The sequence below is a fragment of the Musca autumnalis genome, unplaced genomic scaffold (genome assembly GCF_047663935.1).
Source record: "Musca autumnalis isolate F117 unplaced genomic scaffold, ASM4766393v1 scaffold_3, whole genome shotgun sequence".
Taxonomy (NCBI): Eukaryota; Metazoa; Arthropoda; class Insecta; order Diptera; family Muscidae; genus Musca; species Musca autumnalis.
The window spans coordinates 113,414,494-113,474,813 of record NW_027411866.1 but is presented as its reverse complement, the minus strand read 5'-3'; the positions used below and the strand labels follow the sequence as shown (position 1 = coordinate 113,474,813).

The following is a 60,320-nucleotide window of genomic DNA, read 5'->3' as shown; positions in this document are numbered from 1 at the left end:
TGTGTCTAAACACGGACTAATTTCAGCACACATTCAGCCGCGTAGAGTTGCCGCATCTCTACGAGGCTGAATGTGTGCTGAAACACGATTTTCGTATGCTTTGACTTTTGACTTAAAGCCGGAAGAACATGCCACTTATACCCCGGTTACACTTAACCGGATTATCCCAGTGGGTTTGGGTTTCAAATGTCAATTCCATAGCGCGAACGTCAAATAAATCCTCATAAAGTGGGTTAAACCGGCAAAAAGCTCTAGTGTTACCGTACTATTTTGGGTACTTTACACGATGTGTTTTTTACATATGGGTTGTCACTTTTCATATACAAAATGTATGTAAAATAACATATCGTGTAAAGTACCCATTTATGAATTAAGCCAGAAGTCCTCTTATGTGACGAGGCCTTTAATCATCGTATAAAGGCCTGCGTACATACGCCTGATTGCCTTTCTTTCCTGCTTCATTTCTGACATAATAATAAAAATAAGTCCCAATTTACATTAGGCGAGTTTACTTGCGGCAATTGTCAGTTTGATGGAGAGAGAGGTGAGGTATATGGTAACCCTTTGCCTCTCAACACCCTCTCTCACCCACAAACTGACAATTGCCGCAAGTAAACTCGCCTAATGTAAATTGGGACTAAAAGAATAAAGAAGGCCGAGCAAATTTCGAACTGGGTTGCCCTTTTCTTTTTTATTCTTTTATCAGAAGCAAGCAAGGTAAGCAGGCAAGGCAGCTTATGTACTCACCCCTTAAGTGCAGAGTCTAATAGTAAGGTTACATTTACGCATCCCTTTTAACATACAAAGAGGGTCCGCGATATGAAACTGCTAGGCACAATAATACAGGTTCTACACCAAAAACAGCTAACAACATTTTAGTTGTCAATTAATTTTTGTAATTTGATGTGTGGCCCAATAGCTTTTTAGTCAATCTAAAACTGGCAACTAGAGTTTTGCAATCTAGTTCATTTGGAAGATCTAGTTCAATAGCTCAGTTCTTTTAACTGAACTAGTTCAGTAATCTAGTTAATATTATACAAAAATACATAATACAAAAATATAACATTTAGATATTTTTATTCCCCTCATAAAGAAAGATTTAGTTTGCATTATGTTTAGAAAAAACGTCCTTTGGAAAAAATTGTAATTAGAATTTCATTTAAGTGGCTGGCAAAAAATTTCTTTTGTTGTGTGTGTAGAAATTTTCACCGCGAAAAAAGCTTTGTGTATGTACGTTTCTATTTATTTTTTCCTTTTTTCTGTCCAAAACAAGGCACATTGAAGGTAATGGATTCGATATATTGGGATATGTTATGTCAAAAATGTTCTTTATGTAGAAATTACTTCACTTTACATCGATCCAAAACATAAACAAAACTCATTACATTACGAAGGCATAATTTAGCACAGAAGACGGCGCCACTTTATTCATACATATGTGAATGACATGCTGAACTAGATTGTGAATCGTTCGTTCGTTGATCGTTCTTCGTGGATCTCTCGGTCGGCGCTCAGTGAGCTATTGAACTATATCGACTGATCTAGTTCATATGCTCTTTTCAATGAATCGTTCAATTGAACTAGTTCGTTCATGAACTATACAACTCTACTGTCAGCTGTGTTTGGCTAATTCGTTTTGTATTCATTCTAAACATTATTGTATATTGCCTCTCATATCATATTCTAAACATTGTTTCAATCCATCAGTTGGCTTTGGTTGTGAAATTTAACGATATCCTACAACGATTTCTACTTTGTTGATGATCAAGAACGTTTTCACACGATAAGGTTTGACTGCTCAAAAACGTGGTTTCCGTTTTGACTCTCATTCGTAATTTTCAGATCTAGTGTTGCGTTTTTGAAGTCATTTTATACAAGCGTACTTTTTGAACAAAAAGAAGTACGGTTTTACATAAATGTACCAAAAAGGTTTATGTGTGTATTGTATTTGAAAATTAAAAAAGTAATTCTTGTGAATCCCATAAAATTGGGTAAAATGTATGCGTTGTTAAAATTGTTGCCTCATGCGCGCATGCCATGTAAAAAATAATGTAATAATTCTTACCACCTGAAGGTAAGATGATACCTGCGTTACCAGCGTAAATTTTTCAAGAAAGATTTTTATGAAATAGGGAAATACCTTTGTTATTAACAGGTACATAGAAGTCATGTTTTGAAGAACACCTTTATTTGTAAAAAATATGATGAAACAGGTAGATAATATCTTACATGCTAGTGTTGTATGTATGGTACTTTATGTACATTTTCGTTCACTTACTTCCACATTTTGTTTCAACACTGACACAATTTACGAATGAGAACCAAAACGGACAACGCATTTTTGAGCAGGCAAACCTTATCGTGTGAAAACGTTCCAAGTTGTCGAAACGGGCCTGATAAACTGAATAGCGAAGATCTTTTAGAATACAAATGGAAAAGACTAAATCCAAACAACGCAACAATAATCGCCAGACTTCCAAAGAAATGACAAATCTAATAGATTTTTCATTTTGTGATAACAAGTCTGCTTTCGATTATCTGCTCATCAGCAGTGATCAGCGTAATTCTATTATTGAAGATCGTAGTGATTTTTGGAGATTTGTCAACAAATATGAGGCAATGCTTAAAAGCATGAACCAACCTATATTACCAGACCCTCTAGAGGAAAAAGGAGTTACGCCAGCACCGACAACATCATCTAAAACAAATAAACTACATTGTATTCCAATTCGACTGAATGAGGAGGCAAAGAAGAATAGAAATTTCTCAGATCAATATCGGAAATATTCTTCTTCAGAAAGTGTCGTCACTGCGCTACGAGAAAGACAACTACAAGAAATTATTCTAATATATTTGGATTTTAAACAAAAGGAACGTTTTGGCAAAATCAAAAAGTTAAGAAAAACTCAACAAAATTTACCCATATATAAGTACAAGAATGATCTAAAGAAAGCTCTGGATGAAACAAACGTCCTTATTATTGCCGGTGATACAGGTTGTGGTAAATCGACGCAAGTTCCACAATATTTGTTTGAATTTGGTTATAAGAGCATTGGTAAGTTGTGAAACAATATTTGAGTTTAATTTCTAATTCTTATCTATTTGCAGCATGTACTCAACCACGCCGACTTGCTTGCATTTCTCTATCGAAACGTGTTGCCCACGAAATGCTGGATGACTATGGTTCGACGGTTGGCTTCCAAATTCGTTTTGAGAAGAACAAAAACCAACATACAAATATTTTGTTTATCACCGAAGGGTTGCTCCTGAGACAGGTATGGATTGTTTAGGCAGGTAATTTATCAGTTATGGTCTCCATCATAGGTTTTTATATTTGCATATCCATAAAAATGATTTCAAACTAACACAGCAGTAAAAAATGCTTTTATGGAGGGGTAGTTTCTAACGTTAAGCTTACAAAAGGCGTATGATGTTGATGTTAATTATACGTCATGGTTTCAAGAGGCGTATGATTTTGATGTTAGTTATACGCCATGGTGGTGCACATGGATCGACAGTTTCTAAGGTTAACCCAGTTACAAGACGCACCCTTAACCTTAGAGTGTTTTTTAAAGAACACCATAATCGTGAACTTTACCGATAATCTGAGTTCTTGAGACTATTTTTTATTTTGGAGTTTCCAACTTAGTTGTATGATGTTTTCATTACTTTTTGGTCTGTTGGAAATGTCGGTATTTTATGTAAAACTAATTTTATTCTTTTTTCATTTATAGTTAGCCCTAGAGTGCAACTTGGAACAATATGATGTATTGATACTCGATGAAATCCATGAAAGAAATCTATATGGTGATTTTCTTCTGGGCGTTACCAAATGCCTATTACGGGCTAAACCAAGTCTTAAATTGATTCTCATGTCTGCCACTATAAATGTTGAACTATTTCATAATTATTTTAAAGATGAGGGAGCAAAACTTTTACAAGTTCCAGGACGTTTATATCCAATAAAAACTGTTTATATGCCACCACCAACATTAGAATTGCAGGCAAAGACATCTTCATCACGTTCACAACAAAAAACATCCGGACGTTTAGATCCGGCACCATTTGTACAAGTTTTGAGTCTCATTGATGAGAAATATGCAAGTATGTATTGCAAGAAGATTTTAGTAGCTAATGGGATGCAGGGCTATATCATTATTTTACTTTGTAATCATTTCAGCCACTGAACGTGGTGATGTTTTGATATTTGTCAGTGGTGTCAATGAAATAACCACGGTATGCGATGCTGCCAAGGAATATGCTGAACAACAATCACATTGGATTATTTTGCCTCTACACAGTGGTCTCTCGTTGGCAGAACAAGATAAGGTATGTAAAATACATTACTGGTATAGATAATGTAAACGTTATTTACATATGTCCATAGGTATTCGATTATGCTCCCGAAGGAATGCGTAAGTGCATCGTTTCCACAAATATAGCAGAAACATCTTTAACCGTTGACGGTATACGTTTTGTGGTTGATTCGGGTAAGGTAAAGGAAATGTCATATGATGCCTCCTGTAAGGGTCAACGTTTGAAAGAATTCTGGGTATCAAAATCATCGGCAGAACAGCGTAAAGGTCGTGCAGGCCGTACTGGACCAGGGGTAAAGTTTTAAATAAAATTCTTTCCTCAATGTTTTCAGTGACAAAATTTCCCATAGACCTGTTTTCGTTTATTTAGTGAAAAACAATATAGCTCCTTTGAACCATATCCCACACCGGAAATCTTTCGTGTACCCCTTGATTCGATTCTCTTGCAAATGGTATCTATGGGTTTGCCAAATGTTAGGCAATTTCCTTTTATAGAATCTCCGGATGAAGAGAGTATTGAACAGACAATTTTGGGACTAAAACAACATGTAATTATTTTGATATACATACGTATATTTTTTAATTTATGTAGTTGTTTAAAATAACATTCACTTGAATTTAGAACGCCTTTACTCCGGATGAAAAAATAACCGCCCTGGGAAAGTCTCTATCAAATTTACCCGTTGAAATAACAATTGGTAAAATGTTATTAATGGGTTGTGTATTTCCTGATGTAGAGAAGATCTTAACGTTGGCCGCTGTGATGAGCGTACAAAATCCTTTTACAAATCGCGCCTACACTGATCCAAAATGTGAGGTGAGGTTGATTTTATTTTACATTTACATTTTTAGGACGTTTTTATTAATTTCCTTTGTTTTGTTTTAATAGGAAGCCCGTGCTTTTCTTGAATCAGATCAAGGCGATATATTTACTTTGTTAAGAGCTTATCATGAATGGTTGTTAATAAAGTGGGAAAATAGAGAGAGCACACGTAAATGGTGTCATAAACTGGGCATTGAAGAACAGAGGTGAGGCATTGTTATTATGTATGAATATTGAGTTTAATTTGTGTGACAACGAAAGTCGCGACACACGTTTCCCTCCACACAACACCAACCTTTTTCTATGTGCAGTACATCAATTACCCTTCGTCGAAGCGACTTTAAAAACATCCTTTATCGTTAATTTAAAGTGTGACAGATCTCTGTTAAAAGGGTTTCTCTTTTTTCCTTCCCTCCATTTATAGATTCTATGAAATCACCAAATTGCGCAATCAATTTCAAAACATTTTAGAATCCTGCAACATGACTGCCATGAAATCGAATGACGATAATTTAACAAGCTCAGAAAGAGCTAAGCGACATGGTGAAGTTCGTATGTTAAAGGCAATAAAACGTAAACAAAAATATCAAGAACCAAGAAAGCGGAAAATTCTAAAACATCATAGCCACGATGCCGAAGAAGATTTCGATGATGCTGACGATGATATTAGAGATGTCGATTTTCGTTTATATAATGATGCTGCTAAATTGGAGGTTAGATTGAAATGTAAATATGTAGATACTATGGACAAAGTTGGTCAGTTTTGTTTATAAATGTAAACTATATTGGGTCATTAGAAGTCAACTTCGTATCCATATTAACCTCGAATCAATATTTTTTAAACAAATTACCTATAGTTTTTGTATTTAGGGGTAATATGATAAATATTTTCAATTACTTTCTCCCATCTTTGCTTTTTTGAAGGTTTTACTTAAATCATCAAAAACTGATAAACTACGCGATGTATTATTACTAAAACTGGTCATAGTGAGTGGTTTTTATCCACAGATTGCTATATCCGATGAATTTAATTACTGTAAAGGTGGTTCGCAACAGTTTTTCCACACATTCTTAAAACCTTTCATATCCATACATCCCAATTCGTATTTTGCCAAATGTTTTGATGTACTCAAATTAAATGATAGCGATATACTGGAGAAGCCAGCATACTATTTGCCAAAACAGGCTTTGAGTGAGGCACATCAGGTGTTGTGCTATCAGTAAGTTGTAATGTGAAGTACTTCATCTCTAAAAAGAGACAAACAAATCTTTGTGTTTTTATAGAAATCTCTTGGAAACCGCTAAACCCTATCTAATGAATTGTATTCGAATGCCTGCTGCCCAGTGTTTACTCTTGTTTTCCTACAGTGTTGAAACAAATTCGTCCATTACACGAATAGTTTGTGACTCTTGGTTATGTTTGGAATTTCCAACACCTGAAGTGGGTTGTGAATTACTTTGTCGGGCCATTAAGTTGCGTAGATTGTGGAACAAACTCCTAATGGAAAAACTAACTGGTAAGTAAATCATTTAGAAAATCATTTTCAAAATTAATATACAATTTAAAATTACCCTCAAGATTTAGAGCTGAGTGTGGAAAATCAACGAAAAATGCCTGATCATAAGCAATTACAAGAGGATTTATGGTATGACCTTATTAAATTCATGAGCCTAAATGTTGCATATACCATCAAACGTTTATTGCCAGCCGATTTAAAGAATTTGTATAACCATAAACCGTTAGAAGATATAAATGGCTGTACAATAAATCCCTTTGCTAAAGATTATGAAATGACTGCGAATATGGAGAAGGGTGGCATAAATATTTCCGAAAATTATATTTACAATTGGTAAGAGTGGCATTGTCCTCCAAGATCCCATCATAACATTTCTGCTATATCTTTATAGTTTACAAGAACAACAATGGTGTATCAATATGGATAATGAATTAAATCAACATACCTGGACATGTAGCTATTGCGATTTCCAAATGGATTTCAATGTTATAGATAAATTAATACACAAACAATGTAAGTATAGACCAGGGATATAAGGTTGGTAGCTATATGAAAGACATGCAAACCACTTTCCAAGTAAGAGTTATTGTGGCGGAAATATGAAGTATAAGTTCTCTAGGAAAGTCTCACATAAGTTTTTGGAGAGGTACTTTTATCTCAATAAGCCAACTCTTGCCAAACAAAAATCACACTCTACTATCCTTGCATTTCTATGGATCCGAAGAATGGGAAGTGGTAAAAGTAGCTGTGACACTGACACTGACACTGACAAAACTTATTCGAAAGATCCACGGGCCAATCTGCGAATGTCGGCGTTGTATTAAACTAAAAGTATCGTGATGCAATGATTGCTTAGACTAAGTCATGTCAAGAACATGAAAGATATGTGAATATGAGTATCAAGGCACAAGACGCAGTAGAGGAAGGCTAAGACACCGATGGGATGGTCAAGTGATAGGTGATATTTTAAAACATTATATCCACACATTAAATGTAGAAGATCGAAGCTACTGGAAATTGTTTAGTTTACACTACAAACATTCTGTACGTGGTCGTCAACTAAGTATTTATTAAGTGATGATATGCTCCGAATAACAGTAGGAAAAGCGTACATTGACTAGTTTCTGGGAATACAAAGACATGTCTAAAAGTCAGATTGTGGAGCATAAGAGATGAAAAAACGAAAGAGATGTAACAATATTCTGCTAGTACAATATACAGGAATCCTTATGACAAAGAAGAAGAATGTCAGTCAGGTTGTGGACAACCTATATTTTATTAAGAATCTTCAGCTGTTTCTCTATATCCAAAAGTCGTTACCTATCCCAATTTATTCTTCTCGAGTATCTACAAGGATTTTGGCAAGCTCCCTCATAAGAAAATGTGCTTATTAGAACAACACCACACATCGTTGACTCCATTCACATAAAAAATCCATAAATCAATGGACGGTTGTTGAAGTAAGTGAGTTGCGCTTTTGCTAATCTAATTCAAAAACCGCGAATTTAATGCAAATAGGCATTTTGTATTACAAAACAAAATTACAGCCCCCAAAATTATGCTATAATAATTTGGTGTAACTAATTTCAAATTTCAGCTCCCATGTTTTGCTGTTCCCACGTCGTTGAGAATATGGAAAACGTTGGAATGGGAAATTTCGCTCCCATGGGAATGTTCAGAATAGGGCTGTTAGAGTTCATCTAGATTCTATCCAACTACGCCTTCTGTTATCCTAATTTTCACTCACAAACATCGTGGAATTTTCTTTTTGTTCTACAATATAAAGCAATTGCGTAGCTAGCTTACCTTATTGATGTATTTACCGATTGATATCTTCCCTCCTTTCAGCTTGTAAAAAACGACAACAATCCTCTGAAGGAAATGAAGGCAAGTCAAACCTAGGATCATCCGGTGGTTCATCATCATCCGCAAGTAGCAGTAATGCAAAAAATAAAATGCAATATAACTGCCCGATATGCTGTAAGGTTTTGTATCTAAGTAAAATAGATATACTAAAACATAAAAAAGTTTGCACAAATAAATAAATAAACATTTGAACAGCATGTGTGTTATCTGATTGTCTTTATGATTTACCATCTGATGTTATTTTTGACTTAAATAACGCATAGCGTACAAATCAAACGATGCAGGTTTCTAGCAGTAGACAACAACATTAAATAATTTATTTATTTGTATGTTCTACGATTTATAAACAATGATTTCAGTTGAATCATATAATAATTTTTCTCCTATGAACATCAAAGATAAAATTTACATTTAGGCTTATGAAATGAGAGAATTTCCATCATAACATTAATTGGGGGTTTCATTCTTGAACTTAAAAGGCATAATCAAATTTTGCTCCAATTTTTGGAACACGTGGCGGCTTTTTGCGGGCAGCATAGTTGGTCTGAAAATGACGGGATTTGCAAAACATTAGAATTAGAAAATCTGTGTATTTTATTTTAATGTACCTTTTTCTCATTTGTGTCTACAGAGCCCGTGGGTGGAGCTGGTGCTGAGTTATTTCCATCACTTGCATTGGCAGTCACAGATAGTTGAGAGAACTGAAAATATGTAAACAGATGATTATTTTCTAATCTACTCTTTTGTTCAGAGTTTATAAAAATTACATTTTGCGTAACGCCTTCTGTTGTTATTTCGGCATTGGTATTACAATTATTTGGAGATGTGGCTGTTATTGATTTCCGTGCAACCTGTAGTGGTATAAATGCACCCTTTTGATGATTTAGACTATTGGAAGCGAATATTTGCTGTGCCGGATGCTGCTGCTGACTTTGTGTGTATACCTGAGATTGAGACAATTGCATTGTAGTTGATTGAGCAGGCGATAAAGGTGTCATTTGAGGAGGCAATGCCATTGTCATCTGTGTCGGAGTTGGCAATGGTACAACAGCACCTCCAATAACAGCCATCGGAGCATTTGTTTGACTAAATGGAGGTAATCGTGGAGCATCAGTTCTCCAATTATTTGGTAAACGCTGAGCATCGGATCTCCAGCTAGTTGGTGGTTGGGGCAATTGTGGCTGTAAGTGAAAATATAAGGTTATATTTTAAGAGACAAATAAAAATTAACGGATGATGATGTAGACTAATGATGCCTTCTATAAAAAAAAAAACTAATATTCCTTAAATTTCATTTTCATCATCATATTCCTTAATTTTGTAAAAGTATCCAAATGGAAATAAAAAAGTTTTTTATGGTGGTTGTGGCTTGTTTTCAGGAAAGGAAAATAAGACTGTAGTTTCGAATTTCGGCATAAATTCTCATCAGCTTCTTTTGTCGGCCCATTCACATATATGAAAACATTTCATCATCGATCGATTTCTCAAAATTTCTCCAATGAAGAAGTTAGTTTTATGTATTTGCTGAATATAGTTCTCGCATCCTAATTGAAAGTGAACGTCATATACACAAATTTCGCCAAGTGGGCCCACTAATATGAAACATTTTACAAATAGCAAATGTTTCCAAAATTTCTGCAATGAAATTTTTAAACACTATATTTTTCAATATCCCTTTGTTCACGTTTTCCAGCGGTATCATTTATCCCTTATAAATGAACCACAGTAATGTCAAATAATCGTTTTTAGTTGTTAGTATATTGATAAATAAACTCTTATACAGATAGATAAGCTCTTATACAATACAAAGTGTGTATCCGCTAAATTGTGTCTTCGCTAAATGAGCGTGCGTCTTCGCTAGTTAAAATCGTTATCTTCATGCACATTCTTGCAAACAGGTAGATTAACTTTGATTGAAATTTCACCTCCTTTACTTTACCTAAACGTCTATTCTTCTTCCCTACTTCCAACGACCAAAAAAGAAGCACGTACCTTGCATGCACCCATTGGTGTCGTGGATGGTCCTTGTGTTGTAGCCGCCAGTCCTAATAATGATTTCAAGGCATGCGTACCATCGTCCTGGCATTGAGGGACAGCGGTCGAAGATGTTGTTGGTCCCGCTGCAGCATTGTAATTAACAGGTATAGATGGATTTTGTAAAATTTTGACCGGTACATTTGGAGATTTCGGCGCATTGGATTTGAAGAAAGTTGCAGTGTTGTTGTTGGTCACTCCACCACCAATATTACTGCTATGTTTAACTTTTGTATTTGCCGATGGCATCCAAAAATCATGGCTGCCTTTTTGCATCAGTTGTGGTATATTTACATCGGGTTGATTTGTCACATTGCTCACATTTGCATTCGAATTATTTACAGATTGTTGATTGGTGGATGGTTTTTGTTTAAGCAACGAATTGTTGCGGCTTTCTTCCAATTGCAGCTTGGCTTCGTAAAATTGTTCATTGTTATTACCTGGAAAATATGCAAGATTATATGTGTCAAATGTTAAAAAATATACAGCCTTATTCTGAATTTTCTCACTCCCTTTACATTCAGAATAAGGATGATAGGATTTTACCTTGTGTAAATATTAGTAGGACGGAAGATTCGGGAACTTTGTACACCCTTTGTGCAGCAATACCATGTACATCATGACCATTTGGCAAATGTTTATCAAATAATACTTCATAAAAATTATCTACAGCCTTAACACATTCCAAGCGTACTGGATTTGGATCACTTACTGGATAAATGCCAATAACTGTACCTTTGGCACCGAGAGGAACCTGAAAATTTCATGAAGGGACATAAATTATCCATGAATAAGAACCCACGAGAACTTGGCAACAACAAGCTTACCATATATGTTGTTTTAACCACAACAACCCTGTCAAATAATTGTATAGACCTTTTAGGTTTATAATGACTGGGTAAACTAACATCTGGTTTTAGCAAAAGATGCGGTTTAACTTGTAATTTAACAGTCTTAACAGGTAAGGTCTGAAAGGAATATGAAATGGAAATGATCAAATTTATTCAAGGAAAAAAGGCAAAATTTTATTTACCTTTAGCTCTTCAATAGCCTCTAAAACCTTTTCTACAGCTTCCTTTTCCATTGTCTTTGAACCACAGGCAATTTTTTCTGCCTTCATATGTGGCTGCTCCTTAAGCCATGCTGCAATTTCTTCTAATTTTCCTGCGCCCACTTCATTTGGGAAGAGATCTTCTTCAAATAAGAGCTCACTACGTTCAGATGTGTTACTTAAATATTCAATAACCATGGGGAATTTTTCAATATAATCTTGTATCAGATTAATGGCCTTTGTTGACATAAACCATTGATTATCCATTCGTCTTGTATAGCCCACAAGCTCTTCTTGTGTTTTGAAATATTTAAATTGTAAACCAATATTAATCTTTGCAAGATTATCGGGAAGGTCGGATTTAGGGCGACGAGCTCCTTTCACAACTAAAACTGGGCCCGTTAAACGGGCCAAGCACTTGATTTGTATGCCAATTTGGGAGGCAGCTTGATACGAGTTTATATAGTCTTTTTCCAATTGACTTTGTATGTATTTGGCTTCGGAGAAATCGGGCTCCGGAAGGACGGTTATATTAACTAAAATTTAAAAGAAAAAAAAAAATATAAATAAAATGTAGTTTAAAGTTAATGCCAATATTTACTTACCCTTAAGCCTTCCACATTCATAAACCAACATTGGGTTCATAATCACACCTTCGCTGCCATAATAGGGATTTCCAACAAAGAATATTCTACTGTTCTCGGGGAATAGTTGTTCAATTTTCTTAATTTGATTTGTCATAGTATTCTGTACGGTAATTTGTGAGACCACACCATGTGCGGGATATGCCGTTGTTGTTTGACTCCACATTTCGTTTAAGGTTACTTTACCTTGGCTGCCACAAATGTAAGAAGAACCAATATAGGTGCGTACATGTACAAGTACTGAGAGATCAGGAAATTCGATGCCCATACGTGTTGTTAAACTGAAAAATATAAAATGGAAATTTATTCCCGTGTAAAATACATATTTTGTTTAAATACTTACTGTTCTCTTACAGCTTTGGTGTGTAAATCAAATATTTTCGGCTCCATATCCTTAATGCCATCAACATCAATATATTTCTCTCTATTGGAAATGGCCACAACTTTGGCCTTGACTAAATGTGGCCAACCAATATATACTATTTGATTTAACATTTGTTCCGCTACAGTGAAGATATCATCAAAGCTTTTACGTGGCTGCGGCTGGAGAATCATATTTTCATTACGACTCGGATAATCAAAGACTTTAACACGTGCTCCTCTTATTTCGAACTAAGAAGAGAAAAAAGGAGTCAAAAACTTTGAAAATATTCAGGCATGTTACAAATTCCGATCGGAATGGTTTCAATTCCGTAATTTCATTTCGATCGTTTTTTTTAACTTCTTTAGATTTCGATCGATTTGGTGAATTCCGAAAATAAATAAATAAAATAATAAAAACATATGAAATTAAATATGATTTTGTTAATAAAACAAAATTTTTATTATTTTAAGTGTTTTTCAAGTGTTTTAATGTAATTACATGTCACAAAAAAAAAAAAATACAATTCCACTTGAAAAATCAAAAGTGGTTTCATTCCGAAACAAAATTCGATTTTGTTTTCTGAAGAAGCCTAAATACGGAATTAATTCCACTTTCGATCGGAATTGGTTCCTGTGACATGCCTGATACTTATATATTATGAAGGAAAAACATTGTTCTCTAAGTTATATGATAGCTCAGGGTATATTTCGTGATTAAATATAATCAAAGAAATAAGATTAGGGCCCCCAAACCTATCTTTCGTATATGTTCCTTTTTACACTGATCATAACGATACATATTTTATTTGGGAAACTATAAATTTCTAAAAACATTTCTGTGGAGCCTGTAGATAACCAACCATTCAAATGAAATGATCTACATCATTGATAAGTTTTACTAGATGTACCGATAACGGTTCTCAGTCTATGCAGATTGGTCCATAGATGAAGGTGCGTATCCAAAACGCAAATTTTGCATTGAACGATGTACCCTTTTAGAATTGTATAGTTAATTATACATACCTTATAATCCAAGTGTTTCATCGTTGGGAAACCAGGGAAGAATACATGTCTGGCTGCATTCGGCAGTTCAACACAAACAGTCTTATCTGTTGCGACCATAATATCACGTGACCAGAAGGGTTTCTCTATACAATAGACATTATATAAAGGTTTCAGAGAATAGATGCCTGGAACTTGGCCTTGAGATTCTTGTGTATAATCATATTGTAACATTGGGCCATGTTGATTACGTTTACGTTCGCTGGGTGTTAGTTGTTGGTCACATATTTCCATTGCTTGAAGCAGACGTTTCTAACGGAAAAGATTGCAATTAAATTTAGTTCGAAATTGGAATATTATTTTTTCAGCTTACCTCATCTATGAATGGTATGAGTACAACAGCTTCCCACTCATTTATTTTGCCGTTGAGATCAGTTTTAAAATCTTCAGGATAAAATTCAATTAGTTCACTCGATGGATTAGTCATTAAATCTCTGTATGCTGCGGGTAACAGCTGTTTACTAGCTGCAGGTAAAACCGCCAATAACTAGTGTAATAAAAAGAGATAAGTTGTATTATATCATAGTCTTGGATAAAACGCATTTACCTGTTGAAATGGCAAAAAAGGCTTGCCTATATCAAATTTAATCTCATGGTCCTTAAAGTTTTTTAAATCACTTATGAAGGGTGCATAATGATGGGGATAGTACCAACCCCATGAACGAACACCACGATAATAGTAGTCCAATATCCATTGTAGAGCTGTTATATAGCATATTGCCTGTTCTTTTTTGTATTCACTAAAATTGGAATGGATTAAAGGAAAAATACATTTTGGAAATTCAGATAAAAGTTGTACCTGTCTGAATTCTCCTGGTTCAATTTATTCATGTAATAGTTACGTTTATAGTTTTCAAATTCTTCATTGATGTGTTGGCCATCTTCATCTGACAAATCTTCGTCGTCATCTAAAAACTATTAAAAAAAATATATAACATGCCACAAACCAATCCTTTTTCTGTGTTATGCCCTAAACACATCCAACGTTTGAGTAGTTTTGAGTCATTTTTAATAGAAGAATAAAGAAAAAATTGAAACTTGGCAACACTTTGTCTTTTATTCATCTACCAGAAATGACAAAAAACTATACGAAAACGTTGGATGTGTTTAGGGCTTTAGTACTCACCTGTTTGCTGCTTTCAATCAATGCTGCCAAATCGTCATCTATTTTTTCATTATTTATTTCACTGACATCAAAATCAAATGCCTCGTCAATTCCATTCTGTAAATAAGAAAAAAGTCACTAGTTTGAACATCCATCCATTATCCTAGGTAATAATGGGTAAAGGTAAATGTGCTAGATGTCTCCTTTATATTCTACTTACCTTTGACTGCTTTGCCTCAAAATATTTTAAATCGGCATAGTTTTCTTGGAAATTTTCAAACTCCACCTCAGCTAAAACCTCGAAGTATTTCTCCAAACGTTCCAAATTTAATTTTCCATTTTCATTGATATTCCCTTTAAAATTGAGTCAAAATTACATTAGGTTTGTCTGCACAGGATACACATACTCAGTACTTACCCCCTAAAGTTGGATAGACCTTTTTATATGTATTATAAAGCAATGGCAAGGCATTTGATGAGATATTAAGACATGGTAAATGTGGTATGAAATCATTGCCCACAAGAAATCCCATGAGAACCCAATCGTCAATTAATTTAGCTATATCAAAATCTGGATATTGCTTCAATTCGTCAAATTCCAATTCTAAATATTCTCGCAGCAATCCTAAGTGTAATAAAAAGAATCGGGTCTCCTCCACAGAAGCTTTTTTATTCTTTTTACCAAATTTGACTTCTTCACGCAGCACAACAAAATGCAATTCATGCGTACACAAACCCAATATAATTAAATCAGCGTCTAAGCCATATAGACAATGTCTAGTATTGGGATCAAAATCATTTTGGGATTTCAAATAGCGTATATAATCCATAATTTTGTGCTCTCCTTCGCCGGGTGCCTATAAATTTTGTAGGAGAAAAATAATATTTTTCTAAATTATGTTGATCCAACTTACGTTATGACCACTTAATATCACTCGACATTTTTGCCACAGAGGATCTGCACTTATTTTGCTCTTTATAAAATACCGCAAGGCCTCATGCAAACGATCCATAAATTCGGTTCCCGGTGTAATGCAATTACTATCGAATCTTTCATGCTCACGTACTTCACCTCGACTTAGCGCCAACTTTTCCAGTGTTTCGGCTTCTTTGGCTGAACGGAAACGTCTGCTACGTTGTTGATTCATTTTTGCACGTGGAGCAACGCCATCAATTGCCATGAAGAATAATTTTTGCGGCTTAATAAGGAAGAATAACTTGTCAATATAATTGAAAATATCTTTAAACATATCCTCTTCGGTGATGTTGAAATGTATATTTGTGTCATCGGGATGTGAGCAGTTGTGTATAATTCCATTCATATCTAAGTATAAGTTATCAAAGTCAGGAACCTATTGAAATGAAATAAGTAAATCATATAAATAATCGTGTCTTAACAAGTGTTTTTTCTCAGCTGTCTACTTACACATTGTTCGCGGGCTAATTCACTAAGGCAAGGATACCTTTCACTAATGTAACGAAAGAATTTTGGAACACCCATTTTTGTTGTTAGTCAAAACAAGGTATGTACTTCGCTCTTATGTTTGTGCAAAACTATGCAAGTCAAGCCAACTTGAAATGACTTTGTCGCCAAAATATAGGTATGTTAATTATTCTAAAAAAGGAAGAAAACAGATTTCTTTTTGTTGTTGTGCAAATAAATATATACAGGCTTCTTTTCTGTTCTTCTTCTACTTGAGAATTTTTTGTTCGATTGGCAAATGTCTTTGTTACAACAGCGCTTTCACTTTTACGATTTTCCATGATTACACTTACCAATGGAAGGTGAAAAATACTTCTTTGTTGTACTGCAAGTAAACAATAATGAAATTAAATATATATTTTAATAAATCCCCTCTATTTACAAGAGAAATATTGCAAATAATGTGCAATGTTTCCCTATGCTGTTTCGTTGCAACTAGGGATACGCAAGTCGGCTTTCATTTAATCGACTTTTGAAAAGTCCAAAACTAGAAGGCGATTATTGGTTAAAGAGAAAATTTAAAAAAGTCGATTATTCGTGGTCGACTTTCGATTATCCTACTCACGATTAATTGCGCGTGTGCGTTCAGAAAGAAACAAAAACAACACGCAATTAATTAGGTAAAGACCTATATGATAAAGCCGTAAACACATCCAACGATTGTGTAAAATTTTGCGTTTAGCATTGACGTCCCAAAATTTATTTTGTTCTAATTATCTTTGTGTTGCACACATCAACGCTAATATTTGGGCTTCAAAGTCAAAAATGTTGGATTTTTTGGTATTTATTTACGAAATCCACTAAATTTCAACTGTTAATTCCTTTGCGTATACGTCAAATGAAAACTCATTCGAAATCCATTGGATTTCATTTGACGTTTAAGCAATGGAATTGACAGTTGAAATCGAGTGGATTTCGTAAATGTAAACCAAGCAAAAGTTTTCCTAACTAGGCGTTTACACCAGACAGTTTGTCTTCAAATACAACTCTGATTTACTAACACATGCATACATTTGTCGTTTGTCTCGCAGCTGTCCATATTATTTTCACAGACAGTCGGGTTAACAAATTTTTGACATTTTTGTGAAAAAGAAGTGAGATGATAATTCAAATGTGCAGAAAACAAAAGAATATGTACAAAAACAAAATATGTGAACGAAAAACGAAAAGGAATCGATGATTTTCGTTCATAATTTTACAACTGTTTTTGCAGTTGTCTGGACTCCTACGTCACACAGGCATGTTTTGGGATTTTGACAATCAATACATGAACTCAACTGTCCTGTCATTTGTAAACGCAGGGTTACAGATGGTATGTTCCAGAACTGCAAGGATCTACTAATTTTTACTATTTTTTTTCTGATATCATAAGTTAGTGTGATTCTCATTCATATGAGAATACTAGACACTTAAAGAGTTCGGTTTTTCGCTAAAAAGGCATCATTTCAAAAACTGAGAAGCCAATTGATAATTCCCTTCGCCGGGATGAAATCATGATATTGGTAGCGATCAGTAAAATTTTGCAACACTGTCAGTTCGTTTTGAAAAACATTACTCTCTGTAATAGAGGGTAATAAATGAAGTTGAGCCAATGGGGGAATACTCCACTCAAACAATCGGAAAAAAATGTTATCGTAATAAAAATTAGTAGCTTCTTGCAGGTTCTGGAACAGACATAAAGTCAGCTTCTGTACATGTTCAAAAGTTTGTTTCATCACAATTGGCCTGTTCCCGTACTTTATAAAGTGGTAAAAGTTGTAAAAGTCGTAAATGATTGGTATGTTCCAGTACTGCAAGAATCTACTAATTTTTACTATTTTTTCCGATAAAATAAAGAGAAAAATGCTATCGTAGTAAAAAATAGTAGCTTCTTGCAGGTTCTGGAACAAAGCAATTTTTATATAAATTTTGTGTACAGGAACGCAAAATGTGTAAAAGTGGTAAAAATTGTAAAAACTTTTTAGTTCTGGAACAGAGCTAATATTGTAATAAATACAAATAATAGCTTTGTTCCAGAACTAAAAAGTTTTTACGACTTTTACACATTTTACCAGAAACCCCGTTTCCGTACACAAAAAAGTTGTAAAATGTTCACTTCTCTTTAAACAAAAATTAAATAAAAAATTTGAGCGTGTAAAAAATAGGAACATGGATGTCGGCTTCTGATTGGCTGGTACGCCGACTTTGACATTTGTTCCGGCTTTTTTGACGTTTTTTCCATTTTTGCGTTCCCGAACTTTTTTTTCAATTCAATTTTATTTAACTTGTAATTCAAAGCCAACCGGCCCATCAGTGTAAATTACAAAATGCATAAGAATTGCTTAACCAAATAAAAAGGAAAAAAATACTCGAAAAATATAATGTAAGACCAAGAAACTAAAAACTAATATAAAAATATGCATACCAATAATATATACAGATTTACCTTGAAGCTTTTTGAAAAAAATTTGTGTGACAACAATTTTTCTCTCTTTCTCTCTTCTACGAGTTTTACTATTAAAAAGTACGGGAACAAAGCTAATATATGTTGTAATAACAATTTTCATTTTAACTAAAGCTTGGTTCCAGTACTTTTTAATGATAAAAGTGTCAAAAGAGCAAACTGTCGAAAATGAGTCCAACACACACATTTGTCCAAAATGTACGGGAACGAAAAAATGGCAGAAACGTCAAAAAATCTGGAACAAACGTAAAAGTCGTCGTTTCAGCGAATCAGAAGCCGGCAAACATGTTGCACATTTTTGCTCGCTCAAATTTGTCGTGTAAAAAGTTTCTAAAGAGAGAGCCATTTAGCGCCATTTTTGTTCAAAGAGAAGTGAACATTTTGCAACTTTTGTGGTGTACGGGAACGCATTTCGAGAAAAAATGTGCAAAATGTATTAAATGTGTAAAAACTTTTTAGTTCTGGAACGAAGCTTAAATTTTATTATGTATGTATGTATAATGCTTGGTTTACATTTGCGAAATCCACTCGATTTCATCTGTCAATTCCTTTGTGTATACGTCAAATGAAAACTCATCTGAAATCGATTGGATTTCATTTGACGTTTAAGCAATGGAATTGACAGTTGAAATCGAGTGGATTTCGTAAATGTAAACATAGTATAAAATATTTTGTCATATTTTTCAAAAACATACACATACATACACAATTTGTGTATACTGATTTGAAAGAATAGGCAAACCAATAGAAATAATTGTAATCAGCTGTTTGCTATGCCCTACCTTGTAATGATTCTACTATGGTACAATAATTTAGAGGTAGGCCACAGCTAACAGCTGATTACAATTTTTTCTTATTATGGCCTATTCTTGGTCTGTTCCTTTACTTTCGAAAATAGTAAAACCGGCAAATGTAGTAAAAGTTGTAAACTGCTCCCATATGAATTGTACGGTGTCTAAAGTAATGGAACGCTTTTCGAGTAAAAAGTGGTAAAACTTGAAGATTCTTGCACGTAAAGGAACAGAGCTTCTGTCAAAAGCAAGGTTGACATTTTTACTGTTGTTGACATTATAGCTGTGTTCCTTTACTTACCTGAGGTTACCATTTGTAACCTGCAAAGCGTTCCTTAACCCCAAAAAGTGGCAAAACTGGCAGCAATTGTTAAGAGAGTGAGAGAGAGAGCACATATTCCCTTCTCTTCTACCACAGATTACCAGCAAAATTTATGCAGGTAAAAAATGGTACAACTGATTTTTCGACTTTTGTTTGACGATTATTTCACAATGAAGAAAAAATGGACGAAAAAGAAGAAAAAGTTGAACGTTGACAAAACTAAATTAAAAACTGTGAAATAAAAGACGAAAATTGATTTTTTATGTTTCTTTTTGACATTGCTACCGGATCTACCATTTTTTCATTCCTTTTCTTTCCTGGTAAAAATGTTCATGAGAGAGCAATTTTGAGAAATTTTTACACTTATCTCTTTTACCACTGTTACCATTAAAAAGGTAAAGGAACAAAGCTGCAATATGCAATAATAAAGGTAGATGCGTCATTGAACTGTTGCAACAAAAATTTCTGCTGTATATTGGTATGTTCCTTTACTTTTGAAAGTGGTAACAGTGGCAGAAAATGGTAAAAGTGGTGAACTGTTCTCATATAAATTGTATGCTTTTAAAAGTAAGGGAACACTTTGCGGGTAAAAAGTGGTAAAAACTGGTAACCTCTGGCACGTAAAGGAACACGACTTATATTAAAATTGAAAACAAAAACAACACATCATGGTTTAATAAGAAAGGTTAGCTAAAGCTTCCTGTCAATTTAATTTTTTTCTTTCTACTGTTCCCAACACTTCAAAACAATATACACAATCTTTGTATGTGTGTGTGTGCTGTTTGAATAATATGCCAAAAAATTTAAAAGCAATCGAATTCAATGGTTTTTAAAATAGTTGTTAGCTTTTCATTGAAACAGACATTTTATCATATCCACAACTCGATTATGTGGAGAAACCTTGGCCCTTCATTAATTTTTCGTGTTTTTTATAAAATGCTCAACATTGGTTGATTTTGATCGGATAATATTCAGGGTTCGGAATGGGCAAAAAACTTATTTGGGGAAAAAGTCAACGTTTTATTTCAAAGCGAATATCTCCGCATCTATAAAGGCCTGGGTACATAAGCTGCTTTGCCTGGTTGCCTTGCTTTCCTGCTTCATTTTTGACATAATAAAAATAAAAAAATAAAGGAGGCCGAGCAAATTTCGAAATGGGTTGCCCTTATCTTTTTTATTCTTTTATCAGAAGCAAGCAAGGCAACCAGGCGAGGCAGCTTATGTACGTAGGCCTTAAGGGGTATATCAAAAGCAAAACCTGCTAATGAACGATGTATAGTAGGTTGTCGTAAGTGGTCAAACAACGAAGATATCGCAATAGTCGCTAATGCAACCCAACTTTTCATTTTTGCGATCACAGCTTTGGTTGGGGAGCTTCCAAAATCAAAGCCTGACTATGAAAGTAGAATATCCCACCTTCACAATGATGCAAAGTAGGTTGGCGTAGGTGTCCAAATAACGGAGATATAGCAATAGTCGGTAATACATACCATTTTTCAATTTTTTTCGAAATCGCGCTACAGGTCGCAATTTTGATCGGATCGTCACAAAATTTTGTGATTTAATGGGGGTCCCACAGAGGAAGAAGCCTATTGATTTTGATGATGGTAGGATAATATTCAGGGATTGGAATGGGCAAAAACTTATTTGGATAAAAGATCAACGTTTTTTTAAAGCCAATAGCTCTGTTTCTTTAAGAGGTATATCAAAAGCAAAACCTGGCGAGGAAAGTAGAAAATATCACCTTTACAACGATGTAAAGTAGGCTGTTGATGGGGGCCCCACAGAGGAAGAAGCCTATTGATTTTGGTGATAGTCGGATAATATTTAGGGTCGGAATGGAGAAAAACTCATGTGGAGACAAATTCAAAGTTTTATTCTTTGTGAATATATCGGTTTGGCGTTTCTGCCATTTTTTCGTTCCCGTACATTTTGGAAAAATGTGTGTATTGGGCTCATTTTCGACAGTTTGCTCTTTTGACACTTTTGTCAATAAGAAAGTACTGGAACGAAGCTAATATTACCTGCACATTGGTGTAAAGTAGGTTGGCGAAGGTGGTCAAACAAGGGAGATACCACAATAGTCGGTAATTCATCCAATTCTTCAATTTTTTGGCACTCAAGCTACAGTTCGAAATTTTGATCGGATGGTCACGAAATTTTGGTTGCTTATCGGGGTCCGAGAGAAAGAGGCATATTATGTTTGGTGGTAGTCGGATGCACAGGGGTAGTGTTGTAGGGTATCACATGGTCGGCCCGTCCCGACTATAGCCTTTGCTTACTAGTTTAATATAAATACCTGCAAAAGAATGATTTGTCAAGTATTGATAATAATTGAAATTTGTTCTAAAAGTACAGGAACGGAAAAGTACAAATATTGCAAAAATTCTACCTGAAATGTCAACGTATTTGCAAATCAGATGCCCGCAATCACCATGTTAGATTAGCCAAACCTGTCAAGTAAAATATAAGAGAATTTGCCTCTTTTTTCAGTGTCATATGCTTAGGTACAACTTTTGCTATTTTTGGAACACTTTTCTAGCAATAATATTCCTGGGCATAGCTAAAGTGATTTTTTAAGTATTAATTTTTTTAATTTTTTTTCTTATATCGAGCTTTTTATGATCTATAATGCAAGTGAAAAAGGAAAACCGACTCGAACCCACACACCCACCACTATGTGACATGCATGTTTCGCCTTCGGTAAAGGCTCCTCAGACATATCGGATGTGGAGCGGCTTCGCTGTCCTCGAACTTTTCTTCTTTCAAATGCATTGTGTTGTTTTTTTTTACAACAACAATGAGGATTTTCCCATTTTAGTTGTGCTTTCATGACAAACGCTTAGCGCTGCCTTTGAAAGTTATGAGTTTGGCTCTGAACGCTAACACGCCGTGACAACACTTTTTTCCTGTGTTTTTCAAGGACGTGGGTTCAAACCCCAGCCTGGCTCAGCTGATTTTTATTTATTTGAAAATTTTGCCTATTCAGCGCCATTTTTGTTCAAAGAGAGGTGAACATTTTGCAACTTTTTTGGTGTACGGGAACGCATTTCGGGTAAAAATATGCAAAATGTGTTAAATGTGTAAAAACTTTTTAGTTCTGGAACGAAGCTAAAATAGAATCACGACATTGGTTTAATGCCATGTTCATACCAGCATTAGAATCACGTTGTTCCGTCTCATAATTACGTACACAAATTAACCCGTTCATACGACATGGTACACAATTCATAGCAACATAATTCATATTTTCATACTTTTTATTTACTGATTTTAAAGAAAGTTTCAGCAAAGAGACAGTTAAAATTAATTGACACGAACCGAAAATACATATATTTGTCCTACTTTCAGATATCTATTTAATATTAAATTATATTATCTTCATTCATGTTTTCTATTTTTTCTCACAATTTTGGTGTTTTCAGCAGATTTTTTTTTTAAATTTTTCTATTTTCAAAATTAACCTGCCAAAATATCTTTTTGGTATACAGACTTTGTGGCAGGCATTTGATTTTTGTTTCTAGATTTGAAAGCGAATTTGAAACGATGGACAGGAAATGCAACCCCCGCCTAGCCCGACCGCTGTGTCTTACGACACCACTTGTAGAGAATTTTTCATGGCTGAAATACCCAGGAAATGTATGCCAGTATTGCACTGAGAAGATTTGCTACTGATTTTCTGTCCAGGGATTGGACTGATCAGACTTTCTGATACATACATACATTACAAAAAAATCTGACTTTCAAGAATGATCCATATTCGGACCGACAAGAACATTCATTTAGTAAAAGATGTTTCTACTACAAGTAAATCCAATAGATCTTCCTTATCAATGCTTTTGTATTTTACAGCGTGTTTTTGTAAAAAGTTTTTGCCCATTCGTTCGTCGATTTCATGAACGAAGACTCAATTTGGTTTTCGTAGCGGTTGACGTTTGTATTCGTGTGACAAACAAATGAAAGCTTTTTATTTTCGTAATTTTTTGGTTTTCGTAACAAAATCAAGCGAACGAATACGTCAAAAATAAACGAATGGAAAAGACCCATCGTTTTGAATGAAAATTAAATAATTTGAGTAATACATGGCACAAAACACACGTAAACTGGAAGGGAATGCAATTTTATTTTTTTCCATAGAAGCACACGCGTATATGTACATCCGTTTCTTCATATTATCACAATTATTTTTGGACAAATTTGATTACATTTTTTTCTTATTTTTTGTTTTTCCATCTGTTTATCGGGGTTGCCATCAAGTAACACATTTTACGTGCAGATGCCTATGCAAAATTCACAAAATAAGTGTCATGGAAACCCTGAAATATAAAAGCTTTTATAAAATAGACGAAAGCTTTTAGATAAAAACGAATGGTTCGTAAAATTTTACAAGAACCAAATTTTGAACGTATACGTTTTAGTACGAACGGTTCGTGTGACAGGCAAGCATTTTTACAAAAACACCCTGTTAGTATCTTATGATTAAGCACTATTTAAGACACTTCATCAATGATCTTGAAATGTTCGACCTACATATCGTCACCATAAATGCCCGAAGGCGTAACCCACAAAACCAAAACTTTACAGGAGAAGCAAAAAACGTTATAAAATTAAAAACTGTTTTACGGAATATTAATCTTATGAAGGCGAGTATGTGGTTTGTTATCGATCATATACGAAGGGGAATAAGTAGTGAAACCAAAACCGCTGAATTGCTTAGTTTTGAGATCCTCCATTACAACAAAATCTGCAATATTATCCCATTTTCCGAAATGCCATTTCTTGAATAGGATCTTTGTTTTTGAATGTAGAAGCTTGAAATTTTGCCAGAGCATGTATTTTGGCTTTATGTATCAGATTACGTCAAAAAACGAATTTCGATTTTCTTGTCGGTAACGTCTACGGGCATTTATGGTGACGATATGTATGTATGTAAGTAGCCCTTAGGTGTGTTCGTTTACTCAATAATTTGTACAAGTCCAGTAACTTTTTGTAAACGACTAATAGCTATATTACATTACGTGTATGTTTTGCATTTTTTCACATCTACATGTTGTACACATAGTGTGATCCATATAAAAAATTTCATCTATCAAAATGATGTGTGAACCCATGTGTAACTTTTTCGATTTAGAGCCCTTCCTATTTTTGTATGTACAATAAATAGAAAACAGCTGATTTGTTTGTTTTGATGAAAGCAGAAATTTGCAAAATTTGCTGAAAGAAATAATTTCTTAAAGATACTTAAATAAATCGATTTGATAAAGGATTTGTTTACATTTATAGGTTATGTCACACAAAAAACATATACTGGTGTAATAGCAAAAATTATAAATCATATGTAAAATGTCATTTTTCGCACACACAAAGAATTACACGAGGACAAAAAATTCAAAACATACACATGAAATACACGTAATGTAATATAGCTATAAGGTCTTTTGCATTGTACTGTAGACTAAACGAACAAACATCCAGTAACAATTTGTACAAGGCGAATTTAACAAGGTGATCCAATAGTTGACGTTAGGTTGTAGTCTTCATTTGCTGTCAAATTTTTTTTGCGCGAAATATCCACAAAAGTTAGAAGAAAACGTTACAGGTATGTGATGAATTCCGAATCGATTTGGGATAAAAACGATTTGCCCAAAACGAGTGAATCGTATTTAGATGTGACGGAAACCGCATCGAATTTCAATTCCACGTTGTTTCAATTTCATTAAATTCCCCCAAACAAAAAACAGACTAGTGACCCCAAATCCTCAGATGAAAGCGGCATACAATTTTTTTGTTGTGGCGAAAGCAAAAACCGAAATAAATTGACTGAAAAATAAGATAAATGTGTGTTCTTATTTAAATGGGCCTATATGGAAGCTTAGTGAGGGAATTCTTGTGCTATTACATGATGAGATCTACAAACAGTGCATAACAATATATTAAGCGGGTGCATTCACCAATTTGGAGAAAACACAGATGTTAAAAGTACATTTTTTGTTCTATGTTTTTTTTTTATCAAAATGTCAAAAATTTTCTCAACAAAATATGCCAAAAGTAGGGAAAATAAATCGAAATTTATCTATTCTCTAAACGAGCTTACATTTCAATCCTTTTCTCCTAAAAATCTCTCAAAATTCATTACATCGTTTATAAATCGACCACAAAAATATGACCGTTGTAAACCGAGAAAAACAAACGATTATCGGATTGCATCACACCCATGGCCCAATTATAGGTCCTCCAGCAAAATCAGATGATTTCGATTTTAGCTGTCAAAATTCATATTTGTCATTTGAATTCGCTGTGAGGTATTGAAATGTCGAACTGTATAGAAACAGGTAGATGTATCTCGAAAAAAGAAAACAAATAAACTTAATGTTGTACACGTAAAATGTCAACATTTGTTGTGTTTGTATGAGAATTTAATTTACAATAATTTATTTTAGCAGTTCAAGTTCGATCAGCTGGTATTTTCTGTTTCGTCAAACAAAAATAACTATGGTAACAACTTTTTCTCGGAAAATGTTTTGTATGTATCTACCTGAATTGACAGAAAAGAAATTCGCCTCAAAAATTTTTTTCGCCTCTGTTTATGAATTTTGACATTTAAAATCTTTGTTTTTCTTTGAATTCGCTTGATGGAGGACCTGTAATTGGGCCATGATCACACCCTTTTTTGATCAAATTTCCATAGAACACAATGGAATATGAAACCGATATCGAAAACAATTCGAGATCGAAAAATGTACATGCATCACACCTACAATCGTTTTCGACTCGTTTTGAAATCGAAATCGATTTTCATCACATACCTGGTTAAAATATTAAATTTGTACAAATTGTTACTGGATGTTGTTCGTTTACTCTACAGGCCAGTACAAAAGACCTTGGTCGTTTACAAGAAGTTACTGGACTTGTACAAATTTGTACAAATTATTGAGTAAACGAACACACCTATTATTCGCGAAGCTTAAACAACGATGTTGTACACAGATATTTTTTATAGAAGCAAAATATTTGTTATTTATTTTTGATTAAAAATATGTTTTGACAGCAAATGCAGACATAGGTTGCTATTATTTGGTCTGTTCCAGAACTGCAAGAATCTACTAATTTTTACTATTTTTTCCGATAACATAAAGAAAAAAATGTTATCGTAGTAAAAAATAGTAGCTTCTTGCAGGTTCTGGAACAGAGCAAATTTACGATTTAAAAAAAGTTTGTTCGAGCCGAAATTCGCTTCTGTCCATAGGAGAAAGCCTTAAATCCCCGGCCGAAGACCGGCTACTTAAGAAAACTTGCGATTTAAAGGAAATTTTTGTATTTTTTCTGCGAAGGGTCGGTAAAGGAAATTTGTTCCCTATTGTACATCCCTGATGCCAAAACTTCATACCTGAACTTTGTAGTTTAATTAATAAATCAGCAGTTTTATTAACTTTTTCTTTATTAAACATATATGTATCAATCTAATATTTAAATGGCTACCAAAAATTTAGTAACTGGCTTCAGATATTTCACATAATCTTGCCAGCAGACTAGTTAATTGTAACAATGAATTTAGGCCATCAACAACCTTCATATGTGTTACACCAATTTCTCGAATAAAATTCAATTTCATATGCTCATCAACATTCAAACGTTTACAAACACGAAATATATTACCAATAATATCTTCGGCAGCATAACCGAAACGCCACAATTTAGCTAATATCTTATAGGCTTTATGTATATCATTTTGGGCACAATGTTGTAGCATATCTTGTATAAGCATGGGATGTGGCTCATCACAAACCTTAAATACATTTGGACCAGTTATTTTACCAAAACCTTGGGCCGTAGATTGTAAATTATTCAATGCTTGACGCATATCACCCTGTGCTGTGAATACAATAGCCTCCAAACCCTCTTCATCATATTGTAAGTTTTCACGTTGACATACTTCTATAAGTTTGGCCAAGATTTGAGCATCTGACAGCTTGGTGAAACGTAACATGGCACATCGTGATTGTATGGGTTCAATAATTTTCTCACTTGTATTACAGGCCAAAGCAAAGCGTGTGGTATTACTGTAAATTTCCATAGTACGCCTAAGGGCTTGTTGGGCCCCCTCGGTCATACTGTCTGCTTCATCTAATATAATGATCTTATGGCGACCGCGCGGTAATGTCACTTTCTGTTGGGCAAACATTTTAATTTTGTTACGAACCACATCAATACCACGTTCATTGGAAGCATTTAATTCCAACACGGCTTCTTTATAGCTTTCACCCAATAGTATACGTGCCAGACATTGTATGGTGGTGGTCTTGCCGACTCCAGGTGGCCCCTAGAAATTTGTTACATGAATTATAGAGTACTTTTTGTTGGACTACTGGGCTTACCGCAATTATAATATTTGGAGCATTTCCTTGGGTGGCAAACACTGAGAGTCTAGCCACAGTATCTTCATTGCCCACAATTTCATCAAATTTCACCGGCCGATATTTCTCAATCCTTTTAGGGATAAGAGAAAATAAAATCAATGATGAAAATATTGTGGAACAAATTCCCTTTACCGACCCTTCGCAGAAAAAAAAAATACAAAAATTTCCTTTAAATCGCAAGTTCTCTTAAGTAGCCGGTCTTCGGCTACGCGAACAAACTTTTTTTAAGTTGTAAATTTTTTCCCAAGTAAACAAGAGAATTTTCGGAACTTCTCGGTAAGTATACATTTCCCCAACAAAAGAAATACATCGTAAGCACTCACTATCACTATAATTTTCTGCGGTGGGTCGGTAAAGGAAAGATATGCCAATATTGTTTTTAGTTTGTGTTGCTGTTACCCACCATGGCAAATTACGTTTTTTAATTTCTTCTGCAGTTAATTCCACATTCTCTGGCATTTTTGCAATTTTTGTTGAAATGTTTCTGCACAAATGATTTGTTGTTTATAGCGCCAAAAAGCCTTGTCAATGTTGCCACTATACAAAAATATATATGTCACACACATCATGAACAGCTGATTGGAAATGGTAGTTCGATTCTTCTTTGGTTGCTAAAATATCGTGTTCTCTTCTTCAGAGGTTTTCTTTATTTAATTAATATAACTAATAAACGTATTACTTTGGATATTTTTTAATTGATTATCTATGTTTTTTATTGGTTTTTTTTTGCAATTACTACAGTGACAATATGGCAACCATCCCCATCTATCAGAGTTGCATTTTTTGTACCGACTACACTACTTTGATGTACAACCGAAACAAACTGTCAGTGTTCAATCGTGTGGCAACGGAATCCGACGTGTGTGTGCGGTTAAGTTTTTGTGTGTGAAGATTGAAAAGAAAATTGCATAAACCCAAAATCAACAAAATACCATGGCTGCAAGATTAATTCAAAAGATTGTAAGATTCTTAACAGAAATTTGCCATTGCATGTTTTTTTATCAACATAAAAACGTGTTAAAAAAGCAGACTTTTTCCCAGTCTAAGTTAACCAATTCTGTCTGTGTGTGTAACGTATTATCCTCCTATCCAACTTTTTGTTCTTTGATTTTAGTTAAAAAGTATTGGAATTAATGTCTCCCGGGATACAAATGCATTGGCCCCTAGTGGTGGTATAAAGGTATTAAGAGGAGACTTGTCTCTCAATTCCAATTAGAATTTCAGCACATATTCTCGAAGTGGCAAACGCAAGAAGTGTGTCTTCTATGTGGATGCTTTGCAAAATGAATTCGCCAAAGACGAAAGACGACTTCTTGCGGTGGCTGTCAACATTTTTTTACATAACACTTTGATGGGGTAAAAGAAAAAATTCAAATGTGTTTTTGCATATCAAATTGGTTGTTTTAAGTTGAACAAATTAATTTTTTATTATGAAATTTTAATCAAATTCTGTAATTGGTGAAATTTGTTATAATAGTTTAGACCAAAAATGTTAAAGAAAATTTCTTAACCTCAACTTCAGTTAGTCGAAGGAAGATGTTTCTTATTTCACATCATGTATGATTTTTTTTTTAAAATTAATCATTTTGATTAACATTTTCGAAGAGTTCTCGGTTATTCAATTATATTTTATCTATTGAATAATTGTATCACTTCTTTGTGTCAATTTCAGTATTGTTTCTCTTATGTAATTTCCATCTCACTTGCATTTAATTAAGGCAATTGATGGATATTGTCTGCCTATATCCAAAGCATGTTTATTGCTGTTGTTGTTTGTGGACGGAGCAAATGTGTTAGAATTGTCAATTGTATGTACTATTATTATCTCAATTAAGTAATTGCATTTTGGCTTCGAAAAAATAAACGCCGGTATTGTATATTTAACCCTTAAATGGATACGGCAACAATGTCAGGGGAATTCCATGTATCTTCGGAAATTAGTTAATCTCTCTATCATACATATCTACTTGGCACACACTGTCTATTATTGACTGTCTACTGTGATCGTTTTGAAGTTTTTATCACAATGTTCCAAAAAAGTCGAAGCAGGCCAAAAACAGACAGTGCTTAAAAAGGTTTTTAATAAAATAAAAAATAAAACAGGTTCGCAAAGCGGTTTTTGGATGCGCCAATAGATGACCGTTTTTGATTTCATACTAATTGAAAATAACTGGATTTGTTATTGAACTCAAAACGACAAATTTTATGAAAATATAAAAATTGTAAAATTCCAATTCTGAAAATTCCAGATCACCCATAGATATACACCAGTTCACAACAGCCCATCTACACAATAAGACCGATCAATTGTGTTACAAGGCATCAATAAGTTAATCAACTAAGAAACATGTTCCTACTTCTAAGCCAGACGCAGATAGCTTTGTGCCGCTATTACACTCAATATATTGGGTCAGAATTTGAGACCATCATCGATCAACTTGTTGATGGCTGGGTTCTTGGTTTTATCAATCCATGTGCTGCTAAACCGTGTGGATGTAGATTTGCACCAAATGGTCTCCGAGTAGAGCCGCCACTTCAGCTGCTCCACATCCTCAAACATAACAACATTGTCTTTTACAAAAAGCTCATTTGGTTTCCCATACCTATTTGACCCTAATACTACGTTGAAAAAAAATACATATGTTATGCTTGGTTCACATTTTGACCCACACCTTTTTATTGATGAAATGCAAATTTTTACGGTTTTGATATATTTTTAATGTTACTCGAATTCAGCATATCTCAACAATTCATGTACTGAGTAATAAGAACTTCAAATTATATTCCACCAGTAAGAAATACGGAGATGCTAAAAACTAAGAGTCATCAAATGACCCCAAACTTAGTAGCAGGGTTCATTTGGTAATTTATATGAAGATCTTTTTGGGAGCTAAAGAAAGAGAATAATAACGAAAGACTTTATGGTTATAAACGAAATACAGTTTGGAGTTGGTTTAGTCACGTCTGTCTGACTGTTGCGCATAACTCTCGAACGGATTAACCGATTTGGTTTAAGTTTCATATCAGTCAATTCTTTCCGGTTCTCTCCCACAAAAGTTAAAAAATTCGCTAAAATGGGGAGCGCGATACCTCTCGAATTCGTCATAACCGTGCATATTGTAATACTACTTCCAGGCATACATATATCAGGTTTATATATGCACTCCTCGTGTACCTTCCAAACAAAATTGGGAAAAGGTACAGAATAACAGCTAGTCTCAAATCTTTTTGCATTTTTTACAACAAGTTTTGCTTGCGGAGCCTGTTAAGAAGGCACCATTTTTACGGTAAGTCCATACTTCCTGAGATAATGGCCCAAAAGATCGAAAAAAACCGCCGGCACCAACTAAACTGGGTTGTCCGTAAGATAACCCTCGAAGGGAGAGACCGATTTGGCCCTAACGTGCGATCTGCTGTTTATGGGAACAAAGATTAGATCTAAGTTGAATCAAGAAAATAATGGGTTGACATGATACATAGTTTATGAGCGCTTTGCAGATAATTCGTCCTATATATGTGTTGATCTAGACGTTATCTCTTATACCTCCCGGACTTTTTCTTCAGATTACAGAGATCTCTCGTTTAGTCCCTACCTTAAGTCGTTAAGTTTTTTCGCTTACTGTATCTGGCACCTTGATATAAAAATATAAGCTCATACCTCCCTGCCTTTTTCTTCAGATCACAGAGATATCTCGCTAAGTCCCTGCCTTATGTCTTAGTCGCTAATTTTTTCAGCTTTCTGCATCTGGCGCCTTGAATTAAAAATTTCTGTATATAAGCTCCCGATAATTCCATACAATTCTAATGTTTCTGTTTTCTCTTCTTTATAATTTTAGGTTAGCACAACCCCAGCCTGTGGACGCTCCTATTCGTCGGGTGTACGCAAAGTCACCTTGATTCCTGGTGATGGTATTGGCCCCGAAATTTCTGCTGCTGTGCAAAAAATTTTCACCGCTGCCAATGTACCAATTGAATGGGAAGCCGTTGATGTGACTCCTGTCAGGGTTAGTAAAAATATAGTTCACTTACTTTAACTTTTTTATTTTATTTTCGTTTCGTTTCGATTTTATTTTTATTGTTTAGGGTCCCGATGGCATGTTCGGTATTCCTCAAGCTGCCATTGATTCAGTGAACACAAACAAAATAGGTTTGAAGGGTCCCTTGATGACACCCGTTGGCAAGGGTCATCGTTCTTTGAATTTGGCCTTGCGTAAAGAATTCAATTTGTACGCCAACGTCAGACCTTGCAGAAGTTTGGAAGGCTACAAGACATTGTACGACAACGTTGACGTTGTTACCATTCGTGAAAACACTGAAGGTGAATATTCGGGTATTGAACATGAAATTGTTGATGGTGTTGTCCAAAGTATTAAGTTGATTACTGAGGAAGCTTCCAAGCGTGTTGCTGAATATGCTTTCCAGTATGCCAAGAACAATAACAGGAAGAAGGTTACTGTTGTACACAAGGCCAACATTATGTATGTATAGTCGGAATTTTGATTAACTTCTATTTAACTAAAACTTTCCACCTTGTCACTTTCTTTTAGGCGTATGTCTGATGGTTTGTTCTTGCGTTGTGTCCGTGACATGGCCAATAACTATCCTGAAATTAAATTTGAAGAGAAATATTTGGATACCGTTTGCTTGAACATGGTTCAAGATCCCAACAAATATGATGTCTTGGTAGGTTACTTACTGTTGAAATGGAAATTCTTATAGAAATTTTAATAATTTGCTTTGTTATTCTAAAAAGGTCATGCCTAACTTGTATGGTGACATTTTGTCTGATATGTGCGCTGGTTTGGTTGGTGGTCTTGGTTTGACTCCATCTGGCAACATGGGTCTTAATGGTGCCCTCTTCGAATCTGTAAGTTATCAGCAATGGAATGCAAATCTTTAAATGCAAATGATTTACACTTTTATCCCCCATAGGTTCACGGTACTGCCCCCGATATTGCTGGCAAAGATTTGGCCAACCCCACTGCCTTGTTGTTGTCTGCCGTTATGATGTTGAGACACATGGAACTTAACTCCCATGCCGATAAAATTGAACAAGCTTGCTTTGCTGTCATTAAGGAGGGCAAATATTTGACTGGTGATTTGGGTGGCAAAGCCAAATGCTCCGAATTCACAAATGAAATTTGCGCTAAACTGTAAATGTTTCCAGCAAACATTAACAACAAAAAACAATAACAACATCGCCACAAACTCATACTTGTTTTAAGCCAAATAAAAGAAGAAGAATAGCATCGTTTGAAAAAACAAAACAACAAGAAAAAATATGTTCTCAAGTTCTTAAAACATTAAAAAATAACAAAAAACGGATAGTATTGTATGTTCGAATACCTACTTAATGCAATTAAATGCAAAATTTTATTATTATTATTTTAATTTTTCGATTAGTTAGAAGAAGACCCAACAACATCTGCCCTCCTAATTTGCCGTATTATTTTATAATTTGTAATTATTATTTTAATTTTTTTGTTTTTGTCCCAAAAAAGGAAAAAAAGAACTGTATTGTTATTTAAATATTTAAATCACCAAAAAATAAATCCAATTTAATTTTCATTTGTAAATTATATTTTTTCCTCCCACCTATTCTTTAATGAATGAAGTCAAACAAAACACAACAACAGCAGCAACACATCGTTCGGTATTACGAATCACGATTGTAAAGTATTTTGCGCTCGCCTATAAAGAACAGGAAAAAACTATACATAAAACTGTCATCAAATAAATAACACAAAACAATTGTTGAGATAAATATATAAATAAAAAAGATAAAATTTAAAAGAAGTGTGTTTCTTTTTAACTAAACAATGGGGAGAAAGAAATTGTTAGCCATATTTTTTTTTCTCTTTCTTGATTTTCATTTTTTAATGGCTGGGGAGCCAATTATTTCAACACGCATTATGAATTAGATTTTATAATTTTTTCTACTCGGAATTTTATATTTTGTTAATACTATTTATTGGCCTTGAAGACATGAGGAGGTACCCCAGTGTAATTCTCAGGGCGTCATTCAGACCGGCGCCGCATAGCTTACCACAGACCGACCTATGACGTTATATGTGTCCAGCAAGGTTTCCTTGGGCCTAATTATGTGAGTCGATTCGATCGTGAATTTACTCGTGAATAAGTTTTCGACACGAGAAAAAAACGGCATGATAAGACTCGATCGAAATCGTTGATTGAATGTTTCGAGAGTAACCGGTAATCGAACTATGTGTTCTTCAGGGAATGTTATGAAGGTAGATGTCAAAAAAATGTGTTTATTTCAAAGCAAAAACTAAAAAACAAAATTATGGATGAAAAATGTAAATATTTGTGGAATTTTTTGAACAATACATTGTATAATAATTTCGGAATGAAGTTGTGCTAAGAAAATATGAAAATTAGTAATGTTTGCAAAATTGTTTTGACATTCTTGTTACAGTTTGCTAATACATCTACCTTAATAATTCTCTCTCAAAATAAATGAGAGAATTTGGTGGGTGTTTTGACTTAGCCTCTCTGAGAGAGTATTTCCTTTGGTAAACAACGGGGGATGAACTGTATAAAATGCACTTTATTAAAAGTTGTTCGCCTATAAAGTGAAGGCTATTAATATTAAATAATTGTTTGTTTTGCAGAAATTCATATTTTTTTAACTTGTATTTTAACGACTGCAAACACTAATTTTTGGTTAATGATAGCATGCATATGTATTTACTTTAATTCTAATTTTATCACAATTTCTCAAAACGACTGAAAAGAACTTTTCCCAATTTCTCTTGTTATTTTGTGTAAAGAATGCTCACAATTATTTACTAATATCATTTTTCCTCTATAAACCGTCAATAAACAACAATTTTTTACATTTTAAACAAAAATACAATAAGAAATCTTTCATTTTGTTTGTTTACGATAGGCCATTTGGCTACGAGAAATTACTCGCAAATTTATGCTCAATTTCTCGATAATTTTACTCGATAACGAATGTTGTCATCCCAACTTTGAGTACTCGGGTCGAAACAACTCGATATCGAATCACGTAATTAGGCCCCTTATCTGTATTTCAAGTGCTGGCGGCTAGGGACTTGATGACCTTGTTCGTACATCTCAGCTTGTCGCAGATAGATTTGGCATGCGAAGACGACGTGAACATGCTGTTGAATGTGACTCCTAGAATTTTGGGTTAGCTTGTGATCAGATTTTTTTGGTGTCATCGACCGTGGTATTCAACTCTGTTCTCAACTCTGCCGTCCATGTGGCCGCAGATTTAGTGGCGGATATTTGCATATTCTTACGTGGAAAAAGGTGGTAAGATAAGTCAAATATGAGTTCAACCTGATGAAAATATCGAGATGTAGAGTTTAAACAGTTCCGGAGATATCACCCAACCTTGAGGAACTACTATTTCAATCTACGAGGCTTGGACTTATTGTTCCTGAATTCCACGTACGACTGGAGGTTTCAGGATTACTACGGAGATTTCATCAGGGCCCAACGCTTTGCACGATTTAGCGTTCCTGATGACATTCACAACATTGATCCATTGTATATAGTCACGGCTCCTGTAAGACTGGTCTATATAAGCCATATTCAAACTGACTATCAATTAAGTTTAAGACCTTCGCATGTCCAAACTGTGGAATTCGTCATATTCAAGACTCTCGGAATTTTTAAGCCGATCTCGCAGATTGAAACTGTACAAGAATATTGTATTGTTGTAGCCCCATGATCACCTGAGAAGTGCTTTTGATTGCTCCCAAATCCTTGAATAATTCACTCGGAATTTTTCGCACGGAAAATAATTTTAAAAAGTGAAATTCTTTTAAAATCAATATTTTGAAACATTGAAACCCTACTAGAATCTACTTAATTATGGAATATTTTCGCCGAATCAACAATAAATTCCGCACGGAATTTTTATTCATGATAACCCTGATAGTTATTTATATACAGTCCAAAGGAGTTTTGGATATGGTTCAGGGTTGTACCGACGTATTTAGATCTCGATATAAAATACCTTCTTTTATAAGCCCTGAGTGTTCTCTTACAGAAGACAACAAAGTCTTCCCATAGAAGTCTAAACGGTTTTGTTATAGAAGAGAAATTGTGCCTTCGAACTGACTTGGTTTGGTTTGGTTTTAGGACGCGCAGCTACCGTTGTTGGCAGCTACTTCACTCGGAGACCTTGAGGTCCATTGTGATCATCCTTAAAGAAACTGCTTGTTGTGGTTGGGTTATGTGTGGTGATGATAGATACTGGATTGTTGCGGATTTGTTGTAAAAGTTGAGTATGTAGGTGATGCTGCGATGATGGATGTGAGTTTATAGGTTGTTGCTGAGGTTGTAATGGTGGATGTAAGTTTATGATTGTAGAGTTGTTTTGATGGGTTGGATGTAAAGATGGTGGATGTAATGATGGAGGTTGTAATGGTGGATGTAAGTTTATGAATGTAGAGTTGTTTTGATGAGTTGGATGTAATGATGGTGGATGCTGATTTATAAGATGTTGAAAGTGGTGACTGCTTTATTCTGAAGTAATAAGAAGTGATTGGTCTGTTCCAGTTTGTTGATGTAAAGTTATTTGATGTGATGGGTGCGATGAGTAATGTATATGGATGCGCGGCTGCTGTGATTGTGACAAAGATGATGATGTAGTGGGTGTGGTGTGGGTGTGTTGCCGCTGAGTTGTTGTTCAGTGTTGAGCCGATTTTCAATCCCCCTGTGTGAAGGAGAAAGAAAAAACAAAGATTAATTAGTTTTGTTTGCCAGCCATGTGAGGTTTTTGGCAAATTGGTACAAGTAGATGGGGTCTATGTCGGAGAAGAAAGTCAGAGTATTTATCTCATATCTACCGAAGAAGCGATGTCTCCTCGTGAGTAACGAGGGGCACCTACATAGTAGATGTTCGACCGTCTCTGTTTCTTCTGGATCTTGACATAGCCTACAGTAGTCTACACTACTGTTGTCCCATCTAGAAGTTAGGGACCTGACCATGTTGTGACCGGTAATGAGACCTACAGTGATCTTTATCCCTAACTTATTTAGTGAGAAAAGAGAGTTGGTTCTAAGCTGAGAATAGCTGGGCCAGATTGCCTTGGATACCTTACAGCCAGTTTCCATTTGCCATCTTTGCCCCGCTTTCTCGAGGAAGTAACCTCGAAGTTTCCGGATGTAATAGCACTTTGGTGGTCTGATAGATAACTCGACTGGTAAGTCAGTCGACTGAGAGCCACCCCGTGCTAGTTCATCCGCCTCTTCGTTTCCCTTTATATCACTTCGAACTGACTTTCAGAAGGTATTTTTTATAGAAGAAAAACATATTCTTGGCGGAGATCAAATGGTCTTCTTGTCTTGTCATTAAATATCAACAAAATATCTTATAGAAGATCAATAACAATAGAAGTCCAAAGTATCTTCCCTTGCAGCATCAAATGGTCTTTATATAGAAGAAGACCTAACCAAAGAGAACAAAAGATCTTCCAATAGATAAACAATTCAAAGGTAAGGCTAACAGCAATTATTTTTTTAAATTCTTTTATTTTCTTTATATATATATATATATATATCGACTTATGTGTGTATACATACATATGTACTACATTTATATAGATTTATTTGTATGTTGTTGTTATTTTTATTTATGTAGCGTTTACTTAAATAAACATAATGTATCAAAGTTTGTAAATTAATATAATTATAGTAAAACATTGTACAGAGATAAAGGAGAGGAAAGAAGGTTAAGAAGGAGGTAAGAATTAAATATAAAAAAGAATAAATATTCATGGACAAAAACTATTAACAACGACTACAGTTGTATTGTTAATTACTAGAACTTCTGGGTATTTAAATTCTTTATCTATGTACATGAGTTTTTGAAGTACATACACGTAAAACACATTGCTGCAAATGTCTTTTAATATCATTGACATTTGTTTGCAATATTTTGCAAAAATCCATTCTCACCTTCCACACTCTCCCTCTCTGTGTTTGAATTCTTCTTTTTGTATTATTGTGGGTTTTTTGTTTTAAATAAATTTCTATTAAGGCTTTGAAATTCCTAATTTGTTTATTATTTTACATTAATTATTAAAAATATATGTATGTTTGTATTTATTTATGCATAATGTTGTTTCAAAAGTTTTTTAGGTTAAGTTTCTTTTGTTATTTTTGTGTTTTTTTAATTACAGTAAAAAATCAAATCTAATTGAAATTGTAATACATTTTAAATGTAAAGAACTTCATTATTTTGTTGTTGTTATGATAATTATCCTATAGAACTTATGAAAATAGAACAATAAACTATAAAGAATAAAATTAAAATGTATATTATTTAAGTTACGTTACATTTTTTATTATTTTAATTTATTTTATACTAGACGAAACTAATAATAAGAACTGATGATACCCTAATATTACTACTACTATTTTGTGGTTTTCATTGGAGTTAATATTAAATTAAACATTTACAGCTTATAAACTATTTTTAGAGTTTAGATTTTCTTTAAAGTCCAATTCTCAATGATCAGTGATGGGAAATTTCCCACTTTAAATATCTCGAAATAGAAATCTGAAACAATATCCACGAATTATTCTGTTCCATAATCCCGTTTTCCACATGTAATCATTTAAAAATGGACTGATTTGTTGTTGTTGTATTCATGTGAAAAATTATGAATATGTAGTTAGTAAGTCCCGGTCCACAATAGAGTGATTTCATTGAAAAAATTCATGAAATTATGCGTCTCTAGATCGAGTTCCATAGTAAAGTAATATCATGAAATTGCTGTAGTGGGGAACTCGATCTAAGAACACCTAATTTCATGACATTTTTCAATGAAATCACTCTAGTTTGGACCGGGAATTGTTTTTTATATTATAAATATAGAAATTTGGTTTGAAAACAAATATCGTAAATATTACGATATTATTGCTGAAATAGGTTCGTTCACTTCTAGTTCAAAGAATACAACAATAAAGTTGGGTAATTTTTAGTAGTCTCACAATTGTTGGGTAGTTTTTATCTAAGCAAGAAAATTGCAGGTTTTTAAATACAAAATAGAAGACTATGTAACACCTCAATTCGTAACTTTATTCAGTAGTCGGATTCTCTAACTCATTTTTTGTGTTATCGACAAGATTCGATAACATTATAACGCAAAAATATGAATGAAAGTTCGAATAAAAGTTGACAGCACTGTTGCTGTCGGTAGAACTTTACGTCTAACTTTTATTGGTCGCTAACTTACAGAACAATATCGTTAATTACCGAAATTATAAACATTTTAATTTTAACGATTTTTGTCGGTAACTCAAAAAATAAATTAGAGAATAGCACTACAGATAGCCCAAAATAATATGTAAATAAAATAAATAATTAACCAATATAGTGTAAATCATATGTGTGATCATACTTAGGTCCAAACTAGGATCAATTTAATCCAGGTACGTGGCAGGGATATCGGTCCGAGGGTCTTGCTTCCAACAGGTCACATTTTGTCCAATGGGTTCAAAATATGTATGGCCTTTAAGATAATATACAAAAGTTGACCTATTCATTAGGGCGGGGCGATTAGTATGGAAGGAAAAAAATCTTAATGAGCGCTTCGCGTTTCCGTTTCTTGGGGTTGTACTGAACAAAAAAATTTTGACTAGTATTTTTTTCTTTTTCGCTCATATTTCGTAAACTGATTTGAAATTTTGACTCAAAAGTAAAGGTGTAGCTATTAATTAGAAAAACTTTTTTATGGTAAAAAAGTTGTCACGTTTTTGGGATATTTTTGCCTATAACAGCCAAACCATTGAGATTTTCGAACCAATACTAAGACAAAAATTGTTGCCAATACAGTAGTTAAGAGCTCTCTAGTACATAGCAATAGCATTGGAACGCTCCTTCAAGCTGTTCTGGCCTTGTGAAAATGCAAAGTTTTCGTGAAAATATTGATAAATAACCAAAATTTTCACACGAAACAAGGCCAAAACTGCCCGAAGCAGCTTTCAAATGCTTTTGCTAAAACTTTACAAAATACGAGCCCAAAAAATTTGCAAATTTAAAAAAACTGGAGTCAAATTGTGGAGGCTCGATTTTCACTGTTGTGGACTTGTGACCCAATTAGGACCATCGTATGTCCTAAATTGGCTACAGATGCACTTATATTAGGCCAACAATTGCACAATAGGGTTCAAGACGTGAATCAGATTCACGTAAAATTAAACATTAAGATCAACACGTGGCCCAAATCAAAATGTAGACAAACCTAGGGAACAGAGATGGTTCGTGAGATATTTTTTAGGGTTTACAAATTGTCACATACCTGTATAAAACGTATAAAAAGTAGTAAAACTTTAAAAAGTTGTGATTCAAATGGGGCTGGTCTCAAGTTTATGAATGAGCTGTATTTGTAATAAGCTGTGTTGCGGTTTTAAGGCAAGAACTGCTACTATCCAAACTGCACCGCACCATGTCATAGAGGGAAAGTTTATAAAGGCATTAAAGGCGCAGATATGAAGTCTTTGTGTGGCCTAGCTGGAAGGTACTTGTGCACATCGAATGAATGATGAACAGATTGCTGCATCTTTGAGAGAGAGCTTCCTGAGGGATTATACTAGCAGATTTCGGAACACCCTTTTCAGGAAAGTTTAGAGCTATCAACATTGACGAACACGAAACACTTTTTCTCATGGGGCATGGGGATATTAAGTCAATGAACGCCAACAATAGGTTTTTTGTGTATTATTTGAGATCTTCGGGACCGAAGTAGGCCTTAACCGCAACAAACGTGTGAGACCGGACTTGCGTGTGTTTTTCTTCACTGAGGTGAATTATATTGCAATTATATGATATTGCAATTGTTCTAAAATCTTTCAGTTTATCCAGTTCCGTGCCCTTGGAGTCCGTCGGTATTCATGCCCTCTTCAAGTCCATGTCTACTACACACGTTTACATTGGGGATTATTCTGAACCTAAATACCCCATCAGTTTTCTCACTCTCTTTTTAAAGTTGAAATGACGGAAAAACATAACTCACGGGGAATTTTCGTTCAAAAATCTCAAAGACCTTCAGGCGTGATTTCCTGAATTAGACTGTGTAATTCATTTTCAGTATTGCTTTTCCGTCTGAAAGCACATAATCTTCTATAGTTTGTTGTTGTTGTCAAAAATCCATTGATTTTGTATAGGTATATGACGTTTCCGACGTATTTATTATTCGTCGGAAAAGTTTGTCATATACCCACACTTTCTGACAAGCCATCTCTGGTGGAAGTTGGGCTCACCGAACAACAACAACAAAAAAAAAAAAAAAAAAACCGCAGCGTCTCCTTTTTATGAAAAAAGGAAAATGGTTGATGAACCTGTACCTATTTTGTATGGTATGGAGCAAGGTCTACCTTTTGAAACTAAGTACTTTAGTGTTATTCTTGACTTAATAGGAGTGAGTGGGCTCTGGGCAGACCACTTCCTGAAAGCCTATATTTGATGGGTCGAAGATTGAAGATGACACGGGAGCTGGTGTGTATTGCGAAGAACTGAACATCAGATGCTTGTAAAAACTTAAGGACTGCAGTATTTTTCAGGCAGACGTTTCTGCAGTGCTAAAAGCTTTAGATCTACTAGTAGGACCTTGCAGATAGGATAATCACGGTATAAATGGATAGACAGGCTGCTCTTAAGGCGTTCAAATAACAAAGTAAATGCCTTTGGAAAATATGTTCTGGAATTGGAAAAGACAAATCGGTGGTAAAATGATTTTTTATTCGCATTATGGTTCTGCCAGATGTTGGCAAGATAAACTTAAATGTATTAAAGTTGTCGCTGGTTTAAAATAATAATTTTAATGATAAATATTCCGCTTTTAGTGCATTACCTTCTGACGAAAACACATACATAAAAACTAGAAGAGTTACATAGTCTCCTTGTGTTTGTTATTGGTTTGTTAAATAAAATATCCATTATTTACAGTGAAATATAACAATATCAAAACATATTATGCCATTTCTTACTAAGCTGTGCGAAGAAATTTAAATTACAAAATATAATTTTTCGTCTTTCTAAATTCTTTAATATACACCTTCTTGCGCTCATTTTAATTTTTAATCATTGAAAATACGTGATTCGCCTGCCAGAGCAGCTGTGGCCAAGGCAGCTGCTGTTGCCTGACTGGTGGCTGGACGATGTGCTACAAATTGTAGTATTTCATTAAGTGGTCCAGCCGATGTTACTTTTGAGGCAATATTAGGATCTGTCACAGTTATGGGTAGACCCAATGACGATGTTATGGAAGATGGCTGGGCGGTGACACCAATAGCAGCTAGACTATCGTCAAGATTTGTTGGTGTACCACCAGCTTCACCCATAACAATATTTGATGGTGTTACCATTGACATTGTTGGCGGTACAGTTATACAATGTGGCACCGAGTGTAGCCGGCTATTGGATGGTACCTCTAATGTTGACATAATGGGTGATTGATCCAAGACAGCATTAGTTACCACAGCCGGTGGTGTGAGATGGGGTGGTGGTACTAATGGTGTGGCGCCGGTGGGGGTGGCCTGTTGAAATATTACACCTTCCGCTGCCTCCACAACGCTACCATCTTCAATTAGCTGTAATGCTTGTGTGGTATCAATTGTCAAGACGCCATTGTCATATAAATCGGAACCAGCCATGGCGACGGCAATAATATCATTGTTAACACCCGAACTATTGGCAATTTCCAACACTTGCTGTTGTTCCTGCTGCTGTTGTTGCATATAAAGAGCCTGTAATACTTCATGAGTTAGAACATATTCTGTACCATCTTCCGATATTAGTTGAGTATTTGTATCTGGATTGGCTAACAGGTGAGCAAATGTGGCTGCATCTAATAGCACTTGTTGACCTTCGATATTCAAGAGAATACCGTTGTTTGCGGAATCATCGGTTCCATCTACTAATGTTGTGTTTCCATTAGCCTCCGAAATATCATCTAGGTAATCTTGCTGTATTGCCACAGCACTACCACCACCTCCATCATCCGCGGAAGTATGAGACATCTGCATTAATGAATTATCATTTTTATGATCGCCGCTTATGGAATTGTTATGCATGTCATCATTTGATTTATTTTGATCCATTAGTTCATCTTGAGTATTTCCATCTCCTTTCGATTCGTTAAAGGTAGTCTCGGCCACAATTAGCTTAGGTCCAGCTTCTAATACTTCTGCGGGTATGGGTACCAATTCATTTAACTGATGATTCAGATACAGCGGTACATTATCGACAGGTTTATATGTATTACCATGAACTTTACAGAGTAAAAATGTTTCTGTATAACCGGGATACGGTTGGGTTGGTAAAGCTATTAGTTGTGTATTCGAGTCGATGACATTTTCCTAAAATGAAAAAATAGCAATAGAAAAAATTGAGAAAAATGTATATGATATTCAAAAGTGAGGTTATGCATCACTGATAACTCCTAAAAATCTTTACAAAATCCTTATTTACTCCCAAAAAATAAAAAAAGTCTACGTACTGTGGTCTCATAGGTTTTTGTGGCGCGAGTGTTGTTACCTTTCCCTTCTCGACTAACTAGAAGAAGAAATTCGTACGTCCAAGCGATATTATGCTTATCGACAGCAGTTGATATACATCTAAGGGAAGGAAGAAGGCCTCAGAAAGAATTTGGTTGATTTGAAAACCAGATTTCGGATTGATTGCAGCACTGCATCTATGATCTCAGCATTTATTTTATCTTTTACATTTATTTCAATAATTTAAAATTAATTGTCGTTTTTTGCTTCTCCCTCATAATTCAAAACAATGCGAGAATGCGAAAGGGAGAAATTTCTCACCTCTGGAATTTCTTCCATGTAGACATTCAAATTACAAAGAACATACACAGTCTTACATAAGTATACATACGCCCCATAAATCTCGGGTTTTAGAAAAAGTAATGATATTTATGAAATTCCAAGTACACAGGTTTATTTCATCTCACTAATAAACAATATTTAATACAACAAAATATATTCCATAATATAAATAACGGTAAATTTTACAAAAACCAAAAAATTATACTTACAAAAGTATACATACGCCCCAAGGAAATATGAGTATTATCGTACAATTTATGGAATTAGCAGCAAAATTTATACATTTTATTGTTTTGGCGAATGTGTCTGGGTGTCCGAGATATATTTTAGAGAAAAAATAATAATTTTTGAGTGTTAAGTGCCGTTATTTAATGCCAAACTTCTTGTATAGCTCGTTAAAGCGGACCCTTGCTGATTTCTTTCCGTTTTAGGTATTTGTGTATACAAAAGCCACAATATTAGTGTCAGATTATAGATTTTGAGATCCTAGAAAGCTTTTTAGTTGACCTTGAGCATAACACACCTTCCTGGGTGTCGATAAATTCACATTTTCCTGGGATATCTCAGGAAGTTAATAGATTCCTCGGAATTCTTGGCTCAAATTATATACAGAAGACCTTGAATTGTGTTTTAATATGGCGTTATATAATCCTTGGACACCAATTGAATCAGAAATGTACAATTATTTTTTTATTTATTTTATTTTTATTTATTTATTCCATAATGTAATAATTAAGCCTCATTAGGCCAAAATTAAAAATTATTACATAACAAATATATGCCTTAACATATACTACTTCAAAAAGATATCCAATTTTTAAATACACTCTCAAAATATATTCAAACTTTCACAAAATACATTCCAATTTCCTGGTTCCCCAACCAAAATGATAACATCAAGAAAAAAGTTTTTTTATGTTAAAAAGTCCGAATCAGTAATAACATTTAAAATAAGCACCAAGGAAAATAAAAAAGCAAAGATTATAAAAGAATACATATACCAAGACCATGTTTATATTATAGCCTTTTTCAGGGTTACCCTTCTTAATGAGGATTTATTTGACGTATACGCAAAGGGTTTAGAAAGTAATCAGTAATTTTTCTTCGAAACACATTGTTTGAGTGAGAAAATATGCGTAACTCAATTGGAAGCCGGTTCCAACACCTCGCAACACGAACTAAAAATGGCCTTTCAAAGGTTGAACAAGATATTAACGGAATTATTATCTGCGGATTTCGGAATGACCGGAAAAATATAAACATTTGTCGAAGAGAATTTGGTATTCCACTTCTAACCATCTTGTGAAAAAAAAGCATGTTACCACGATCAACATAATCCATGAACGAAATTCCCAAAAAACGCTTTGTATGTTCAGAAATATGATCTCGTCTTTTAATATTATAAACGAAACGAACTACGGTATTTACTAGCCTTTTTAATCCTAGCATGTTACAAGACCCAGTTCCAGAAACAATTTCAAGGCCATAACGGACTTGTGGCAGCAATAGAGCATGTGCCAACCTCAGTTTTACCCAATACGGAAAATATATGCTACATGAGTAAATTCTACGCAGAATACCATATATTTTAGAATATATATGATTAACATGTAACCCAAAATCCAAGTTTCTGTCTATATGAATACCCAAGCACATATAACTGTCAACAAACTCTATCCTATGTTGGCCCAAAAAGACATCCAGGGAAACATTATTATTGCCAAACAAAATAGCCTTCGTTTTAGAGGGGTTAATTGTAAAAGAGTTGTTATTAGTCCAATTCAAAGTTGTTTCTAAACAAGAATTGATTTTAGCCTCTAAAACATCAGGACTATCTTGTCTGGCATTAAAAAGTAAAAGAATGTCGTCCGCAAAGAAGAACGGAGTACAAATATTTGGATCCAAGTGCTGCGACAGATCATTCAAGTACATAACAAATAGCAACGGTCCAAGGACCGAACCCTGGGGAACACCCGACGTCAAAAAAGCAATATTAGATTTCACACCATTCAGCTCCACAAATTGAGATCTATCAGTCAGGTATGACAAGATCAAACGACACGCAGATTTCGAAAAATTGAACAGACTATGTAGCTTTCTAATCATTATTTCATAAGAGATACAGTTAAAAGCCTTTGTCAAGTCTAGTGAAACTAATGAAGATAACCTTCCCGCATTAGCATTGTATCTCACCAATTCAGTAACATGAAGCAATAAAGATGTAGTACTGTAACCCTTACGAAACGCATGTTGATTTTCAAACAAACAATCATCAATATGTAGCATAACCTGTTCCTTCATCAAGTGCTCACAAAGCTTCGATAAAACGGGCAAAATCGAAATGGGCCTTAAATCATTCGGACAATTCACAGCAGATGTTTTTGGTATAGGAACTACCCTTGCTGTTTTCCATGCCATAGGAAAAAACTGATGCAGTAAGAATTGTATTCATTAGATCTACAATTATGTCCGCTATGTATGGAAAGATCACATTTAAAAATTTTACCGAAACATTGTCCACGCCCACAGCCTTTGACTTTATTTTATTAAGAGCTAGCGCAACTTCGTCAAAACTGACACATCGAAACGAGAAAGAACCATTTGAATCCGAGAGCATACTAACATCAACACCATAAGCATCACCAGGAAGAAAAGTATTGGAGAAAAAAGAATTAAGATCATCCAAGTTACCATTATATAATAGACCATCACCACCAACACATCCAGATTTTCTAAGAACCCTCCAAAGTCCATTTGCATCCATTCCACTAAAGTGTTTCACATAATGCTTCCTCTTTTCTCTCCTAATAATAGATTTAGCTTTATTTCTATATCTAGTATACACCTTCCAATTTCTATGAGTTCTATTATAAAGATATGCACGATATGACAGATCTCGCAAAGATCTCACTAAACGTATATCATTACAGTCCATCCACTTGTCGTCCCTTACAGGTATCTTCCTTTTAACGGTTGGAACAAAAGTATGCAACTGGTCCAAAAGCCTAGTAAGCAGTTCACACTTAACATCAACATCGCAAGCAGTGAAGAAATGTGCTAAATTGTACTCAGATAAGTAACATAACAGACCATTCCAGTCAATATTCGAATAATCATAGAAACGTGCAAATTCTTCAGATCTCTCAAACTTGATAGCAAGAGATGAAAATATAAGGGCATGACGAGAAATCGATGGACACTGAGCTTGACCTGAAAAGCAGACTTGCACATCAGGACTCACCAGCATAAAATCAATTAGAGAAGATGACCCATGAGAGATATCAAAATGGGTGGGTCTTGAGTTATGAAAAACAGAGAGACATAATCTAGCACAACAAGACCGGAAACATGTAGCCAACGAGGTGTTAAACAAGTTAGTATTAAAGTCTCCAACAGTTACTATATTCCTATATTTCAAAAAGAGTTCAGCATGAAGTTCTTCAAATTTAGCAATGTCAGCAGGTGGGGGTAAATATACAACACCGAATAAAAATAAAATTATCCGATACTTTCCGACCCTATATTGACGGTAATGGTTATAATACGAAAACTACGTTGTTAACAGTGTAAATTTCATGCTTTTTGGTAGTGATTATATTTTGATGCTTTGGGAGCAGGTTTTTAACAGAATATTTCACATTTCTGATTCAATTGGTGTCCAAGGATTATATAACGCCATATTAAAACACAACTCAAGGTCTTCTGTATGTAATTTGAGCCAAGAATTCCGAGGAATCTATTAACTTCCTGAGATATCCCAGGAAAAATGTGAATTTATCGACACCCAGGAAGGTGTGTTATGCTCAAGGTCAACTAAAAAGCTTTCTAGGATCTCAAAATCTATAATCTGACACTAATATTGTGGCTTTTGTATACACAAATACCTAAAACGGAAAGAAATCAGCAAGGGTCCGCTTTAACGAGCTATACAAGAAGTTTGGCATTAAATAACGGCACTTAACACTCAAAAATTATTATTTTTTCTCTAAAATATATCTCGGACACCCAGACACATTCGCCAAAACAATAAAATGTATAAATTTTGCTGCTAATTCCATAAATTGTACGATAATACTCATATTTCCTTGGGGCGTATGTATACTTTTGTAAGTATAATTTTTTGGTTTTTGTAAAATTTACCGTTATTTATATTATGGAATATATTTTGTTGTATTAAATATTGTTTATTAGTGAGACGAAATAAACCTGTGTACTTGGAATTTCATAAATATCATTACTTTTTCTAAAACCCGAGATTTATGGGGCGTACGTATACTTATGTAAGACTGTGTATTTACTAAAGAAAATCTCAGCCAAAGTAACCAAGTTATTAACATAACCACACCTTTTAAAAATATTTAAAATATATGAATACTTTAAAAAAATTTAAAAAAAGTCTACGTATTGCGGTCTCATTTTTTGCACGAGTATTCCCCTTCCCCTCCTGAACTAACTAGAAGAAGAAATACGTGCGTCCAAGCGCTATTATGCTTATCGAAAGTAGTTGATATATAAGGGAAGAAGGCCTCAGAAAGAATTTGGTTGATTAGGGACCCAGATTTTGGAAATATAACATCAGATGCATTGCAGCACAGCATTTATGATCTCAGTAATTATTTCATGATTTATGTTTATTTCAATAATTTAAAATTAGTTGTCCTTTTTTGCTTCTTCCTCATAATTCAAAATAGTGCGAGAAAGTGAAAGGGAGAAATTTTAAATCTTTGTAATTTTTCCATGTAGACATTGAAACTACAAAGAACATGTTTTCTAAAAAAATGTCCTCGAAAGGGAACAAGTTATTAACATAACCACGCTTTTTAAAAATATATACTGCGCTTGGAATAAATTACATTTTGTGTGGAGCCATTATCATAGCGAAATATCTGTAGCAAAATACTATTTTAAATTTTATCGTACTTACATCTTCTCGTGAATTAGCCGTTGTTATGATGAAACCTTCGTTGGCTTGTTGTGGTACTACAGGTTGTAGTACAATATTTTGTGGATTTGCTAATTGAGTGATAACTTGTTGTGCCTGTTGTTGTTGTGGGGGTGTTGGTTGTATTACTAATTGATTTACCGCAGCCACCGTTTGTGGCGATTGCTGATGACTAGTGGCAGTCGTTGCCGCTACAGACGCTGTTGCTGCTGCTGATTTATGGGGTTTTCTCGTTCGATTTGATTGGGTATTTAAAATAATTGACGCTGATTGATTTTGTGGCTGCTGTTGTTGTAATTGCATTAGTTGTTGTTGTGCTGTTGTTATTTGATTGTCAGAGATTTTTAAATGATCTCGCGGCATTTTATTTTCTGGTGGGTTATCGGCCGCGCCGTCTGCTGTCGTGGATCGTTGGTCGTCCGCTGTTGTTGTTTTACATTGAGATGCTTTACGCTTCATGTTACGACCATTTGCAGTTTTAGTTGAGGAGGTGGTGTGTTTAGCAGCATCATGATTCGGGAATAGTTTTCGGGGCTGTCTTTCTGTTGTATTCACATTTGAAGAAGAGTCCGTTGATAATCGTGATGAGGACTGTAATAAAAAATGGATGTTGGTGTAAGTGCAATCGCAATGAAGATGGTCAACTGTTTAATAACCATTTCCCTATATTAGCCGGTGGTCACACACAGCAAGTTTTGAAGGGGGAGAAAGTGAGTTTTTGATGAAGAGAGTTGAACATTCTTAAAATGTAAAGATCTAAAGAAAAATGCCTTGCAGTATTGCAGTGTGTGACCCCCAAATAAGCTATATCCATGATGCATAAACTGCAAATACAACAATATGACTATTTTGAACAAAATCCCTCCATGCTGTCAAAATATGTATATGTTTACGTTTTCATTCGATTATTTCACAATGAATTTGACAGGTTGGAGGAAAGTATTGCACCATGGGTATAGATTAGGGTGGGGCGATTTGATATTCTAAGAGGCGCTTCGCGTTTCTGATTCTGGTGATTGTACTGAGCAAAAAAGTCACTAGACCACACGCCTACGGTGAAAATCAAGCTTCCACAATTCGACAATACTTTGCTATGTACCACACAGCTCTTAAATATTGTCTTGGCGAAAATTTTTTTCTTAATATTGGAAAATCTTATTGGTTTGGCTGTTATAGACCACAATATAATATATACATTCACAAAAAAGGTTGAATCATTTTTAACATTTTGACCATGAAAACCAAGTTTTTTTCGAAGCAATTGTAGCCCGAGACAATAGCTACAAATTTACTTTTGAAAATAAGTAAACATTTTAAATAGTTTACGAAATATGACCAAAAGAAAATTTGCAAGTTTCCCAAAAAAAAAAAAAAAAGAAAAAAACTTGCAAGTCAAATTGTGGAAGCTCGATTTTCACCGTAAACATATAGTCTTGTGCACTTTTTTGCCCAGTACAATTCCAAGAATCAGAAAAGCGAAGGGCCCATTAAGATGTTTTTCTTTCAATACTAATCGCCCCACCTTTGTATACAACCATTGCATCAGAAATTTAATGAACCATTAAACTACTTACCTCATCTGCAAGCAAATCCTTTATGAGGTCCTCATCATTTGCTGGTGGATCATTGCTTATTGGTCGTTGTATTAAAAATGATGTTATATTCTCTTCAACGGACGATCTACGTCGCCGGCATTCTAATGTGGTCTTTAAATCCTTGGCAAAATCGCTTGTTTTTGATATTCTATCAATGTCCGGCATTGTCATTTTACGTTCAGCGGTACGTGTTAAGGGTTTTGCAGTGAAGGCTGCGAAAGCACTAGATGTAGTAGTTGGTGGGGATTCTTCAAAATCATAGACCTGACAATTACGTGTACTGCCAAATTCGGTTGTATCAAAACATATCGTTTGACGACGTTTAATAGACGATTGTTTTCGATTTATTATAGATTTTGGTTTTCTAGCAATCGAAGTTGTTGTTGTTGGTGGAGTAATTCGCTTGCTCCAATTCTCACCCAGTTTAACTTCAATTATGATTTTTTGCAAAATATCTTTATTAGTGCTGCTGTCCTTAATATTTTGTTCGGGTGTAACTTCTATTGTTGTTTTTTCTTGGGAGAATGGTGGTTCTATGCTCGAAGTATGTGATTTAATAGATGTTAATTGTGTGGTTTCGGAACTTGTATTATCTTCGCTAACGGTTGGTGATTCATGGTAATTTTTGGGAGTATCCGGTGTTTGTGCCTTTTCTACCACTTCTTTCTCACTGCCTAATGTAGGTTCCTTTTCTTCTGCAATGTCGTTTTGAGTTTCATTTGATGATGTTTTTGTATTATCTAACGTCACATCAACTGGTGTTAACGTTTCCACCTGCTCTTCTATTCCTTCAACATTGCCAGTTGCGGTGGAGCTCACCTTTTCGGGTTGTTCACTTTCTTTGGTGATATATATTTCTGTTGCTTCCATTTCATTGCTTGACGATGGTAATGATTTAGGTTGGACGCCGATATCTGTTTCTTTAGGTGTTTCCTTCATAGATTCTATCGCAAAAACTTCCCTGAGAAGGTAGCTTTCATCTGCAGTTATTTCTGTAGCTTCCACTCCTTTGTTTGAAGATGGTAAAGATTTAGTTATGACACCAATATCTGTTTCTTTAGTGGCCTCCTTAATAGATTCTATCGCAAGAACTTCACTGGGAAGGTGGCTATTAGTGTTACCTTCAATTGAAGTTCGTTGATCACTGGAATCATTTGTTCTTGCCTTGCTGATTGTATCCTCTTTTCTTTGCTTTGATTTCGTAGATGAAATTGGTTCTCCCCCTCTCTTCATTGGTGCTCTGAGTTCTTTAGTCCTTGTGGAGGATTCACTGTTGTCATCTTCGTTATTTTGAATAACTTTTTCCGAGAGATTATCTTCATGGCTTTCTTTAGATTTCACTTCTTCCACAATAGCTTCTAATTCATTATCATCAGTGTTTGGAATAGCATCTTCTGTTGCCTCCAATCTTTCACATTGATTTTCTGAAGATTCTGTGCGTGTTTCAGATTCAGTCACAACATTTGCCATCAACCTTTCCGGTTTATCCCCAGTTTCAGTTAAAGAATCACGATTTTCTTCCAACAATATTTCGTTTTGATGATTATTGTCTTTGGCTTCGATTTTAGCTTCTTCCAGAGATTGCTCCATCTCGCTTTTATTCTCAAAAGTTCCAGCTTCCTGTTCGTCAACTTTATCCAAAGTTGTGCATGTTTCGCTATTAGGTTCCCTTGTGCCATTCTCACTTACTGACACTTCTGTGGTCTCTTTTAGATTCTCTTCATCATCCATATGAATGGTATGTTCATTCATTTCTTGTATATCGATTTTCGTTTCTTCAAGTGTAGCTGGAACTTTTCCATCTTCAAATTCGTGGGATTCTATTATAGTTGTTGCAATATTCTTTTCAGGCTCTTCAATAGGAACTTTAAGTTCATTATTTTCTAAGGTTTCTTGGGGAATTGTGGGTGATTCTTCCATTTCTTTATCAGATACTTCTGATGTTTCAGTAATTGTTGTTGTTGTATTTTCAACTGTCTGAGTAATTTCTGTAGGATTTTCGTCCACAGGTTCTATTGAAGCATTCTTAGAATTTTCAATGTTTTCTGCAGCACTTTCTTCAGTTACTGGTTTGCCTCTCATCTCATCACTATCTATGGTAGTAGAACTTATAACCTTGATAGATAGTTCTTTCTCATCTACCTTCGATTTTTCGTTATCTTGACTAGTTTCTGTTAGTGTTGCATTTAATGTCTCAGGCTTTGTAACTTTGGCTTCATCATTTTCGTCTTTAGTTTCCTGTAGAGCATCCATATCTGGAGTTTTACATTGATCCTCAAGCCCCTCCTCTTCCCCTTTGTTAGAATTTTTCATACGTTCCGCAGATTTCTTTAACAAATCTTTACGTCTGTTTGTAGAAGCTTTACCTTGACGCCGCCTTCGTCTATTGGAGGAATTTTGTAGAAGATTTTCTTTGGTATCAATGTAATCGCTCTCTTTCATATCTTCTGAAATCTTCTTAACATCACTTTCATTGGATTCACTATCTAATGTGTTGTCTGTTATTTCCGGTTGTGGTGTTTCATTTCGGCTAAAGGGAAAAGCGGGTAAACGTTCTTCACTTAACATTGAAGCAGGTGAACCAAATTCAGCTCCAGTATCCGAGGCACAGAGTGAACTGTTCTCATCGACCGGTGAGGTGTTGACTGTGTGACGTTGATTTTGGAGTGTACTGTTCTCATCGACAGGTGAAGTGTTGACTGTGTGACGCTGATTTTGGGGTAATTCTTCTTCCGTTGAAGGTTGTTCTATTTTTGTTGTAATTGGTCGTTTATTGACTATGTCGACATTAGTGGAGATTTCTTCACATTCTGCGCTGCTTGTTGGGGGGATGTCTTGTACTTGTTCGCTAATATTTGTTATTAAGTTATCTTCAATTGTTTCTTCAACTGTCTCTAAACCTTCAACTATTTCTTCAACTACCTCAGTTGCCTCAGTGTGATCAATGTCCATGCTGGACGGTTCAAGCTCTGTTTGATTTCTTTCATCAATTTCTAAGTTAACATCCTTTTCGCTATCGGTTACTTTAAGATTTTTCTCTTCATTAACCTCAATTACTTCATGACGTAGTGGGTTTTCTTCTATTTCACTAACATCTTTAACACTCCTTTGTTCGTTTTCATTTGGAACATCCTGAAGTGTTTCTTCGCCAATTTTCATTTCTTGTTTAATTGCAATACTCAAATCATCTTCTAACATGGAACATGGAGGATGCAGCTGATTATTAAGACTTTTTTCTTTCGTAATTTCCACTTCCTCTGGACAAAAATCTTCAGCTTCATCTTCCTCAATACCTGCTAATGCAGTCAATGTTTGTATGGTAGCAGCCTCCACAAGATTTTCAGGAGATTCTTCTTTAAGTGACTCTTCTTTATCTCCACTTACTTTTGACTCTAAAGGTGGTAGCTTTTCTTCTGCTCCATTTCGGCCATTATATGTCTTATGTAATTTTTCTCGTTCGGTTAGGGTACTTTGTTGTCTTGCTTGTTTTCCTCCTTCTATTGGTAGCTTTTTGGGTGTGGATTCTAATATCTGCATTGAGGCGGCAGAATTGTCTTTGGTTAAACTTTCATCTGTCGATAGAGAATTGTTGAGTGATTCAGTACTTGATTTGCTTTCCACAATACGTGAACGATTGCGTGATTTAAAAATACGTTTGCTACGCTCTTTGATGGGTAGATCTTTAACAGCTATAGTGGCCTCTTCAAAGCTACTCTTGCGACTTAATATTAGGTCAGGAGCAGCTGGTGGTTGTGTTTGTTCCAGCAGAGATTCAATTTCTGCTGCCAATTCTTGATCTTTTTTGGCTCTTTCTTCGTGTTTTTTATTACTAGTACCATCGTCTGCATCTGCCTTGCCCAATTGTTGTTGTAGACATTTCTCATTGCAAAGATATTTCTTTTTAAAGTGAGCCACAGATGTACTTACATTAGTGTGTGAATCTTGCCCCTCCTCTTCTTCATCATCTTGAAAATCAAAACACGAAAGTATTGAGGCAGCCAGGGACTTATCATTTGGTTCCAGATTTTCCATATTACTGTGACGTGACACAGTAAGGTGGTCTGGAGAACTTTTCTTGTTTGGTTGTTTATTAGGGGAGGCCTCCACTACTTCCTCATCATCATCGTTAATGGTAATAATAGGTTCAGTTTCAATTTCCTGCTGTGGGTGCTGTTGCACCACTACATCTACAACTTCCGCCGTAGAGGAGGAATTGGAACTCTCCACCAAATGAATTTCAGTTGAGCCAGGCGCGTTAACGGGTTCTATTATGGACAATTCGTTGTTGAAATCATCCAGAATAACATTGCGACGATCCTTTTTTGGTATGTTGCGTATGCGGCTGGTATTTTGAGTTTTACTAATATCGGGAGTTGATGTTGTTGCTGTCACAACATCCGTGGATGTCAGTTTTAATTTCTCCTGATTATCACTTGCCTCAAGATCTGGTGTTTCATCATCGTCACTCCAATCAGCCAATAACATGTTTCTTATTTCCTCTGCATTACCTTTTGTGCTAGAGGAGGCAGCCTTGTCGTCTGGTGATGTTGATGAGGTGGCAACAGGTGAATTGACATCGTTAGGCAATTCTTGTACTTCTTGTTCCAGCACCATAACAACAGTTTCCTTTTCAACTTCTTCTTCGACATCTTGTTGGAAATCCAAGCTGATAAAATCCCGCTTTTTAGGTATTTTCTTAATGGGTTTAGGGGTTTCCTCATGGAGCATATCCAGAGATTTTATTGTTTTGGAACCATTTAGAACACTGGGTGTCACCGGGGTAATTGCAGCAGTGGCACTTGTAGTAGTAATGGCCGGCGTTACAATTGGTGGAGGAGTTTTACTTACACTTGTTGTTCTGTTATTACGTCTAGAACGTCTGGATGGGATTTCACTGGATGGTGCATCCAGCTCACTTGAAGATGTATCTGAGACCAAAATTGTAGCTGTGCTTGGAGCTGATGGTAATAATATTTTTGATGAATTAAGACTTTCCAACGGCGGCACATCCTTGCTCTTTACTCTGGGATTAGTTGTTGAAACAGGTGGTTGGGGAGTTTTTGAACGATTTTTCTTCGTTAAAATCTCTATACTTGTGGCAGAGGATGTTGTTGCTATTGCGGCTGTTGTTGGGATTTTTGAAAGTACAGGAGGTTTTAGTATATTGATCTTATTTGCTTTGGTATTATTAGTCTCCAGTAATGTGGTGGTGTTAGTTTTATTTTGATTTGGACTTGCCATAATGGAGGGTCCTGCACCACCCATGCTATTTCTATTACTGTGACTTTTCCGATGTAATATCATAACGTTTTGCCGAATACTGGTAAAACCACATAAATTGCAGCGATAATTATTGTTGTTATTTGTGTTGTTGTTGTTGCTGGTTGTAGTGCTGGCATGAAAACGACTCTGGAATGAGCCTAATCCTGATGATATGCTGATATTTTTGGTATTATTTGCTGACGATGACGATGAAGAAGAGTGTTCAATTGTGATTGAGCTTCTCGATGATGACGACAACGAAATGGATGGAACCATTGTTTGTTTATTTGGTGTTATATTCATGATTTTGGTAATCGATTCCTAAGGAAGGAGAAAAGAAAAATGCAATTCAAATTGGTAGATATTTAAGGATAGTTTAATGAAAGAAAAAAAATGTGAAAATTAAAAATTTGTTCCGTCTCACTCCTAACAACTCAGTTGTTCTTTCATTAAAACTTTTTTTGTTTAAATCTGGAAATTGTATTAAAACAGAAATACTTACACAGCTTCTACGTTTTTCACGGTAATCTGTTGTGTTGCCACCACCACCACCACCGGCAATACCGTCACCGCCACCATAACCATCGTTGCCGCTTAAAACAATTGGTTGTCCTAAAATTGCCTTGACAATACTGTCAGGACGATCATTTATAAAAAGTGATGGTGTCGCCTTTTGACGTGTTAATCGCTCAGCGATTTTGACATCTTCGGGGAATTTTTCCATAAATTTATTGCCACTGTTATAAAGAGCTGAAAGAGTTGGAAACGAAAGAAGATTTTAAATTTATAAATTGATGAGCATATACACCCCTTGAAAGTTAGGATGCCATAAACCACAAATAATACAACACTGGCTGTATGCCAATAAGATAATAATTGCACCTAAAAAGTAGATTTCGATGGCGTTTTCCACATAAGTCTTATCTAGATGGTCAGGCGATATATATAGAAGGATCCACGTTGAGCCACAACGCCTGTCATTTAGCATGTATTCGCTTGTTGTATCGGTAACAATAATCACTATTGATCCCCCAATTCCTCGGCAACAGGTCCATCTATGTTTAGCATGTTCAATGAGGACGCCCCTACCAGAATTACCGAGAGTTTCACAGTTCGCCAGACATGACCATCTTGCCACCTGGTCTGACAACGTCACCTGGCAACCCTTTGTTTCTCTTGGGTCAGACCATGTCCCCATAATTGTCTCCATTAGCAGACTGCCCGATTTCATCACCTCTAAACACCGCACTTTTATAATTCATGGGAAATTGGACGAGTTTCAGAGAGCTAAATAAACACCGCATTAGAGATTTGCCCAAGGGCGAAGAGAAGAGTACCACGTCGCATTAGATCTCTTCCCGGCGAGCATGAACCACCACAATTTACAACGGATGATGTAGCGAATGTCATCAGGAACGCTCAATCATCCAAAGTGTTTGGCCCTGATGGAATCTCCATGGTGATGCTGAAACAGCTGGATGAGCTGGGAGTCGAATATCTCGCTAAAGTTTTCGACCTGTGGCTGGCCCCCACATCGTTCCCGAAGTCTGGAAAATGGGCGGGGCAACCAACCTATGCTGTTCGAGGACATAGGAAAAATACCCCCAGCAGTGTTTGAAACTTTGGATATTCAACTATATGCGGCAGTCGTTTGTGGAAATAAGAAGTCGACGAGCCGCAGAGTGAAACACGAAGTTATCCAAAGCGGAACTACGGAACGTTTTAACCTCAACTTTTTTGCAATTTTCACACCATCTATCATGTTGTCGATGCTGTATCTGGTTGGGCGTTACCGCCGTGAGCATCCTTGCCAAAATCTAGTGGACAGGCTTCCCCCATCCAGGCATGTCAGAAGCGATCTTCATGATATAGAGAAATAGAGGTCCAAAGGTACAAGGGAGAACCTCAGGATCAACGAGTCTATCTGGCAGGCTTGATTATGCTTGGAAACCGCAAGTCCTATCGAAATGGCACTAAAGAAAATGTTGTAGCAGTGAAATTTTCTACTAGATTGACTTTAATGGTATTTTCGTACGTTTTGCCATTTTTGAGATATAGAAGTTGAAATTGGGACAATGTACTGACTGTATCGCCTCCTTATAAAACAATGTCATGAAGGGTGCACCTTAACTAACTTTAAATGAAAACTGCTTAAACCTGGAAAATTTTTGCGGATTCTGAAACAGCGATGTTCATAGATGAGAAAAATACAAAATCAGAAAAAATCGCTGGTGGGATTTTTATTTTAGGTTTGCGCGATTTTGCTTGGAAACAGCAAGTTCTATAGAAATGGGACTAAATAAAATGTTGTAATGGATTTTCACTGCTACAACATTTTCTTTAGTCCCATTTCGATACTTGCCGCTTCCAAGCAAAATCAAGAAAACCTAAAACGAATACTTAATACAAAATTTCAGCCATTTCGGTGGGATATTCAGGCCACAAATCCTTGCATATGGCTTTACAAATGCTCATTTTATGCAAATATGTAAAATATTTCAAAATATCTAATCAGATTTTCTCTCTGACCATCCTAACCATGTATGCATTTGCAAAAGGATTCCGCTGTCTACAGATAACTGAAAAATATATTTGAACGAAGATAATTGCGTTGCTACAACAGCACCAAACTTTGCAGGCAGATGAGGTAGTATTGCCTGTGTTTAAGATAAAAATTTCATTGAAAGATCTACATACAAATTTGTCTTGAGGGTTAATATCGGCTTCGTATGAATCATGAGGACTATCGAGTATGAAGATTACGCTGCATGTTACCAAAATGGATGAATATACCCCTACTAAAAATGCATATAGAAATGAGACTTTGGCGGTAATCGTCGCTTTGATCGAGCAAAAAGAATCGAAAAACGTTATATCCAAAATTAGAAAGACAAAGTATGGGTGAGTTTGCAAATCGACTCTTAGCTCGGTTGGCTTGCAGGACAAGAGTTCGCTTAAGGAAATATTATCGCCTTGTTAACCATTGGGAGTGTCCACGACTAGGCTTATTTCAATCCAATATAGCCTGTGTAAATTTGTTTTCTTTATCCCCACCCTAAAACTAACTTAACTTATCCCAACCATACATCCCCTACGGGTTCAAGTTCATTTGCATACTTACAGAATCCTTTCTTGAGAAACTCCTCCTTTTTTGCACTTTGAAATGGATAAATTTGTTTGACATTGCTGACATATTCACTGAAACACAGAAACAAAAACAAAACATATCAAACCAAACAACAAAACATTGCCATGTCCAATACTTACTATGCATCCTCATTGAAAAACTTTACAATGCAGTAAAGTTTACGTTTAATGTGACTGACGGTGCCGTCTGGATGACGATGAGCATCAATTACCTCGCCCGGCCACCAATTATTGCCCAGTTTAACCCACACAATATCACCGTCCTTGTACGCCTGATCGTCTGACATCTTGACACACGACTTGTTGTGTTGACTACTTGGGTCGTTCGTTCCTTACTTACTGTACTGTTAATTCAATAGTTCACTTCCTCCTCATCAACAAAACAACGGCAATGGCGAGAGGAGGGTTAGAATTGAAGGAAAATTATTGAGTTAGTAATATCCTTTTTCTATTTCCTGTTGTGACGTCAACATGGACGTCATAGTCGTGGGTGTTGAATTATTTTGTCGTTTCATATCTCTCACATGACTTGTGCTGGAAAAAATCATAGGATGTTATATTGAAAATAGAAAAAAATCAAATTTGTAATTTTTATATTACGCTTTGGATACAGCATCTTTTCCAAGGATAATATAATGATGAGCTACCAACATATTGATAAGAGATTCTATTTCTCAGAAAATTTTCCTTTTTGGTTTATAGAGTAACAATAGGGGCCAAATTCAAGGAAATTTACATACATAGTTACATCTTTACAGTTCGGATAATTTTAAAATGTAGTTTTTTAGTCCATACTTACCATTGGTTTCCACCGTGGTACATTGGCTAGTAGGTCCACTTTGCACATTAAATGCCCGGTTTAGATACCCAGGCCAGAGTAATTTCCTGTAAATATTAAACATCTCTACAAGTGGTCTAAGTGGTCAGAGACAAGGTCCTCAAGTCCCTAGCCGGCAGCACTTGGGGTGCAGATAAACTTTGTTGATAGCATATAACGCGATAGGTCGGTCTGTGTGAATTTAGTAGATACGCATTGGAAAGAAATTCAAACTTGTCAGAATGCCCCCCATGAGAACAGCAACAGTGTGCCTCCTCATGTCTTCAGAGGACCATCTACATGAGGAGACAAAGATTCTTCCAGTACAGCAACACAATGGCATGCAGTACTTGCTCGGGTGTTACCGTGAGAGCCATCCCAATCACCATCTGGTGTGTAGGCCGAACACACCCAGGCACATCAGGAAGGATATCCACGTTCTAGAGGAAGAGGTCCAACGATACAGGAGAGAACACC

At 35.2% G+C, this 60,320-nt stretch overlaps 5 protein-coding genes across 7 annotated transcripts; 2 read left to right on the top strand and 3 right to left on the bottom strand.

Annotated features, from left to right (window-relative positions):
- The first annotated feature begins 1,768 nt into the window (after positions 1-1,768).
- LOC141397504 (probable ATP-dependent RNA helicase DHX34) lies at positions 1,769-8,719 on the top strand. 2 transcript variants are annotated; one of them, XM_073973865.1, is made up of 15 exons: positions 1,769-1,788; positions 2,380-3,055; positions 3,109-3,275; positions 3,735-4,104; positions 4,181-4,329; positions 4,388-4,609; positions 4,667-4,864; positions 4,939-5,133; positions 5,206-5,345; positions 5,564-5,852; positions 6,064-6,359; positions 6,424-6,656; positions 6,719-6,989; positions 7,048-7,169; positions 8,505-8,719. In XM_073973865.1, the coding sequence occupies exons 2-15, from the start codon at positions 2,431-2,433 to the stop codon at positions 8,699-8,701; spliced, it is 3,474 nt and encodes a 1,157-aa protein (XP_073829966.1). In that variant the 5' UTR covers positions 1,769-1,788; positions 2,380-2,430; the 3' UTR covers positions 8,702-8,719. The 2 variants fall into 2 exon arrangements, with proteins under 2 accessions (XP_073829966.1, XP_073829965.1); XM_073973864.1 differs by lacking the exon at positions 1,769-1,788 and having other exon boundaries at positions 2,309-3,055.
- An 88-nt stretch (positions 8,720-8,807) lies between these two features.
- On the bottom strand, positions 8,808-16,793 carry pcm (5'-3' exoribonuclease pacman). The gene is made up of 19 exons (XM_073973863.1): positions 16,558-16,793; positions 16,208-16,396; positions 15,696-16,133; positions 15,200-15,638; positions 15,002-15,135; positions 14,803-14,898; positions 14,476-14,591; positions 14,224-14,416; positions 13,990-14,163; positions 13,638-13,928; positions 12,595-12,863; positions 12,213-12,532; positions 11,590-12,143; positions 11,384-11,524; positions 11,103-11,310; positions 10,515-10,996; positions 9,290-9,703; positions 9,131-9,223; positions 8,808-9,066 (listed from the first exon to the last, which is right to left on the bottom strand). The coding sequence occupies exons 2-19, from the start codon at positions 16,280-16,282 to the stop codon at positions 8,995-8,997; spliced, it is 4,509 nt and encodes a 1,502-aa protein (XP_073829964.1). The 5' UTR covers positions 16,283-16,396; positions 16,558-16,793; the 3' UTR covers positions 8,808-8,994.
- A 10,447-nt stretch (positions 16,794-27,240) lies between these two features.
- Positions 27,241-28,792, bottom strand: RfC4 (replication factor C subunit RfC4). The gene is made up of 3 exons (XM_073973925.1): positions 28,641-28,792; positions 28,196-28,307; positions 27,241-28,140 (listed from the first exon to the last, which is right to left on the bottom strand). Exons 1-3 carry the CDS (start codon positions 28,694-28,696, stop codon positions 27,307-27,309), a joined length of 1,002 nt encoding a protein of 333 aa, XP_073830026.1. The 5' UTR covers positions 28,697-28,792; the 3' UTR covers positions 27,241-27,306.
- A 191-nt stretch (positions 28,793-28,983) lies between these two features.
- Idh3a (isocitrate dehydrogenase [NAD] subunit alpha, mitochondrial) lies at positions 28,984-34,030 on the top strand. 2 transcript variants are annotated; one of them, XM_073973923.1, is made up of 6 exons: positions 28,984-29,197; positions 32,074-32,241; positions 32,321-32,715; positions 32,785-32,920; positions 32,991-33,104; positions 33,170-34,030. In XM_073973923.1, the coding sequence occupies exons 1-6, from the start codon at positions 29,171-29,173 to the stop codon at positions 33,392-33,394; spliced, it is 1,065 nt and encodes a 354-aa protein (XP_073830024.1). In that variant the 5' UTR covers positions 28,984-29,170; the 3' UTR covers positions 33,395-34,030. The 2 variants fall into 2 exon arrangements, with proteins under 2 accessions (XP_073830024.1, XP_073830025.1); XM_073973924.1 differs by having other exon boundaries at positions 29,068-29,417.
- A 3,718-nt stretch (positions 34,031-37,748) lies between these two features.
- On the bottom strand, positions 37,749-59,926 carry LOC141397521 (uncharacterized). Its single transcript, XM_073973905.1, has 7 exons — positions 59,826-59,926; positions 59,147-59,560; positions 59,001-59,077; positions 56,382-56,629; positions 50,597-56,200; positions 49,005-49,613; positions 37,749-43,600 (listed from the first exon to the last, which is right to left on the bottom strand). Exons 2-7 carry the CDS (start codon positions 59,311-59,313, stop codon positions 42,320-42,322), a joined length of 7,986 nt encoding a protein of 2,661 aa, XP_073830006.1. The 5' UTR covers positions 59,314-59,560; positions 59,826-59,926; the 3' UTR covers positions 37,749-42,319.
- Positions 59,927-60,320: the final 394 nt, after the last annotated feature.

What these genes read in the sequence shown, in the direction of transcription:
- LOC141397504 (XM_073973865.1), top strand. Translation starts at nt 2,431, where the DNA reads ATGGAAAAGACTAAATCCAAACAACGCAACAATAATCGCCAGACTTCC. An exon ending in ACACTGATCCAAAATGTGAG is followed by an intron (nt 5,134 to 5,205) that starts GTGAGGTTGATT and finishes TTGTTTTAATAG; the next exon opens with GAAGCCCGTGCTTTTCTTGA. An exon ending in CATCAGGTGTTGTGCTATCA is followed by an intron (nt 6,360 to 6,423) that starts GTAAGTTGTAAT and finishes GTGTTTTTATAG; the next exon opens with AAATCTCTTGGAAACCGCTA.
- pcm (XM_073973863.1), bottom strand. Translation starts at nt 16,282, where the DNA reads ATGGGTGTTCCAAAATTCTTTCGTTACATTAGTGAAAGGTATCCTTGC. An exon ending in TGATTGAAAGCAGCAAACAG is followed by an intron (nt 14,592 to 14,802) that starts GTGAGTACTAAA and finishes TTTTTTTAATAG; the next exon opens with TTTTTAGATGACGACGAAGA. An exon ending in TAGACACAAATGAGAAAAAG is followed by an intron (nt 9,067 to 9,130) that starts GTACATTAAAAT and finishes CGTCATTTTCAG; the next exon opens with ACCAACTATGCTGCCCGCAA.
- RfC4 (XM_073973925.1), bottom strand. Translation starts at nt 28,696, where the DNA reads ATGCCAGAGAATGTGGAATTAACTGCAGAAGAAATTAAAAAACGTAAT. An exon ending in AAAAAACGTAATTTGCCATG is followed by an intron (nt 28,308 to 28,640) that starts GTGGGTAACAGC and finishes TATCCCTAAAAG; the next exon opens with GATTGAGAAATATCGGCCGG. An exon ending in CTCCAAATATTATAATTGCG is followed by an intron (nt 28,141 to 28,195) that starts GTAAGCCCAGTA and finishes ACAAATTTCTAG; the next exon opens with GGGCCACCTGGAGTCGGCAA.
- Idh3a (XM_073973923.1), top strand. Translation starts at nt 29,171, where the DNA reads ATGGCTGCAAGATTAATTCAAAAGATT. An exon ending in TTGATGTGACTCCTGTCAGG is followed by an intron (nt 32,242 to 32,320) that starts GTTAGTAAAAAT and finishes TTTATTGTTTAG; the next exon opens with GGTCCCGATGGCATGTTCGG. An exon ending in ATGGTGCCCTCTTCGAATCT is followed by an intron (nt 33,105 to 33,169) that starts GTAAGTTATCAG and finishes TATCCCCCATAG; the next exon opens with GTTCACGGTACTGCCCCCGA.
- LOC141397521 (XM_073973905.1), bottom strand. Translation starts at nt 59,313, where the DNA reads ATGTCAGACGATCAGGCGTACAAGGACGGTGATATTGTGTGGGTTAAA. An exon ending in GTGAAAAACGTAGAAGCTGT is followed by an intron (nt 56,201 to 56,381) that starts GTAAGTATTTCT and finishes CTCCTTCCTTAG; the next exon opens with GAATCGATTACCAAAATCAT. An exon ending in CGGCTAATTCACGAGAAGAT is followed by an intron (nt 43,601 to 49,004) that starts GTAAGTACGATA and finishes TTTTCATTTTAG; the next exon opens with GAAAATGTCATCGACTCGAA.